The following is a 70,115-nucleotide window of genomic DNA, read 5'->3' on the forward strand; positions in this document are numbered from 1 at the left end:
CTTTCATCTGCAGGGCCTTTCTCTTCTACCATTGCTATCTTGTTAAAGAGAAGAAAATAGGGACTAATTGGGTCGTCTAGATTGAAATCATGTGAGCATTTAGCTTTTTATAGAGTTAATTATATGGTAGCCAAGGACCTTTTCCACCTCGAGATTCTAGAATCATATATTTTCTATTTGCTTTCTTGTTCACTTCTTTTTCCTCTCAAACTATTAAATACCTTTTATCCAATATAGTTAAGCATACCGTCAATTTTTGTTTTTTTGTTTTTGTGGTGATGTTAAATTGCCTCGAAAGTATCGCACTGGTCACTAGTCACCAATAATGAGAGTTAAGAGTGATGTTGACGTGGTAGAAGATCATAAACTACAAAATAATAGAAATGGTTATTTTATTTCTAATGACATTGAATTCAAGGATTAATTATAACTGCGGAAAGTTAATTCCATCATAATCAATTGTATTTTATTTTAGACAGGCCACATTATTCTGTAATCTGTATTACCAAATAGAAACTGAAAATGTCTTTGTTGTCGTTAATGTTTATTTTTGTTTGGGAAACACTTATCAGAACATGGATATGCTTTGATTATCCGAAATGATCAGATTGTTAATGATCAAACATTAATTTTCGTTCGCAAATGACATTATAATAATATAGAAATAAAATAGTATAAGAAGTTGGAAGGGGAAAAAGTACATTTTAATTTTAATGGAGCTCTAGAAAGAAGTGTGACATAACACTAGTGTTCTCCTCCAAACGTGGTCCTTCCTCTTATTCAAATTTCTTTCTCATCCTTACGTAAAGCTTATATATTCATTAGTACCTGTGAAATTGCAGCTCTATTCTCAACCTATTCATTTTATTTTAAATTTAAATGATGCTAGCTAGAAGGATATATTATAAAATTAATTATATAACTTTTACAAATTGATGTATAATAAATCATAAAAAAAGTAATAATTCAAACATTTATTTATTATATTTTAAAAATCCATCATTACCAATTTATATATATATATATATATATATATATATATATATATATATATGCACAGTAAAATTTATAATACATTTAGTATTTTTCTTATGCTTTTGGATAATCAAACTAAATACCGGTAATTTTGTAAATTTTATATGAAGATATTATTCGACGAGCTTTGCTTAGTAGACATAATAATATTTGCTTACAGGAGAGAAGAGTATATTGTCATACATTTTTTTTTTTATGGGATATTGCTATACATATATATTTGAATTATCCCTATGATTTTGTCCCCATAAGGAAGACTATAAAACTGCCTAGCTTGCCCTAGCTTTGTTAGTTAAATGAGTAACCTATGTAGGTTTTATAACCTACTGAAATAATTATTGGGTTTAGTTAATACTTGCCCCTTAGTCATTTGTTAATAGACTATTTAAAAAAAAAAAAATTTAATACCACTTTCATGAGAAATGTGGGGGCCTGAGGGCCGAGGATAAGGTTTGAGAACTGGGGCGTACGAGGACCCGAGGATCGAGGATGAAGCTCAAGAGTCGCAGTGTAGGATGACAAGAACAGGGGCCGCGGGCTCGAGGAGATGGGCTGCTCGGGAAGGTGTTGAGAGGAGTCTAGGATCGTATAGCTGAGAGGGGAAGACTCTGGTTTGGAGTAGCCTATGGGCTCTACATTGCTTGCCTTGCATCTCGCTTCCTGGCCGCATTAAATGATGGGTAACAACTTTATCAGCTGCATTGATAAGGAAGTGACCTAAACAGTGCAGATCACAGTTAGGCAAGTTCTTACAACCACCTTCTACAATTTGTGAGAAGAGACAAATGTCAAAGCAGGAAATTGGTAGGTGGGAAATGGACAGTTAAGATGCAAGGAAGGAAGGAGTATATATAGAAAAAGAGAGACTGCATAATAAGGGGTGATGAAAAAAGATCAGAAAGAAAGAAAGGGAAAAGAGAAAACAGGAAGAACAAGGTGAAAACAGTGTAATGAACAATACGGTTTGAGTGTAACTTAGTCTCCTCAGGAATTCTTTAAAGAAAGCATTTGACTCACTTAATCTGAGATTTTGCTTATTTTCTTCCCTATTGACCCTTAGAATGGGCCAATTCTCTATTGTGTTGTTCATTCTCTACAAATTCTTTGTTTTGGGCTTGGACTGACTTGATACAACCACTGTTCTGAGTGGGCTGTGGGCAACCTAATTTTTCAGGTCCTTATAATTGGCACCGTCTGTGGGAAACAACTAAGCTGGTGGTTTTATCTTGAGGGTAAATGGCTGGCGCAGGCCAGGATAGGGGAGAGTCAGTTGGTTCATAGAGGGAGAACCAATTTGTTAACATGGAGCGAGGGGGAGATAGGCAGCGCACCCCAAGTATGGTGGTGGAGTCTTATCACACTGACTACACTGAGTGGAGCCATTCAAAGACTGGAAATCATATTTCTTATGATCAGGAAACACACAAGCTGCAATTAGAGGTAAATCACTTGCACAGGAAGTTGAGACGTAGGGAGAGTAACAAGAGGAGTCCTCCTCCCTTATCAAGTGATGGCTCTGAGGCTAGTAAGGATAGGACTTATCGTCACAGGTCCAGGACCCTGCCTAGTGAATCCTATTTTGTTTCTTCTAGTAAGGACATGTTTAGAAAAGGTGGTGGTAAACGTGGAGAAGGATCTTCTCACCATGGCACGAGGAATGATGCTATGAGTAAGGCCTTTTCTAAGTCATCTTTTGTTAGGAGGATCAACAGGGTCAAGCTCCCTCATCGTTTTTCTCATCCAACGTTCACCATCTATAATGGGAGGACTGATCCCGTGGAGCATGTTAGCCACTTTAAACAGAAGATGGTAGTTCACTCGGGCAATGAGACTTTGATGAGTAAAGTTTTTCTTTCTAGCCTCGGGCCGGTGGCTATGCATTGGTTTGATACTTTGGAGGAAGGATCATTAGGTCTTTATAGGAGTTGACAAGGGCGTTCAGGGCTAGATTCATAATGTGCAGCAGGATTCTCGAGCCATTTACTATCTATGGTGATGAGGGAAGGAGAGACACTCAAGACTTATTCGGATAGGCATTGGGAAACTTATAATGAGATGGATGTAGATTTTGAGGATGTGGCCATGAGGACCTTTAAGGTGGGGCTCTCTATTGAGCATGATTTGAGGAAGTCATTGACAATGAAAACCGCTTCAAACATGCGCCAGCTCATGGATCGCATAGATAATTATAAGAGGGTCGAGGAGGATCAGGTTCAGGGTAAGGGTAAAGCAAAGATGTTCCCTGAAAGGAAGGATCCTCTGGGAGGTGCCTATCAGGGCAATTGCCCCAAGAAGGAATTCCCTAATTAGACATCATCTATGGGGACCCAGTTGGTTAACTCATTGTTTAAAGAGCCGGTGTATTAGATATTGGAGAAAATATAGAATAAGAATATTTTAAGTGGCTCAATAAAATGGGTGGAGATGCATCCTGGAGAAACCAGAGCCTTTATTGCCACTATCATCGGGATAAGAGGCACACTACGGAGGAATGTAGGACCTTGCGTGATCACCTGAACCAATTGGTAAGGGCAGGGTAGCTCAATCATTTCTTACATCAGCCTGAGGGATAGCTTGGGCACTCCGGAACTGAGTTGCACAGGGGCAATGTTCCTCGGCCAGCTTTGCGCACCATTAGCGTAATTTTTGCCAAGCCGGGAGGCGATCTTGGGACATGTTCCAGGGTTATGTCTGTGGGCGGAGGCCTTGATAAAGAGGCTGTGGAGGCCAAGAGTCGTGTTGCTAAAAGGGTTAAAGGATTGGTCATTCCTACCCTGGGTTTTTTTGAAGAGGATAAGGACGGAACATGCCAACCACATGATGATGCTCTAGTAGTTACTATCCGGATCGGTGGATATGATGTGAAGAGAGTCTTGGTTGATCAGGGAAGTGGAACGGAGATCATGTACCCTGATTTTTGTTTAACGAGTTAAATTTGAGATCGGAGGATCTAGAAAGGTATGACTCACCATTGGTAGGTTTTGATGGAAAAGTGGTGGTTCTCTAGGGAATGATTAGATTGCCCGTTCAAGTAGAGGATGAAGAGGTGCAATTCAATTTTATTGTTGTTAAAGCTTATTCTCCTTACACAGCCATCTTGGATAGTTGTGGCTTCATGCTATGGGTACGGTCTCATCGACGTTGCACTTGAAGGTCAAGTATCCCACTCATGGAAGAGTGGGAGAATTACTCGTCAGTCAAGCAATGGCAAGGCAGTGTTTGATGTCTGCAATTACTCGGCCTCCCAAGAATTCTGAAGTGGAGGCAGGTAAGAAAACTCCATAGCAACTAATGGGCCCTGTAAAAGGACATGAGGCTGGGAAATGTAGTTAATCATCGGAGGACCTAGAGAGGGTATTAATAGAGGAAGATGAGGAAAGGTATTTTCAAGTGCGCTCACATTTGCCAGCTTTGGAGAAAGTACAGTTGGTGAATTTTCCGGAAGCCAACATTGATATTTTTGCTTGGACTACGTATGATGTCCCAGGGATTGACTCAAGGTTTATTTGTCATCAGTTGAATGTTAATCCCGAGGCTATGCCGCGCAAACAGCCTCCTCGGCATGCATTTTGGGACCATGTTGAGGTGGTAAGGATAGAAGTGAACAAGTTGAAGTAAGCTGGAGCTATTAAAGAAATCTTCTATTCCAAGTGGCTGGCCAACACTGTGGTAGTTAAAAAGAAGAATGGGAAGTGGCGAGTCTGTGTAGACTTCACTGATCTAAATAAAGTATGTCCAAAGGATCCCTTCCCCATTACTAGAATTGATCAGTTGGTGGATGCTACTGTAGGGCATCCTTGGATGAGCTTCTTGGACGCCTTCTAGGGATATCATCAGATACCCTTATCATTGCCCGACCAGGAGAAGATAGCTTTCTGTGCTCCCAATGGAAATTACCATTACCGAGTGATGCCTTTCGGCCTCAAAAATGCAGGATCCACATATCAAAGAATGGTGACTCGAATGTTTGAGTCACAGATAGGAAGGAATATGGAGGCTTACATTGATGATATGGTGATTATAGAGGATCATTTAGCAAACTTGGAAGAGATATTCTCAGTTCTGAAAGAACACAAGTTACGCCTGAATGCCTCCAAGTGCTCCTTTGAGGTTAGCTCGAGGAAGTTTCTTGGTTATATGATAACGCACCGGGGAATTGAGGTCAATCCTGATTAGATTAAAGCTATCAATGGCTTGCATCCTCCTCGGAATCCCAAAGTGGTGTAGAGATTGATTGGAATGGTGACTGCTTTAAATTGGTTTATCTCCCAATCTGCGGATAGGTGTCATCCATTTTTCCAACTCCTTCACAAATGGAAAGATTTTCAGTGGACTAAGGAGTGCGTAATGGCCTTTGAAGTCCTTAAAAATATTTATCCAATCCTCCCATACTTTCTAGGCCTGAGAAAGACGAAGTGTTGTACGCCTACTTAGCAGTCACGGATTATGCTGTCAGCCTTGTCCTAGTCAGGAACGAGGATGGGATTCAAAGGTCTCTCTACTATGTTAGCAAATCTCTATAAGATGCTGAAACACGTTATCTACCCTTGGAAAAGGCAGTGCTGGCTATTGTACACGCCACGAGGAAGCTCCCTTATTATTTTTAGGCCCACATTGTGGTGGTACTTACCCAGCTCCCTTTACAAGCTCTTCTGAGGAAATCAGAATACATTGGCAGAGTGGCAAAATGGGGAACAAGGCTCAGAGCCTACGATGTCAAGTACATGCCTCGGCCTTCCATTAAGGGGCAAATCCTTGCAGACTTTGTGGTGGAATTCACCGAGGGTAACATCAAAAAGGATGAGGAGATTATGGGGGTAATGGTTACCTCATCCATCATAATTCCCCTGTGGAAGGTTTACATTGATGGAGCGTCTAATCGAAAGGTAGCAGGAATTGGTATTGTGTTGATTACTCCCGAGAAGTTGATCGTGGAGAAATCATTACGGTTAGGTTTCCTAGCTATTAATAATAAAGCCAAGTATGAGGCCCTTCTAGCAAGTATCACAATGGTCAGATAGTTGGGAGGAGAAGTGGTAGAATTATATTCTGATTCTAGATTAGTCGTGGGCCAAGTCAATGGAGAGTTTGAAGCTCGGGATGAGAGGATGTAGGGATACCTTACTAAGATGAAGTACGCCTTGACCTGGTTCAAGAGTTTTGTACCAAAGCAAATTCCTAGGGGACAAAATGCTCAGGCCGACTCATTGGCAATGCTTGCTACGTCCCTAGGGTCAAAGCTTCCTCGGGTTGTCTTGGTAGAGGACACGATTAATTCTAGTCTCGCTAAGGGACCTGTGGTTGGGGTGCACAGTATCCAAGTGGGACCAAGCTAGATGGATAGGGTTTGTTGCCCGAGGACAAGGTCGAGGCAGAAAAGGTGCCTAGAAATGCTCTCCGCTATTGATTATTTGAAGAGCAGAAGTTATACAAGCGCTTTTATTTAAGGCCGTATTTACTGTGTGTACATCTTAAGGCTGTTGAGCCCTTGTTGGAAGAGCTGTATGAAGGCATATGCGGGAGTCACACTGGTGGAAGGTCTTTAGCTCACAGGGCTTTTACCCAAGGATATTGGTGGCCGAGCTTGTAAAGGGCCTTCCAAGACTATGCAAAGAAATGTGACCAGTGTCAAAGGTATGCACCAAATATCCATCAACCAGATGGAGTTTTGAATCCATTATCCAGCTCCTGGCCATTTGCTCGGTAGGGCTTGGATATCGTCGGGCCCTTTCCTCGAGCTATTGGTAATTGAAGATGGCTCACTGTCGGCACGAACTATTTCACTAAGTAGGTGGAAGCTGAGCCACTAGCTAACATCAGGGATGTAGACGCTAAGAGATTCATGTAGAAGAATATAATAACCCAGTTTGGAATTCCACACACATTGATCTCAGACAATGGTCTTCAGTTTGATAGTAAAGCCTTCAAAAGATATTGTGGGGACCTGGGAATTAGGAATGGGTATTCTACACCCGCCTATCCCCATAGAAATGGTCAGGCTGAGGCCACCAACAAGGTTATCGTGGCTGGATTGAAGAAAAGGCCGGATGATGCAAAAGGAAAGTGGGTGGACGAGTTACACCATGTGTTATGGACCTATCGCACCAACCCCCGTAGATCAACAGGAGGGACTCCTTTCGCAATGACATACGGGGTAGAGGCTGTGATCCCTCTGGAGTCAGGATTCCTGACCTTGAAATATGATCAGTTTAATGTTGAAGAAGACAATCATATGCTCCTTGATAGCCTTGATACGGCCGAGGAGAGAAGAGAAGTAGCAATAGTAATAATGGCTTGTTATCAGAAAAAACTCAAGCAAAGTTATGACAAGGGAGTGAAGTTGAGGCCATTGGCTCCAGGAGAACTTGTACTTAGAAAGGTGGTGGGAACAACAAAGAACCCTGCTTGGGGCAAGCTAGGCCCTAATTGGGAAGGGCCATACAGAATTACTTCCACAGCTGGCATTAGGGTTTATTATTTAGAAGACTTGGATGAAAATGCAATTCCTCGTCCATGGAATGTAAACAATCTACGACAATATTATTATTATTAATAATATGACTTCTTTTTGCCACGTACATTTTGATTACATTCTGTTTCTTCTTGTTTATGGATGTATTGAAGTAATTAACATAGTGGAAAAATATTCTAAATGTTAAACAGAACCTAGGCCTTGTTCGGCTCCTCGGGTCACAAGCCTAGGGTAAATTAACATTGAGAAAAAATATTCTAAGTATTAAACAGGAACCTAGGCCTTGTTCGGCTCCTCGGGTCACAAGCATAGGGTAAATTAACCTAGAGACAAAATATTCTAAGTGTTAAACAGAATCTAGGCCTTGTTCAGCTCCTCGTGTCACAAGCCTAGGACAAATTAACATTATATTGAAATATTCTAAGTGTTAAACAGAACCTAGGCCTTGTTCGGCTTCTCGGGCCACAAGCCAACAAGGCCTAGGGTAAATTAACATTGTAGCAAGATATACTAAGTGTTAAACATAACCTAGGCCTTGTTCGGCTCCTCGGGCCACAAGCCTAGGGTAAATTAACATTGTAGCAAGATATACTAAGTGTTAAATAGAGCCTAGGCCTTGCTAAGCTCCTCAGGACACAAGCCTAGGGAAAATTCACGTAATGGTGAAATGTTCTAAGTAAAGGAGGAAGTTAGATTTGACATGGCCATTCAATGCCCAAACAAGGGAACGTGTGTGTTAATAGTGAGGTAAATTGCTTTGGGAAAAGCCTCGGAGTTGGGGGTTTCATCAGGTAAGTCCACTTAGTGATCCCAAGCCCCAAATTAAAGTAAGTTTACGTTTAAATTTTTCTTGGATCCTACAAATTAATTTGTTAACTGTTGCCCATGCTATGTCAGACTACATGTAAGGACAAAGAACAGGTTATGAATAAGCTATAAGTTAAAGTATTAGTAATATTGATAGAAATGGATAAGGCTGTGAAACGTAAGTTGATAGGTATATTTTTTATAGCAAAAACACATAAAATAAAGTTAGTTTTGTTTTCATTGATAAAAAAAAAAAAAAGTACAAATGAACACAAAAGACAAGCATGTGAGGTACTGGAGCCTGTTTACAAAGTTAGCCCTTTTGTTCCAAAATTACAAAGAGATGTCAAGCTGAAGCTTCCTTCCCTTTCCCTTTCTTCTCGTGGCCCTTTTCTTTTTTCTTCTGTTTTAATTCGACCACCTCTGCTGTTTCTTCCTCTTCTATGTCCACCATCGGGGTCGCTTGAGATTGATCTTGCTCTTGGTCTTGAGGATTAACAGTAGAAGGAGTAGAAGTGGGCTGGTCTAATGAAGAGGGAGGAACGAAGCTAGTGTCAGCTTAAGGCAGAGGAAGGGTAGGTGGCAAGTGCAAAGCTGAGGGGTAATACACCTTCTCAGGAGCCCTAAGTTCTGAGTCAGCGTTAACCCCAGCAGCATTCAACGCTTAGCCCCACACCTCCAGGCAGAATGCCCAAGCAACATCCCTGAGTTGGGCAGTAAGACTTTCCGCAGCCTTAATCATGCCTGCATCGTAAGCTGCCTGCTCGGTCTGGGACATTTTTGCCTCCTTGGCCTCAAATTTTTTTCTTCGTTTGCTTTAGCTCTACCAAGTTCAGGGCCATTTTGTTCTCGGCCTTCTTTTGGGTCTCCAATGCTTTGGCTGCTTGCCTTTCAAAACTTTTGAGGGCTGATTCAACATTCTTCTGCACCCTTTCCACCTCGGCCAGCTGAGTAAGGGTGTCGTTCAACTTCTTGACAGCCTCCGTGTGGGCTCTCTCAGCAGCCTCCATTTTTGCTTCGGCTTTCCTAACTATGTCCAACGAATGGTCAACCCATTCCTCGGCCATGAAGGCAGCTTGGACAACCTGAAAAGTACAAAAACAACATAAGTATTGGGTAAAATAATAATAATAATAATAAATCGATCAAAAATCAGTTACCTTAGCCTAATTCTGTTTCAAAGAGAGGAAGACCTCGCGTTTCCTGAAGGACTTCAGCTCTGCCATGTCCTCTAGCAGGCACAAGGCTTGAGCTTCCCTTTTGGGGGTCCCTCGGATTGGCGTCATCAAAAACGGGGTTGCCAGAACTAAGGGTGAAAATTGGCCTCCAAATGTAGGGCTTCTTGGGTTGGTCCCCCTTAGTGTCCTTAGAAGTCCTAGTGGACGAGGACCTTCTTTGTTACCCTCTCCCGGTACGGGCATCCTTAGGAGGGGGTTGATAGGATGTTTTGGTAACCTGCCCCTCCTTGGAACCTTTAGCTCCCTTGCCCTTTTGGGCTCTTTTCCTTTTCTTCTTCGTCGCTTCCATGGACGATGTCATGTGGCAGAGAGAGTGGGTGGATGAGGCACCACTGCTACTTATGGGATGTTGCCCCCAGCATAGGCATTAAGGAGGGCTATCAGGTTGGGTGTCTTTTCTTCGTATCCCATACCCTCAAGAATGTCTGTGGCCTCTTAGTTCGCGCTTACTTGTGCGACTTGTAGATGTTGGAGGGAAGTTCTGGGAGCATTCACAGGATTCTCCTACTGGTAGAAACCTCAAAGTCTTTTTCAGTGATGTCTTAAGTGGCAGGCTCGAGGGACGGATCCTTAGCCTCGTCATTTGATGGAATAGGGGGCTCTTGTGAATAAAGGAGTCTGGCTGCTAGTGGAGCGGGGTGTCTTGAGTCCCTTCTAGAAGGGGTTCAGACAATAAGAACCCTGGGACTGCCACGTCAATCAAAGCCAATCGTTGGTCCTTGGCTTTAATTACATTCTTTGAGCTCTGAAAGTGCTTGGTAAAAGGCTTGTACTCGAGGATAACATGGGCGGCTCGGAGTTGGCTGTCCTTGTGCAGAAAGATCTCCGACTTGAGGAGTCGGTTCAGGTCTTTGAAGTTTACTGAGTGCTTGGTTGGAATGATATTCGTTTGCCATACAAAACAAAAGAGATTGTGAGTAAAAAATATGGAACATAAATAAATAAAAGTAGAAATTTAAATTTTCATTTTAACAAGGTGAGACAACATCCTACATACGTCTAGGGTCCTCAGGATTTCTACCTAGCTCCCCATCCTGGGTGGGACAATGTAGTCCATCGTGCCAGTCTCCCAAGACGATTAGGAAGTCCTCGTCGATACCCTTGCTGGAGTCAGGTAGGCAGGAGATTAACCTAACTACGGGAACTCTACATTTGATATAATATATTGTTTTCCCCTTTTTAGTAGTTATACACCCAGTTCACGTCGTGCCAAGTCAAGTTAGTCTCCATCTTCCTATTTAACATATCTACACACCCGAGGACCCTAAATACGTTTGGGGAGCATTGGGTAGGAGTAAGCCTATAATTTATTAGAAAATCCCTGGTGACCCGCCCCATGGGAAGTTCCATCCCGCTTTCAATAAAGGTGATCATAGGAATGACTACGGATTCAGGGGGTTTATTCAAGACCAACCATTCACCGTATTCGCAGTGTTGGAGTTCAACACTGTCGGGGATTCTATACTGTGCCTTAAAGGTAGCCATAGCCTCGGGGGTGCCTACTAGTTTAGCGTATCTACCCATGAAGTTTGGTGGTGTAAAAAAACAAATGACAAGTGCATAAAATCAAAGGTTAGGGAGTGAACACACTTATGAACAACAGAAAGTTTTCTCCTCGGGAGCTCACTTTAACTCAAATCGCCAGAATGTGAAAATGAGCTTCGGCTAGCCCCAAGTCTTGCTTATATAGGGGTAAAAATGCGCAGTAATTTTCCTGCTCATAAATGAGGGGAAAAACAAGGACCGTACGATCCTGATCGAGCCATAGAACGTGGGGAGACAAGCAGTTGCCTGACGCCATAAATGATAAATCATGGATTCCAAAGCGTCAGGAGCGTGATGTAGGCAAGCGAAAAGACGTTACCACGTGAGAACGCGCATGACACGTATGTAGCTGGCTTGTGTAGTTAAAACTTGGCTTTTATCTCAGGGTTAATAGCACAAGTTTTAAGGGGCTGTTGTGGGGGCCCGAGGGCCGAGGATAAGGTTTGAGAACTGGAGCGTATAAGGACCTGAGGACTGAGGATGAAGCTCAAGAGTTGTAGTGTAGGATGACAAGGCCAAGGGCCATGGGCCCGAGGAGACGGGCTACTCGGGAAGGTGTTGAGAGGAGTTCAGGAACATATAGTTGAGAGGGGAAGACTTTGGTTTGGAGTAGCCTATGGGCTTCACATTGCTTGCCCTGCATCTAGCTTCTTGGCCGCATTAAATGATGGGTAACAGCTTTACCAGCCGCATTGATGAGGAAGTGACATGAACAGTGCAGATCACAGTTAGACAAGTTTTTTCCACCACCTTCTACAAACTGTGAGAAGGGACAAGTGTCAAAGCAGGAAATTGGTAGGTGGGAAATGGACGGTTAAGATGCAAGGAAGGAAGGAGTATATATAGAAAAAGAGAGACTGCATAAAAAGGGGTGATGAAAAAAGATCAGAAAGAAAGACAGGGAAAAGAGAAAACAGGAAGAACATGGTGAAAACAGTGTAATGAACAGTACGGTTTGAGTGTAACTTAGTCTCCTCGGGAATTCTTTAAAGAAAGCATTTGACTCGCTTAATCTGAGATTTTGCTTGTTTTCTTCCTTATTGACCCTCAAAATGGGCCAATTCTCTGTTGTGTTGTTCCTTCTCTACAAATTCTTTGTTTTGGGCCTGGATTGACTTGATACAGCCACTGTTCTGAGTGGGCTGTGGGCAACCAGATTTTTTAGGTCCTTACAAGAAATATAAAAAGCTGTAAAAAAAAGTTAATTACTTTTTTCTTTTCAAATAAAAAGTTTATAAAAATAGTTCCTAAACTAACATCCTTAAGATATTTGTTAATTTTTTCATAATTATTTGGTTTTTTTTTTTTTTAAAACCTTTGTAAGCTCAATGATAATTATTTTGTTTTTGTTACAGCCTCTAGAAGATCGAGCTAAAGTATCATTCTTGTGAGAACAAATTTTCAAGAGAGAGGAGGTTGATACGTACATAAATCAAAAGAAAAAAACTGAAAAGGGCTGTGATAGACAAGGCTTGTAGACGAAGACAAGACAAACATAAAGACAAGTTCACTTTGTTAGATTCCGCCCATTTGAATCAACGAGGCAATCAAAGTTCAAATGGGTCCAAGAATTTTTGAAACTCTTCTACTTGATTGTCTCATTTAAGATAGCCAACAACTCTACAGGCCACATATCTAATTTTGGATTATTTTAAGGATGGTTATTAGCCAGTCGAAGAATTAAACCTGTAGGTTTCGATACCGAAGAAATTCAGGAAGACGACTGGATGCACTGTATTAGGGTCCCTCAGTCCCTTGGCTATGCCTTCTTGATAAGATAAAATGAGGTGTTGTCAAGAGGGAAAAAATCTATCATGTATCTAATATATGTATTTATCTTTTCATGTATTTATCTTTTCATATGAGGTAGGTCTCACATATTGTCAAGAATGAAAAATTCTATCATTTCCAATACATGTATCCACTTATTCTATTTCCACATGTGTTAGGTCTACTTCTATGTGAAAGGGTGGATACATGTAATACCACATTGTCAATAGAAAGAAGTATAGTGGTCAATGGTGGGACTAGATTCATCTAGGCACACTTGATTTATTGTGCTATCCAGAGTGTATTTATCTTAGGACAACAACCAATTTCACACCCATTTTCACAACTATACTATGTGGCAGATTGTAATTTGTCACTTTCAAAGTGACCAACTATTTTTTTTCCACCACTCACAAACAGACATATCGAATAGTTGTAAAATATGAGTGTGAAATTTGTTGCGAACTTATAATTTTTCTTAAATGTAACCTTGGCTTCTTTTGGTGTTAGCGTCAATGATTTCAATAGTACATATTGCCGTTTCAATAAGAATGAAAATTTGGATATCTAATTAGTGTACTATTTTTTAGAAGCTAATTCTTGGATTTGAACTCGTGACCCGTCGCATTGGATGAAAGACACTTTTCATCAAAACAATCATTTATATTGATTATGGACCAAATGTCTTAATAATTTCCTTTCAATACACAAAATCGAAAAATCCGTTAGAAAATTAAAATTTCTTTTGTTGTGAAGCTTAGTTTAATAAAATTTATTATTGAAAATCATTGTTACCATAGTTGCAATAAATATACAAAAGTAATTAGAATTGCAACAATTTTATAAAGGAAATTACATTAACTGAAGTTTAAAATCATTTTTATTATCCTTATATATCTGAGTATATATATACCAAAAATCAATTAGTGTTGTTAATCAAAAAACAAATCACAAAAGATCCCTCTAATCAATGTACCTTCTGCACCGATCATGTCTCTGGGAGGAAACTCAGATAAAAGTACTTAGCTAGCCACAAGCCATTGGATTGATCCCATACTTCAACTAATAAACTCCTTGAGCTCATTGACCAAGAGCCTCTTTGGTTTAAGCTTCCATCACCCATTACTCATTTTGGGCGGGTCCCACGCCTAAGATGCATGTTTGGCTCAGTTCTCATTTTCAGTTCTTATCACCCATAACTCAACAAAATGAGTAATGGGTGAGTGAGAATGAAAAAAAGAGAAAAAAGAAAAAGAAAAAAGAAGGTGTTTCTGAGTGATGAAAATAGAGTGATGATGGCAATGTTTTAATTCCACTCAACTAAAGAAAAATGAAGTTTGTATCATCTTTAAAACTTTATATTTGCCCCCTCTTTCGAAACCCTACAATTTTTACATTGATTTCATTATAAGAGTATTTGCATGAGTTGTTGTAAAATAGCATAAAATCCCAAATTTACTTAATCTAACCTCAAAATATACCAACATCAATCTATGCATCATTATTAAAAAAAAAAAACATTTGTGCTATAGTAATTATGTAAATTTACACAGTTGCTATAGGCAAATGAAGATTTTAGTAATTCTTTAGATTTAGGGTAGAAGTTTTTGGTAATAGATAAAAAATTGACAAGGAAATAGCATTTTAATGAAATGTAGTGTAAAATATGATGTAGAGTGTTTTGAAAAGTGAGTATGTAAAAATAGAAAAAGTATGTGCTTATGCTAAACTAGACATGAATTTTTGTATGAGCTGATGTTAATGCTCAAATGAAATAAGAAATAATGATGTTTTGTGTCTTTGTTTTTGTTAGTAGATGATTGCATTGTAATATGTTATAAAACATGATTTTATATTTTTGTCTTTGCTAATAAATTGTTAAACTAAATGGCGCTTTCCTAACTCGAAATCTTAGCTTTGTCCTTAATTGAAAGAAAGTCTTTGCAGCATCATGTCAGTGTTCATTACAATGACCTATTGCCACCCCTTTTGTATTAAATGCAATGTGATAAACCCACATTATACAGCATTAGGTGAGTACCTTTGGCAGCAGCGATCAAGATCTTTGTTTTTAAAGTTTGGCGACTGTAACACTCGGTATTTTCACAATCGTGCTTCTCACAGGTACAAGAGGAATAGAATCCATGGACTAAAAAACAATGACAATGAGTGGTGTACTTCGGACAGCCAAATTGCAGAAATAGTAGTTAGATTCTATGAGTCTTTATTCACCTCTTCGCAACCTTCTGATATGCAAACGGTGCTGGAGGCAATTGAACCCAAGGTAACAGCGGATATGAACCAGGAACTTACTAAAGATTTCACTAGAGATGAGGTTGAATTTGCTCTGAAACACATGGAACCTTGGACGACACCAGGTCTAGATGGTATGCCTCCAATCTTTTTCCAATCCTTTTGGTCTGTGGTGGGTGATGATGTTACCTATGCTGTGCTTGACTGTTTTAATAATTGTTATATCCCACATGACCTTAATCATACTTTTTTTGCTCTCATTCCTAAAGTAAAAAGCCCTGAATTTAGACCAATTAGTTTGTGTAATGTCATTTACAAATTGATGTCTAAAGTTCTAGCTAATCGTTTGAAGAAGGTGCTGCCTTATTTGGTTTCTGAAAATTAGAGTGCATTTCAGGCAGGGAAGGTTATTACGGATAATATTTTGATGGCTTTTGAAATTCTCCATTATATGAAACATCACCAATCGGGCAAAAGAGGCTTTATGGCTTTGAAACTTGACATGAGCAAAGCTTATGATCGAGTGGAGTGGGGTTTCATGGAAGGGTTGCTAAGGAAGATGAGTTTTCATGAGAGATGGATTGCTCTGATGATGGAGTGCATTACCACTGTTTCTTACCAGGTATTAATTAATGGAGAACCTACAGGTACCATTCACCCAAGCAGAGGTATAAGACAGGGTGATCCTTTCTCACCCTATCTTTTTCTCCTTTGCACTGAAGGACTCCATGGATTGATTAACCAAGCTGTTATATCAGGGACGATTAGGGGAATTTCCATTTGCAGCCTTATGGCTTATGACAGAATGCCAACATGTTATTAGCATCCTTATGGCTTATGAAAAAGCTTCCGGACAGCAGCTAAATAGAGATAAAACAACTCTATTTTTTAGCAAGGCCATTCCTTAAGTGATGCAAGAATCTATTATTTCTATGATAGGTGTGCCAGAAATCAAGCAATATGAGAAGTATTTGGGTCTTCCCTCCTTTGTGGGGCGGAGCAAAAAAGCTAGCCTCCTCTATATAAAAGAGCGTGTGTGGACAAAAATTAGGGGGTGGAAGGAGAAACTTCTTTCTCAAGCTGGTAGGGAAATTCTTTTGAAGGCAGTGGTCCAAGCCATTCCGGCATATTCTATGAGTTGCTTTAAATTGCCCACCACTTTATGCAATGAGGTTGAGATCATGATTCGAAAATTTTGGTGGGGACAAAGAGGTGATAGGAGGAAGGTTCATTGGGTGAAATGGAGTAAACTTTGAAAGCCTAAGAGCGAAGGAGGTATGGATTTTCGGGAGCTAGAAAAATTTAATGAGGCTTTGTTGGCCAAACAAGTTTGGAGATTGGCATCAAACCAAGACTCTCTATTCTACAGATTTTTCAGAGCAAATTTTTTTCCAAATGGATCAATTTTCGATGCCAAGGAAAAAAATGGCTCCTATGCTTGGAGGAGTATTCTCAAAGGGCGTGAAGTCATTACGAGGGGTATGAGATGGAGGATTGGTGACGGAAATTCAGTCCGGATATATCATGATAAATGGTTACCAGCTACTGAACATGGAAGGGTCATTTCTCCCATTTCGGACAGCAACTCAAAGGCTTTGGTGTCAACTCTGATTGACCATGAGACATGCAGCTGGAGAGAGGCAGAGGTTGATAGATTATTTTTGCCTATGGAAGCTTCAATCATTAAAGCTATTCCCTTGAGTTTCTCTACCAAGTGTGACACAATTTTCTGGCCAAGGAACCATGATGAGGTCTATTCTGTCAAATCCGGACACAAGTTGCTCATGGAAATGGAGTGTGGGAATGGAGCAGCTTCTAGTTCATCTTCTATGGGAGCGATGAAGAGCACTTGGAATGGAATTTGGAAGTTAGAGGTCCCAAAAGCGTATAAGATTGCTCTTGTGGCATGCTGGAAATGACTCACTACCTACAAGAGTCAACCTGGCCCGCCGCAAGATGTCAACAGAGACCACATGCTCCCTTTGCAAGTTAGAACCCGAAGATACATTACATGCCCTCTAGAATTGTCCACTTTTATCCACGGTTTGGCAGGTGGCTTTTGCTGATTTGGTTGCTGATACTAACAATGTTTTTGATTTTTTGAACATTATTCAGCGTGCACAACAGGATAGGTCCCGCTTTGCTCTGTTTGCATGGACGACTTCTCTAATTTGGATGCACAGAAACAAACTCTGGTTCGAGGAAGACACGTTCCCATTGTCAAAGATTAGTTCAATGGCTTGTGAATGGCTTCGGGAATTCCAGTAATTGCGTCCAATCCACACCAACATTCCAAGTACAACGAGGTCAGTGAGATGGTGCCCTCCACCACCAGATGTACTCAAAGTTAATTTTGATGGAGCTTACTTTGCAGAAGAAAATAAGGCTGGCCTTGGTGTTATAATCTATAATGAATAAGGATTGGTTATGGCTGCTTTAACACAATAGATTCCACTACCTGCTATGGTAGAGATGGTGGAAGTGCTAACAGCGCGCCGAGCTCTTTGGTTTGCAAAGGAGTTGATTTTTCAAAGATTGATAGTTGAAGGTGATTCAGAAGTCATTATTAATTCAATCAATGGTGGCAATGTGACTCAATCTGAGTTTGGACATATCTTACAAGACATTACTTTTCTTTGCTCTTTTTTTATTCATGTATCTTTCCAGCATATTAAGAGGCAAGGTAATTATGTGGCTCATAAACTAGCTAGACAAGCTATTACTAATACTTTGGATGTTTGGATGGAGTCTATTCCTCCAGACACGATTGAAGTTTACAATTTTGATCTTCACTTTAGTAATCAATAATACTCCCTAATAAAAAAGGGTGAGTACCTTTGAATCATATCCCCTCGATCGATCAGGGGAACAGTGGTTTGTTAGGCTTCCCCACGTAGAGAACTTGTTACCAACCCCACCCAAGAAAAACATATAAATACTCCTCTTGAATTAAAGGAGGTAAGTACACAAAAAATCTCTCTTTCCATAAAATTTTCACTAACTTTTAATCTTTGCAGTACCTCCGATCAACAAGAAGTTCGGAGAAACCTTCTAGAAGGCATCAAATCTGCAAAGATATTGCCTTTTCGGCTTTTCTCATGATGTTTAAAAAGCTTTAACTTTATGTTGTTTTTGAACCCGATGGATGTGTTTTCCGATTCTTATTTCCATTTGACAAGGATATGCCAAATCTTAATTCGAGAATCAAAGAAAATGCATTAGATAGATTCCTTAAAGCCAAGCAAACAGTATCATATGCTAGTATGCTACACCTGCAGGCTGAACATACCACAAATGAATAATTCTTGAGAAACATCCAATTGGAGACCCAATTTCACAATTAGTAAATTGTGTGATTGTGAGTGATCGACATTGTCTACCTACTACTAACTTGTGAAACTCGTTACTTTTTATTGACTACTTACAATTGTACAAGCTCAAATAACTGTGAAATTGGGTGTGAAAATATTTGTTTGTAATATTGTTGGATCACAATTCAGCAAAAACAGAACCTCCTCCCCGCCCCCCCCCCCCCCCCCCCCCCCCCAAAAAAACAATAAAAAAAATCCAATTAAACCAAAAATATTGAATAGGCAGCTAGTCTATAACCAAAGTCAAAGCAAATTTCTTTTAAATTTAAAAGAAGCCTAGCCCTAACCTCTTCTTTCAGAGTCAAACGCAAATATAATGAAGTTTTACATATATTTAATAGATCTTGGAATAACAATCAGTTGGAATCAAAGCCGTACATTAATTTAGAATGTAAAATTTTCGAAATTATGAACATCTAAGATTAACGAGTTCTTTCAAAAAAAAGAAAAGAAAGAAAGAAAAGAATAACGAGTTCAAAATGTGTTGAACCCGCGAGAGGCAAATATAAAGCTCTACTAGCGTCTTGTATTTAAAACTTAGTTGCAGAATAATACATGAAAAATATTATCCATAAAAAATTATAATAATAATACATGAAAAACTTCAATATAAGTTTCTACTGTTGGGTATTCAATAGTAAAAAAACTAGTGAAAGTAAAATAAAGAATAATATAATAATGAAGGGACAAAAAGAACAACATAGTTGATGCCCCAGTCACATATTTTAATAAGAAACCAAGAAATTGGAGGGGCCAGGGCTGGGGACTGGTAATAGAAGCAAAGAACGGTGACACTTATCAAGGAAAAAAAGGGAGAGGGAGGAAGCAAGGAACAGTCATACATCTCCGGTTAGCACAGAAATAGGAACTGCTCATACCAACTATAGCAAAACTTCAAACCTTCCTTATATAAAGGTAATAGAACAAATAAAACTACTAATAGAAACTACCCATCACAATATACTAACAGAAATACTTATGCCTATTACCAGAGAAAATAAAGCAATCAAACCAGTTGCATACACCAGTGAGAAGAAAGTAATCGAAACAATCTCAATTCTGTTGCCGTCTTGCTAATAGCAAGTACAACCTCCTGCATAACAGTTCCTTCGATAGAAAATCAAACCATTAGATCACTACTGTTAAGTCTGCCTGGACTGAGCAGCACCGTATCCACCACCATAACCCCCAGTGGCTTGTGAAGGGTCAGATCTCCATGCTGCATTGGAGTACCCCGAATTTCCATTTGTGTCGCCATAGCCACTTCCCATGTAGCCACCACCCATTCCATGTTGCTCTCCTCCACTAGCACCACCACCGGCATTGCTACTTGGGGCACTTCCAGCACGACCCCCTGTAGCCCCATACCCACCAGAATTTGCACCGTCACTTCCACCATACTTACCATATCCATAGCCTTGATTCCCATACCCAGAAGCTGCACTTGGGGATTGACCCCTTGGAGCAGAAACAGCACCACCACTACCTGGAGCATTCCAGGCTGCAGTTCCATAATCAGCACTTCCACCATAGCCTGATGTGCCATACCCAGAAGGAGTTTGGTTTGTCCAAGTATTTTTTACTGCGCCTGGCCCCCCAGTTCCATAACCAGCATTAGGAGCATTTGGGTTTCCATATGCTCCCATGGGACCGCCAAATCCAGTATTTGCAGTTCCATAACCACTAACATCATAACTGCCATAACCACCATAACCGACTCCACTATTAGCAGCTCCATAACCATAACCTGCTCCACCATAGCCAGAATATGGCGGGAAACCACCTGCAGCAGTTTGAGGCTGCATATATCTACTTCCATCTGTTCGACCATCAAATGTATTTGTATTTGCACCAGAGGCCCCATAACCTTGATAGCCCCCACTACGGCCCCCACCACCTGGATTTGCATCTTTGGGAAGGGCTCGTTTTACCTCGACTGATTTACCATTCAAGTCATGGAAGGTCTTATGAAGAACTCTATCAACTGCATCCTCAGTGTCAAAGGTTATGAAACCAAAACCACGAGGGCGTTGAGTGTTCTGGTCATACATTATTACTACATCAGTTACTTGTCCATAACTTTCAAAATACTGACGAAACCCATCTTCTGTCAGGTTGGAAGGCAATCCTCCAACAAATATTTTTTTTTTGTCTTAAAATTTCCTCCCCCTCCAGAGGTTCTACCAGCATTAAAATTTCCAGTTCTAGAGGAAGTTTGCTGTTCTTCCCTTGATAAAGCCCTTTTTGCCTCCACCTATGTAGTTGAAATGAAATTTTAACAGCTGAAGGGACATAACAAGTACAAGTAAAAAGACAAATACAAGCATGCTGTTCATGCGTATATACAATGATCTAGGAAAACAAAATTTACAATGTTGCCAACAAGTTTATTTTAACAATTGGATAATCCTTTCACGCAAGAACCAAAAAAGATAATTTTCATCTCTTTGTGGGTGCATTTTGCAAACATTATTTAAAAACTATTTAATCTATGCCACCTCTCCATAAATATAAAGAAAAAAATGGCCATGCAAGTAGCAGTAAGCTAACTTAAGGAAAATTTCGTTTCCTAGGCTCTGTAATCATGAAAAGTCTAATATCCATTGATTCTTTTCTTTGACTCTCTCTCTCTCTCTCTCATACAATATATCAGTAACCTAAAGAAAAGATGAAACACCAATAGACCAATAAGAAAACAAAGGAAACAAAAAGAAGACACAGGCATTATTTTGCTCATGCTCTCTCACAATACCAAAAAAAAAAAAAAAAAACTTATTCATGGTTATCTTTACTAATATGAAATTTGTTTCCTTAAACATATTTTTTTTCTTCCCTATCATGTGGAGGCAACATGGAAACAACGTTGACATTCCCATGCATAATATATTCATTAGCAATGATGAAGAAAACATGAACCCATTTTTAAAAAATTGCAATCAAGTGACTGCAAAATATTATTTTCAAGTAAGGAATACCCATAAAGAAATAGTAGTACATCTGCAATAAATTAATACAAAAATACATAAAAGAAAGCCCATTTGAAAAATAAATATAATCTCAAACATGCAAAATAACACTAAAATATTTTTTATTAACTATTGAATCATTGAGGGATGAAAGACTATTCATGTTTGACCATGGATAAGGTGCTTGTCCTAAAAAATTCAACAAAATGAAACCCAAATGAAGGAATGAAGAGGCAAAATATTTGTGAAAGTGACCATTACTAATGAAAAATAATTATTAACATGGTAAACTGAGAGAAAAACCAAAAAAAGATGATAGAACCCTAAAATAAAAAAAAATTACGAACAAGTATACATATAGCCAAGCCAACAGAAATATGAAAATTTAATAAACAAATGAAGTTTTAATAATTGTAAGAGCAAGTCTCGCCCCTTTCACCCAAACATAAGTGAGCTTGTTATAAAGAAAGTACTTTTATAATTTCTAAACCACACAAAAGGAACCTAAACAGAGAAAAAAGAAAGACCCCATGGCTAACCCTAAATCACTAGACATGGCCCTATGAAATGCCAAAACCAAGAGTAATGCTAATGACATCAAACTAAATTACTACAGTAACAAAACCCGATATAAAAAATGAGTTTGATTAATGTATACTCTATCATTTAGGGCATATATTATTTATTTATTTTAAATAATATGAAAGATTGGAAAACCGGTTAAAAAAGTTAGTTATTATTTTTCAATAAAAAATTTACTAAATTGGTTTACGAAGGGCACATAAATTAGTAAAACCCTCAAATAAAACTTTGTTCTTCGCCAGAGGGCTTTTCGGACTCGTTGATCAAAACCAAGGAACCGGCTTTGCTAACGCCGGTTTGGTTTATTTCAATGACCGGCTTCTCGCTACGTCGGAGGACGATTTGCCGTATCAAGTCCGAATCAAAGCCTCTGTAGACTTGGAAACGATAGGCAGATACAATTTCGATGAACAGCTTAAGTCCACAATGATTGCTCATCCAAAAGTAGACCCAGTTTCCAAAGAGCTCTTTGCTCTCAGCTACGATGTTATTCAGAAACCTTACCTTAAATACTTCAAGTTCTCCCCAGATGGAAAGAAATCCTCGGACGTCGAAATCCCTTTACATGAACCGACCATGATGCACGACTTCGCGATTACCGAGAATTTCGTGGTGATTCCTGACCAGCAGGTTGTGTTCAAGCTCCAAGAAATGATCACCGGTGGCTCTCCCGTGATTTACGACAAGAGCAAGCAGTGTCGGTTCGGTGTTTTGGCTAAGAATGCGAGTAATGCTTCGGATATTGTTTGGGTCGAATGTCCAGACACGTTTTGCTTTCACTTGTGGAATGCTTGGGAGGAGACAGAGACAGACGAGGTTGTTGTGATTGGCTCGTCGGATGAGAGCTTAAAGAGTGTTCTATGTGAGATTAGGTTGAATTTGAAGACTGGGAAGTCGACGCGCCGAGCTGTAATCAAGGACGAGGTGAACTTGGAGGCTGGAATGGTGAACAAGAACAAGCTTGGTAGGAAAACAAAGTACGCTTATCTTGCTAATTTTTATCCTAGGAATAAGAAAGAAAAAAGATCTCTTATACTTTGGAAAAGGAGAAATTTACATATACTTGATACGTCTTTCTCACGCTTGTAACCCTTTGGGTTTGGGGCGTGACAGAAAGATATGGATTCAGACGAAGGAAAGCTATTTATAGGAGGCATAGCATGGGACAGCAGCGAAGATACCTTGACTGAGCACTTCACCCAGTACGGTCAAGTCACCCAAGCCGTTATCATGCGCGAGAAACCCACTGGTCGCCCTCGTGGCTTTGGCTTTGTTGTCTTCTCTGACCCTTCTGTTCTTGACCGTGTCCTCCAGGATAGGCACACCATCGATGGCCGCACCGTTAGTCTCTTTCCTCCCTCTATTTGCATTCACTTTCTTGTTTCTATTTTTGGTTTTCGAGTTGTTTTTGTATCTGGGTTTTGGTTAATATTTGTTGGGTTGGCATTAAGTTTTGATTTTGAGTCTTTTTGGTTTCTGGGTTTTGGTTTTTTTTTTTTTGTTGGGTTGGCATTAAGTTTTGATTTTGAGTTGTTTTGGTTATTTTTTGCTGGGTTGTCAAGTCCAGTGGCTTATTATCTGTGAATTGCTTTCTTGATTTGTAGTGATATTTAATGGGTACTGCCTATTTTCATCTGTTTGTTCCTGTGGACATTGATTTTGCCCTTTGCGGTTCCTTAAGTATGCTGAAAATCATGAAAATGACAGAGTTTAGGACAATTATACCAGTCTTATGACAGGAAATCTGCAAAGGTTTAGCATTACCAAGTAGTGGAGCCAAACTAGTTACAAGTTGTTTTTTGGTTATCTTGGCCTTGCAAGAAACTTTTATACATACTTGTAATCCATAGCATTTCATCATTGAAGAAACAACTCATAACTGTTCTCCCTCAAGTTCTCTTTCTCAATTCTTCCTTCATCTTCTTCTTTTTGGAGGGTGACTACCTCAAATTAAGTTTATTTCATCCATTCCTTTTCATTTCCCCTAGAAACCAGTTTGACCCATGACATGGTCTGTTGTATAATTAACTTCACTTCCACGCTAACATTGTTGGAATTATTTTTTTGGGAATGTAACTTAGTTTTGAGCTCATTTGCTAAATTATTCGTGGTTGAATTATTTGTTTATATGAAGCTTTTTCTAGAAATCTAGTTCTTTCTTGCTCTTCTAGGAATATATTATCTTCTTTGAGCCATTTACTGAGACTTAAGTTATGGCATTTTAACATGTTACAATTTAATGAATTTTTAATCTTTTCATTGTGGGTTTGTTAATATAGAAAAGCTTGTATACTTCCAGCTCAATATGTGAATGTTACCCTTCTTTATTAGACTATGACTTTGGATAGAGTAGAATTGAAGAAAAGAGTACATTCGGCCGACCTAACTAATCTGTTGAGAATCCTTAGCCGTCCTCAAAAAAAAAAAAAAAAAAAATTGGGACTAAAGCTTTGTTGTGTTTTACTAATGAATTAGCTAAAGCCAGAACCTTTACTTATTTTCTTGGTCGCTTCTAAGAGTGAAGTGACTTTGGAAAAAGCATATTCAAAATAATCTGCATTGGTTTTAGAACAATCTTATTTCATTTCACTTTGATATTATTATTATCATTATCAATATTGGCCTGCTGTGGTGCCAACGACCTCTAGCTCAAGTGAAACTTCCTTATCCTACAATAATGGATTGGAGGGCGAGATCATGTGTTGAAGGCCCTAATGTGTGCGCGTGTGTGTCCTAATAAATTTTTTTTTTTTTTTTTAAAGTTCTGCTCTGACTTGGCTCTATATATGGGATCACTGAAGGATACCCTGTGGGAATTTAAATCTAAACAAGTCTTTTGAATTTCAAAGAAAATCTGAGTTTTGTGTTTTGTTTTTTGTGGTTGGACAAATAATATGTAAATTGCACTATACTTTGAACAAAATATATGATACTAAGCACAGACATAGATATGATGAGTCTTAAATATGCATCCCCTGCCCCCATTTTAAAACAAATAAAAATAAGATGAACTTTTTTTCATGGTTACAGCATAGCTAAGGTCAAAAAAAGTTTGGAGGTGGAAAGTGAATTTTCGTAAGTGAAAATGGGGTTTATATGTACATTAGAAAAGATCCATTCTACACCTGTTGAACTTGTTCTTTTTTCATAAAATTCTTTTTACTTGTGAAAAGAATTGGGATTTAATTTTAACATGGTGTCCAATGTCTTAGAAAGTCAAAAAACTTCAAAATTCCAAATCTCTAGAAATGCCAAACATGGATCTTGGATCATTTGTTCCTTTATTATTATTTTTGAAAATTCTTTTATTATCTATTGATTCAAAAGTATTTTCCTGTTTGATGCTTTATGTTGACTGTAATTCAACTCTCAAACTAGAATTAGTATGTGTGCATTAATGTAACTTGCCGTAATGTTATTTTTTGCTGCATCCTACACACACACTAACTCACTTTGGCATTCGGTAGGGATAGGTTATGTTTAATGAAAAAATGACACTTTTCAGCATTATTATGGGAGAGTTTTAAGGTAAATGTTTGGTTTAGGATGACTGGGGAGAACCCCAATAAATAAATAATGTTTAGTAATTTTTTTATGTTTGTATCTCGTGTATGTTAGTTAATGTACTATTGGTTGTATGACATATGATTTATCTCCCATTTTCTGCCATTCTATATGCAGAGCAACTCAGCAGTCCAACGGTTGGGAAGCTCCATCAGATGGAGCTAAAGAATGGGTTTTATGTGGATCTGCTCTATCCACAGAAGAGAGGGTTAGTTCAAACAGAATTTGTTTTTTTTTTTTTTTTTAATTGCTTAATTCAGTCTCATAACATGGAGGAAAATGAAATAGTTTTCTTTTCTGGGATGTTATCTACACTTTGAGAGTTGATATCCTTGAGACTATTAATTTTGTTTGCATGGTTTGCAACGATCTCATTGCAACCAAATGATTAATTTGTTCTTAAGGCATTTTGATGGAAAATCACTGCATTTATATTATCACAAAATCATCTTAGATGATTTCCTTTCCTTTGTTTGGTTAAGATTTGGGAGTAGTCTCTCTTTTTTTTATTATTTTTTTTTTGGAGAATCGAGAGCTGTCATGTTAAATTGGAATTGTTACACTGAAGCAACTGCCTTCAAAGATTTCTGACAAAACATATACTTAACTAGGTTTATTTTGACTTGGTCCCACACTAAATAGTATCAATTAACCTCTATGTGGATGGAAAGTTGGGAATCCATAAAAGTATATTATCTTGTTTGTAATTAATCAAGTCATATGGTTTCGATTTTTTTTTTTAAAAATTATATTTTCCTATGCAGATTCTTGTGGTCAAGTTTGCGAGCATGTGTGGTGCAACTGTGACCAAGTTCTGGAAACCGAATGTAACACACGTGATTGCAGCCACAGATGCACAGGGTGCGTGCACCAGGACACTGAAAGTTCTAATGGCCATTTTGAATGGGAGATGGATTCTTAAAATTGACTGTAAGTTAATACCTATGGCTTTAACGTTATTGGTTGCCATTGATTGTGTTGATCACTTTTGCTCTTCTTTGGCTTTATTGAGTACGAGACTGAATAAATTAGTTTCTTGTCTGCATTTTTCATTTGTGCTGGCTCCTTTAAAGGAGCAAGGTTATTTTCTTTTCTTTATTTAGACAAGCAGGAGATGGTTTTATTTTTTTTATTTATCTTTTTTTGGGGTGGGTGGAAGACTTGTAGATCACATTGAGGAGAGTCTTAATGTTTTCTATTCTCTCTCTTTTGCTTGAGAAATGGAGTAATATTATATGAATAAACTGGAAATCTGCCATAAAAAATATTATTGGTATCTCATGGGTTTTCTTGTTTCTTTGTGTAGCTATTATTCATTTAAATGATTAGTTGTTGATGCAACTTGAAACGCTGGCTTTGCAGGGATAAAAGCATGCATGGAAGCCATGCATCCTGTGAATGAAGAACCTTATGAAGTTAGTCTTGACAACCATGGTTGTTGTGATGGCCCCAAAACTGGCAGGCTTTTGGCTTTAAACAATGTAAGGCTAAATCTGTCTTGAATACTTGCGTGCAATATGACTGATGGGAGTATCTAGATTATGAATATTTCGACATTTACAAGCACCGATGTTTTAGTGGGCATGTCTTGCAAAGGGAATATCTGGACTAGTTTACCAATCATTCTCTCATAATAATTCGCTTAAAGTAGGATGCCTATCTTATTTTGAATCATGTGGTTTTGTGATGCCAATTTGCATTGTAATGTTGAATTTGGCAGAAGGCAAAAAAAAGAAGCCATATCTAGCTGTTAAATTGTGTTGGTGTCATCAAATTTGGGATCAAAACCTTCTTTTGGCTGGGATGGAAAAAATTGGAGAACTATACATGCTATTTGGACTACTATCTGTTCTTTGACATGAAAAAGAATTGTACAACATTTTTCTCTGTTAGCATACTTTTCTTATTTGTTTCGTCTCATGATATTTGTGTTTCCTATCTTGTTTAGATAATTGATTTTCTTAATCCTTTTCTAGGCGCCAAAGCTCTTTAATGGGTTGAAGTTCTATTTCACTGGTGGCTTTGTGCCTGAATATGAGGAAGACCTCTGTGATCTGGTTATGACAGCAGGAGGTACTGTTTTGACAAGTAAAGAAGAATTGGTGCCACAAAGCTGTGATGGCCAGGCAAAGATACTAGTTGTTTACAACCTTGATCCCCCACAAGGATCCAAGGTAGGAGAAGAAGTTGATATTCTTTGGAAAAGATTAACTGAGGCACAGGATGTAGCTGCCAATATTGGATCCCAAGTCATTGGTCACACATGGCTTTTGGAATCAATTGCTGCATGTGAGGTGCAGCCTCTTTTCAGCTGACAGCATTTGTCATTAACTATTTTGTTGTCTTATCAGTCCAGGATTATTATCTGCTTACCGTTCTTGCTCAAAGCTATCGTGTATATAATTAAGTTAAAAATTAGATAGAGCTTTATTTTATTTTGGGAAAAATTGCAGGCTCTATGTTTCAGCTTTTTGTTAGCTGATAAAAAGCACTTGTCACTCATTACTAACATTACTTTGGAGGATATTTGCAGAAAAACGTTGGTGAGGGAAAGAAAATAATAAGTTGACATGCGGTAGAAAGAATATTAGAAACTAGCATCTCGAGCTTAAAATGGTCGATTTCAATCTAAATATTGAGTTTCAAACGCTCGAATTTCACTGGTTGATTCGGGAAGTATTTGCTAGATAGATCTCGAGTCTTATAGACTCGAGTTCTAAAAAGCAAAATCAAGTCTCTAAAACTCGATTTTGGTACCTGAAGACGAAGAGGAATGACGAAGAACAGAGGAAACAGAGAAGAGAGGAAGAATTGACGTGGAGAACAGAGGAAGAACGCAGACGTTGGAGCCCCGATCTGGTCGATTGAATGAAGAACGCCGGTCGATTGAATGCTGGAGCTCCAATCTGAAGAGGAACAATGTGCAGCGTCGAAGATCTGATGAAGAATAGAGAACAAAGGAAGAACTGAAGTGGAGAACAGAGGAAGAATGAAGCACGTTGGAGCTCCGATCTGGTCGATTGAACGAAGAACGCTTGTTGATTGAACGCTGGAGCTCCGATCTGAAGAGGAATGATCTGCAGTGTCGAAAAACGAAGAAGAACAACGCTGGGTCAGAAGAGCTTAAGGAAGAAGAGGGAAAATCAGATGGTGAAACTCGAGTCTTAAAAACTCGAGTTCCACGTGGTTCCATGTGGATTTTTCTTCCACATCAGCTACCATCACTTACAAATCGAGACTTAAAAATTCGAGTTTTATCTTGGAACTCGAGTTTTAAACACTCGAGATACTAGTTTTCAACATTGTTTTGAAATGTGATAACTAACTAAATTTTTTAATATTTAATGTTATTTAAAAAAAAATTCCATTACATTGTTGTCTATCACTAACAACTTATAACCTTAGTAGTGGTGAAATATTTTGTGAAAATTATTGTTATTCTAGAGTTATTGATCCATAAAATGCGTCTGTTTTTAATTTGTCTATATTCGTCACAGGCTTTTGAATCTTCCTATTTATACAGACTTCATAAAAAGGACAACTGAATAGGACCACCGAATTGCAAAGACATCTAACGGGCCTTAAAAAAAATTTGTAGACAAGAGCACCGTATTTTCTTTAGGTCTTCTTTACTTCGGCTGTAGTAATTAAATTTCCCCTCAGTGGGAAAATACAACCCCGTCAATGCCACTCCTTAGAATTGTGAAAGATGCTTTGGAAATTCATTGGAATGAGTCTTCTAAGATTGGATAAATTTTTTTTTCATACCTGAGTTTTCTGAGTCACTAGGATGGAAACTGATAATTTCTGAGGTACGCTTACAATAATCGTATTTGATTATGAAAAACAAGCAATATAAATAACTTTTTATCAGCTTGGTCCCGTCTTCAAGACTTCATTATCTTGAGATGATGCTTTCCCTGAAGTTTCCATGGCTATGCCCCTCCTGGATTCTGTCACGTCAACATTGTAAACAAAGTGCTTTGCTATAAGCAGAAAGAAGAAGAAGTTGAGAAAGCTGAGGATGGCCAAGAAAGCGTAATAGTAATCTAAATGAGATGCATTTAGATTATCCAATATCCAGCCCTTGTGGCCATGCCTCTTGGTGATATCAGCCACTGTTTTTAAAAGAAAACTACTGAGGAAGTTACCAATTCCCAAGGTACTAGTGAAATATGAGGTTCCCAGGCTTTTCATGCTTTCTGGAGCCTGGTCATAGAACAACTCTAGCTTTGCAACTTCCACAAAGGCATCAGCGATGCCCACCAATCCAAACTGAGGGAGGAGAATGAAAACAGTAAGAGGAACTGTATCACTTTTGCCAAATATTTGGTTTTCTCTTGCAATCTTGAGTCTCTTTCTTTCAGCAAGGCAAGCTGTGACCATGATAATAACATGCAACGTAAGGCCAATTCCTAGTCTTTGTAGTAATGAAATCCCTCTAGGGTTCTTTGTGTAGCGCCGGACCGTTGGAACGAAGAAGCGGTCATAGATTACGATGCTTATCAGCATGAAGATGGTCACAAATGCTTGGAGGCATGCTGGAGGGATTTCAAAATGAGGACCCATGCTCCTATTTAGGGTGGCGCCTTGTTTGATAAAAAGTGTATTTGATTGAGCTGTTATGACGCTTGGTATAATTGTTGCAATCAAAATTGGAAGCATTTTCATCATTTGCTTGGTTTCTTCTACTTGGGTCACTGGACATAACATCCATGGTGAGGCTGCCCTGGTCTTTACCGCTGCTTTGTCAAGGAATCTGCAGGCAATTTTGAGCAAGTATTTTAGTTCTCTTTGTATGATTTTTATTTTTAATAGGGGAGTTCTTTGGTTGATCAAATTCTGGGAACAGAATTTTCCATTTCATATTATGATATGTACAAAGAATATGTGCGTTATCAGAAAATATTTCCAACACAAACAACATTTTTCCAAGTCTTGGTCAAACTTTTGCATCGTTGTCCTCAAATTTATGCCATGGATTTACAGTTTGTAAGATGGTGGAAGTATGCTAAAATGATCTTTTTAGTACTTTGTAGGTTTGGCTGTTTCCATAATCTTCTCAAAGAAACAGAAACGGTTAGGCAAAAGATAGTAAAATTTCTTTTGGCAAAAGACATTTTAAACCTTATAATTTAGGGGCGTAACAAAATTAAATCTTGAAGTTTCAAAAAGTAACAAATTAAACTTTATGGTTTCAAAAGTATCAAATTAAACCATAATATTCTAAAAAGCACAAATTAAACCTGAAAGCATTGTATTTTCAATTGGGTAGGTTGGTCTCTAGAAGATTTCTATATGTTTGCTGCTTGAGTGAGTAGGTTGGTCTGGTTGGCAGATGTAGTCTGCTTGTTTTTTCAATTGGTCTGTTGTGTGCGCAGGCCTATGTAATTTTTTTTTGCTTTAGGAAATTTTCATTCATTAAAAAAATAATAAAAAAGCTCAAAAGTAATTATGTATTGTAAAAGTGAACAGGTGTATGAATATTGTGACCGAAAATTATGAAGTCAAAAATAGGATAGAGGGTTAACCTTAATGAAGGGGTGTACTCAATTCTGTATTTCCCATTTTTGGCATATTCTTCCAATCTCAACTCATGAAGCTCTTTTGGGTCATTTGGGACAGTTACCTTCCACTTACTTACAGCAGCCACAAATACTTTAGTTATCTTAATGATAGGACTCCCTGAAGGCAGTTTGTGTCTATAAAATGGAGTACCCACCAAGAACACCAAAACTGAAATCAATAGGCCAATTGTTGGAAGGCCATAGCCAAGGCTCCAACCCACATTATCTTGTATGTAGATCAAGAAAGTGTTTGAGAAGAGGGTGCCAAAGAAAATGCTAAACATCCACCAATTAAAGAAGGAGAGTTTGTGGAACCTTTCCTTGGGCTCAAAGTCATCAAATTGCTCTGCCCCCATGGTTGAAATGTTGGGCTTGGTTCCACCAGTCCCAATAGCAATTATGTATAAGGCAAAATAAAATATACCCACTTGCAAAGATGAGGCTGGTTTGTTGCAGTCCACTGCTTTGACCTCATGACCACAAGATGGTGGTTTTAAGGTTGGCAATGAGACTGTTAGGGTTAAGAGGCACATTCCCTGTGCACAAAGGTTAACGTAATACTGTGTCACCATGAGTGAACATAAGTAAACAATTCATATATTTACTTAGAATAAATTAAACTAATGTATTGATGAAACTCATAAAATGCCTGTATATTTTTAATTGTTAGGATCTTTAGGTCATTGGAAAATTATATGATAAGTTTGGGTGTAATTTTGAAATTCAAATTTACAATGCAATTAATGTATTGTGGTGGATTTAAATTTGTAATAGGTTGAAGAGGTGACACTTTGCATGAACGAGCTTGGAGGGTCTGGCGAATTCGCTTTTTGAAAAACAGTTGAGGCAACAATTTCGCCTCTCACTTCTAGGACATTTGCTTGAGTTAAAATTCCAGAACTTTGAGAGAATTTAGTTGCGATCCTCATTACAGAACGAGCCCTCAACCTCTCTTTATAAGCCCCATTTTCCATGAATTTTGATGACCCAATTTTCATATTAAAGAGCTAAAGAAAGTTCTAAAACCCGTTCCACATCTCTATCTTCTCCCTCTCCATTTAACCAATTTCCAGAGAGAAGATCAAAACCATCACACACAAAGCAACCTTCAAAGTTCTTGGAGTTGATTAGTCTTGAGGAATCATCAGAGCAATCCCAAAATCACCAAGGAAACTTGGTCATTGCAATTGGAGGCTCAATTGCGAATCAAGAGATTATCGAGAAGAAATGATTCGAAGAATCAATTGCTAGTAGGAGCTAGAAGCTTAAGTACATATTCATTACTTAGCTTGAAGGGTTTTGTATGTAAGTGATATGTATTGGTTTCTTTTGTGATTGAGATTTCTATTGTGTTTATCTATTTTTACTCATGTCAATTATTGGTAAAGTATATTAACAATTGAGCTTAATTTCCATACTTAGCTTAAAATTGAATAAGCCATAAAATTTGGGGTTTACATCATTACTATTATTTATTACAAACTTATAAAACACAATAGAATAGAAGGAGAGGGGAGGGGGTGGATCTTATTGAATAAATAATCAAAGTTATAGTTTTGTGTAGTGACTCCTTTTCTTAACTAGGGTCCTACTTTATTAAAGGGAGAGAGTTTAGGATTGAGAGGACTCTACATAATTATGTAGTCCAATAGTATTACCATTTGATTTAAAAAAAAAAATTAATGGAGCTAATTTAAAAATATAAATTAACAAATTGACATCAAATAAGAATTTTTGCTCAACATATTCTTTTGCCATATTTTGTTTCGGCTACTTGTTATTTATTTATTTATTTATTTTGGGGGAGAGCCAATCCTAGGCCTATAGGCCACTTAGGCCTAAAGGCTCCCAAATGTGGGGGCAATAAGTGATTTTTTTTTTAATTATTTAGAAAAACATATATGAACTATACTTATTTTTCCCTCCACTTATAAGAAGGCTTATGAATTAATATAAATCCACCCCAATTATCATTAAGTGAATTAGTTCTATTAATCAAAAAAGAGTAAGTCATATTAAAAAGTAAAATTTTTATGGTTTAAACCTAAGCAAAAAATTGTCGACTTGAAAATCGGTCCCAAAACCTTATGGTTTAAGGTTTTAGGATATATGTATGGGTTAAGAATGATGTAACACTCCGTACAGTCACAAGTATTATACTTGAGTTGAGGCCCCCGTGAAGGCCAAAGTTTGCTTTCCTCTAAAAAATATTATGCCAATCACATTAGAAACCATGTTGGATATTTCTAATCAGACAGTGATTCCCCACCATCAGAAACTATTAGATCTTGCATGAGGTTGTTATTTCTTTGAACAATAATCACATACGTGTTCCATTGTGCATGGTGCATCATGCATGCAATAAATGTTAACATTGAGTCTTTTAAATGATCAATTTCACTATCACCTATTTTATTTTCTTCTCTCTTTAATCATTTAGCAAAAAAGAAACATATTAATAACTTGGGATTCGAGATTTTACCAAGAGATAAATTCCAGATGCAATGACGAAAGTCCAATATCGGCCGAGGTAAGTATCTGCAATGTAGGCACCTAAAATGGGTGTCAACCATACAGTACCAGCCCAGTTGGTCACATTGTTTGCAGAGTTTACAGTGCCTTCATGAAGCTTATCGGTTAGATAGATCACTAGATTTGATGCAATCCCATAATATGCCATCCTCTCAAACACTTCGTACCCTGTAAAAAAACATATACAAAAGAATTTAAAAATAGTGAAACTGTGAAGCATCCTAGGAAATTTTTGAAAGATATGTTATTCTAAGTGAATGAGAAATTTTAGATATAGACTTCAAATGAACACAGTTGTGTTTGTTAACGATCTATATATGAGTTATAGTTTGTCTTTGAAAATATGTAACTACGTGAGCCTGTTACCTAGTTTAGTGGCCATGGCTAGCTAGGTATCTTAAATATGAAAGAGTTAAATCTTTATTCAGCAACTTTTGAAGTTTGGCCTAGCTGAATTAGTCTCTTAATGGAAAAATAAAAGGCACTAATAAGTCAAAAAGCATAGGCGCTGTATACATTACCTACAATAAAATAACAAGCTTTCCGTCTCCCAGTCTTTGATCTTAAAACAGGTCTACCCTTGAGATCCACAGTCCCATCTTGTGTGTAATCCTCTCTTTCATCTGCAGGGCCTTTCTCTTCTACCATTGCCATCTTGTTAAAGAGAAGAAAATAGGGACTAATTGGGTCGTCTAGATTGAAATCATGTGAGCATTTAGCTTTTTATAAAGTTAATTATATGGTAGCCAAGGACCTTTTCCACCTCGAGATTCTAGAATCATATATTTTCTATTTGCTTTCTTGTTCACTTCTTTTTCCTCTCAAACTATTAAATACCTTTTATCCAATATAGTTAAGCATACCGTCAATTTTTTTTTTTTTGGTGGTGATGTATTTGCCTCCAAAGTATCGAACCAGTCACTAGCAGTCACCATTTATGAGAGTTAAGAGTGATGTTGACATGGTAGTTAAGATCATAAACTACGAAATAATAGAATTGTTTATTTTATTTCTAATGACATTGAATTTAAGGATTAATTATAACTGCCGAGAGATAATCCATCATAATCAATTGTTTTATTATTTTTTATTTTTTTATACTGGATAGAATTCTTTTCTAGCCTAATCTAAGTGTATATGTATGTGAAGCTCCCTCCTGGATACTTGAATTCCGGTCCTTATCCCCACATCCCACAAGCACTTATACTTGTGGAGTGATCATCGCACCAATGGTATGCGATGAATTGTATTTTGTTTTTGACAGACCACATAATTCTGTAATCTGTATTACCAAATAGAAACTGAAAATGTTCTTTTGTTGTCGTTAATGTTTACTTTTGTTTGGGAGACACTTATCGGAACATGGATATGCTTTGATTATCCGAAATGATCAGATTGTTAATGATCAAACATTAATTTTCGTTCGCAAATGACATTATAATATATAATATAGAAATAAAATAGGATAAGAAGTTGGCAGGGGAAAAAGTCCATTTTAATGGAGCTCGACGTGCGACACCACACTAGTGTTCTCCTCCAAACGTGGTCGTTTCTCTTATTCAAATTTCTTTCTCATCCTTGCGTAAGGCTTATTCATGAATACATGTGAAATTGCAGCTATATTCTCAAACTAATCATTTTATTTTAAATTTAAGTGATGCTAGTAGCTGGATATAATATAAAATTAATTATATAAATTTTACAAAAAAAGAGTAGTATTTCAGACATTTATTTATTATTTTTTTAAATCCACCATTACCAATTTATATATATATATATATATATATATATATATATATATATATATATATATATATATATATATATATATATATATATATATAAAAGCAGAGACCTCATACGGAAGTGTATGAAGTCTTGCCAAGTGGCGTTTTAATTTTGCATATAGCATTTTTTTACCTCTTTCATTAAGGTTTTTTACCTCTTGCATTTAGCACTCATAAGAAGTTAAATCAAAATCAAACCACAAAAATCATATAAAAATCACCAAATTAGAGTTTAAATTATAATTAAATTTTTAAAAGAAATCTAGGCACAATTGCACAAAAATTTCATGTAACTAAGTCATACTCAGGAGTATTGGACCTTTTTTCCTTTGTATAAATAGGGGGTCCCAATAAGATGGGGGGCTAACAATTTTCTCTCAAAAATATTTGTTGTAGGAACATAAAAGTTTTTCATTGTAGACTTTTTATGCTTAAAAAACATAACTTGCCAACTAATCAAACTAGAGTTTTTAATACCTACAACAATTTCACAACATCAATAACAAACCCCAGTATATACAGTGTTAAATTCTATAGTCTCCTATTACATCAAATGAGTGTTTAATTTTTCTAACAAAGTATTAAATAGTAAAGCTTCTAGGCCATAGTCTCAACTACAACTCTCAATCATGTTGGACTTGGATGACACCTTTCCACAACGTATCATTATGAGATGCAGAAAGCATTTGGAGTGCACACAATGTTTAGTGTGGATGGGAAGACATTTTATCTTATTCCAATTGGTTAAGTCAGTAAGGGACTTATTCCATTTTAATGATCCTGAAATTTTATATACAAGTAATAATCAAGGAAACTTCCGCATAAAATAAGTTGGACTTTTGGCAAGAGAGAAAATTGATGTCTAGACAAATCAAGCTAAGGCCAACCAAAATGGACCATATTCTTAAATTCTTATCTCAATTTGTTCTATGTACAAGACTTACAATCAATGCTTGGCGTATATATAAAAGTTGAACATCTTATCTAAAGTCCATCATCTGAAAACTTGAGAAAAAATTCATTTAAACCAACACAATATATAAATTCTAAAGGAATCAAAAAAAAAAAATTCAAAAATAATGAAAATTTAATATGTGCTTAAATTCTTATAAGGATGAACACAATAGCAATATCCTTTTATTTTTTTAAAAAAATAAAGATAAAAAAAAATCTATGCTTATTTTGTACGTATGATAAAGTCCTATCACAAATTTTTTTTAGACTCATGCTGATTCGTGATTAGGAGTTATAAAGGAATAATCATAAATATATATATATATATATATATATATATATATATATATATATATATATAAACAGATATCTCATGCGGGAGTGAATGAGGTCTTGCCAAATGACGCTCTAATTTGGCATTTAGCATTTTGAGGTTCTGCCATTCGTCAATCTTGGAGCACCCAAAACTTGACATGTGGAAAATTTCTTCAACTATTTGGTATTATATAGACAAATCATGCTGTGTCAAACTATAATTAATACGTCTCAGTTTTTATCCCACTATTATTTGTATATATCAATTTGTGTGCCTTATTCAATTGTAATTGTAAGTTATAACCCTTAAGATTGGTGGAATTTTTGCCTTTAAGATTGTAAACATATCCTACAATCTCGTCTAACTAAATACCGGTAATTTTGTGAATTTTAGATGAAGATTATTTTCGACAAACTTTGCTTACTAAACATAACATTTGCTTACAGGGGAGAAGTATATATTGCCATACTTTTTTTTTTTTTTTTAATGGGATATTGCTGTACATTTTTGAATTGTCCCTACGAATAATATGATTTATATGACTAATCACTCCATTTGGGGAAGAGGGTGTCCTCTTTATTCGATTTTGTCTCCATATATAATATACGGCTGCCTTAGCTTTGTTTAGCTAAATGACTGCCTATGTACACTATAACCTACTAAAATAATTATTGGCTTAGTTAATGGGTGCTCTTAGAGCATTTATCAATAAACTATTTTTAAAAAGTTTTAATACTACTTTCATGAAAAATGTAAAAAAAAAAAAAACTGTAATAAAAAGTTAATTACTTTTTTTTTCTTATAAAAAGTTTATAAAGATAGTTTCCAAACCAATAACTTATACCTTGGTGCGATGGTCACTCCACAAGTATAAGTGCTTGTGAGGTGTGGGGGGAAGGGTCGGGGTTCAAGTCTCCAAGAGGGAGCTTCACACACATATACACTTAGATTAGATTAGAGTAGAATTCTATCTTGTATAAAAAAATAAAAAATAAAAAAATGATATCTATTAATTTTTTTTCATAATTATGTATTTGGAATTTTTTTTTTTTTTTTTTTTACCTTTGTAACCTCAATGATAATTATTTTTTCTTTGTTACAGCCTCCGGAAGATCAAGCTAGAGTATGATTCTTGCGAGAACTTAAAATCTTCAAGTGACAAAGGAGGTTGATATACGTACGTAAGTCAAAAGGAAAAAACAGAAAAGGGATGTGATACAGACAAGGCTTGCAGATGAAGACAAGACAACCATAAGGACAAGTTCACTTTGTTTTAGATCCCTCCCATGTGAATCAGCGAGACAATCAAAGCTCAAATGGGTCCAAGAAAATTTGAAACTCTTCTACTTGATTGTCTCATTTAAGATAGTCAACAACTCTACAGGCCACATATCTAATTTTGGATTATGTTAAGGATGTATGGTTATTAGCCAGTCAAAGAATTAAACCTATACGTTTCGATACCGAAGAAATTCTAGAAGACGACTGGATGCACTGAATTAGGGTCCCTCAGTACCTTGGCTACGCCTTCTTGATAAGGAAAAATGAGATGTTGTCAAGAGGAAAAAAATCTATCACGTATCTAATATATATCTAAAATATGTATCTATCCTTTCACATGAGGTAGGTCCATGAAAAAATCTGTCATTTTCGATACATGTATCCACTGATTCCACTCCCCACGTGTGGGATTTACTCCCATGTGAAAGAGTGGATACATATAATACTACATTGTCAAGAGAAAGGAGTACAATGGTCAGTGAGACTAGATTCATCTAGGCACACTTGTTTTATCGTGCTAGAGTGTATTTATTTTAGGATTACAATAAATTTTCACACCTATTTTCGCAACTATACTATGGGGCAGATTGTGATTTTTCACTTTCACATTGATCAACTACTCTATTTTTTTTCACCACTCACAAACAAACATATTGAATAGTTGTGAAAATGAGTGTGAAATTTGTCATGAACTTATAATTTTTCTTAAATGTAACCTTGGTTTCTTTTGATGTTAGTGTCGACGATTCTAATAGTATATTGGAATCCATTTTGATTTATCTATAAGAATGAAATATTTGGATATTTGTTAATATTAGCGTACTATTTTTTAGAAGCTAATTCTTGGGTTTGAACTTGTGACCCATCGCATTGGATGAAAGACACTTGTCATCAAGATTTGACCTTTAAAATTTGAAGCGTGAAAAAAAAATAATGATCATTCAAAAATATAAAACAAAATAAAATTCAAACTTAATTAATATATGAAAAAGAAATTGGCATATATTCAATATTAACAAAATATAAACAAAAGAAAAGATATAAAATGATTTTTTCTTAATACATTACTACTCAATTATTTGTGATTTATCAAAATGGAACTTGACTCTTTTTTATTTTTATTTTTTATATATTTACTATCATAACAATCATTTATAATTGATTATGGACCATATGTCTTAATAATTTCCTTTCAATTCAAAAAATCAAAAAATCCATTAGAAAACTATATATTCTTTTGTTGTGAAGCCTAGTTTAATAAAATTTATTATTGTAAATGATTGTTACCATAATTGCAATAAATATACAAAAGTAATTAGAAGTGCAACAATTTTTTAAAGGAAATAACATTAACTGAAGTTTGAAAATCATTTTTATTATCCTTAAATATATATATATATATATATATATATATATATATATATATATATATATATATATATATATATATATATTGTAGGGATAAAAGGCCCGGAGTGCATCTTTGGGCCATGGGCTTTGTCCAAGGTTGTTCACTTATCCGAGGACAAATTGATAGCGATGAAGATGTCAGACCTAGAGATCCACGAGCAGATTGTGATAGAAGAAGCTGAGAGAGGTAATCCAAGGAGGGGTATCTGCTTGGCTAAGCGAAGTAAGGATCATATGGTACGTCATGTTGTCTAGAATAATCTTCTAGGAGGTCTTGTGGGTGAAGATATGTTTCACGGGGACACAGAGAGTAGGAATAGTTATGAAATATTTAAGAGAAAGCTGTTACTACCTCATTGAATGCTCTGTATCTAAATCTCTAGCCCCATTAATGAGGAAGTGATATCTGAATAGTGATTTTCAGCCTTACAGTTATTACCTAAAGACTTTTGGAAGATGTTGATGGGATAAGGATCAACATTAGCAGTCTAGGCCTACACGTGGAATGCAAAAATGAGGAGAGGAAGGAAAGTATAAGAGGGAAGAACGTCCCGGAGAAGAAGGATCGGGAAAAAGGGGAAGAAGAAAGGTAATACTGTAGACAAAAGAACAACATCTGTAATTTTTCCTTAAGAGAGTGAAATGTAAAAACCAACCTCCTCGGCTTAAGACCAAGGACAGCTTTCACTATTCAAATTGTTCCAATTTCCTCCTATTGTAATTTCAACCCAATGTTATTACTAGAAAAACTCATTAAAACCTAAATTTCTAACCCACTCTCTAGAAATTCATTGTATTGGACTCTTTGGGCATATCCCTTCCCATTTGTGGGCTTAGGTGCAAAACGGGACCATACATATATGTGTGTGTGTGTATATATATATATACACCAAAAATCAATTAGTATTGTTAATTAAAAAACAAATCACTCAAAAGATCCCGCTAATCAATGTTCCTTTTACACCGACCATGTCTCTAGGAGGAAACTTAGATAAAAGTGGGCTAAAATGGGCATATGCCCCTTTCGCCCAAAAGGTGTAGCAAAATGCTCTTGTTCTGAAACTATTTAGCAAAATGCTCCTATTTTGAAATTGATTTTTAGAAAATCGAGTTTCAATGAAACTCGATTTTATGAAAATCGAGTAATGTGAGAAATTTTACATGGAACTTGAGTTCCATGTATTTTTTATTTAAGTTTGATTTCACATAACTCGATTTTCTAAAAATCGAGTTTAAAATAGGGGTATTTTACTGGAAAGTTTTAGCGAAATGGGCAAATGCTCATTTTGGCCAATAAAAGTGCTTAGCCACAAGCCATTGGATTGATCCCATACTTTAATTAATAAACTCCCTGAGCTCATTGACCAAGATTTTGTTTGGTGTAGGCAACTTCCATCAACCAATACTTAGTTTTCATCACCCATTACTCATTTAGGGTGGGTCCCACAACTAAATGCATGTTTGGCTTAGTTCCCATTTTTAGGTCTCATCACCCATGTTAGGACATATGTCTATCTTGTTAAGAACATATATCATTTAGAATTGGTTAATCCCATGACAAAACGCACTTTACTTGTAATTAGATAGATCTAGGATGGTTTAGTACTTCAAGAAACATGTTGTTCAAGAAAAGTACTAAAGCCATGAAGATTGGACCAAGAAACAAGTGAAGAAAAGCTGTTCATTAAAGCTGGACAGATTCTTGATAGCTGCCAACAGATAATACCTATCGAAGATTAATGAATCTCAACAGCTGTATCTATCGAGATCTACGAAATCAGAATTTTCAAATCTGATTTTCGACCCATGCTGACATGTATGTGTAGGGTTTTTTTTTCTCACAACCTTAAACATATATAAGGCTTATTTTAAAGGCCTTCACATAAGAGAATACAAGAAGAACATATGCAAAAAGTAACTGAGTGCTTATTTTCTCTAAAAGAAGCTACTGCGTCTTTACACTTTAGGGTTTTGTAACCAAGTGCTTCTTGATCTTCATTGTTAATGAAGTGAAGAACTTTGCAGCCAACATCTTCTTCAAGTTGGTGAGTTAGTCATGTACTGGAGTCGTGCATCATTGGTTAGTCACGTATTGGGATCTATGCAAAAGGGTGGTGTTCATATATTGAAGAGTTCAAAGGTTCTGAAGCAGTAAAAAGTTTCTACTGTAAGTTCATCTACGGGGATTGTAGAATCTAGGGACAAAGGTTTCATACTAGATCTGAAACTTCTCTTTACTATAGTGAATTGCTTTTCAAGAAGGTTTCTCCCTAGGTTTTTTACTGTGAAACTAGTTTGTTTTTTATTGTGAAACTAGTTTGTTTCATTAGTTTTCCTAGGTCATCATATTTTGTCTTATTTACTTTTCCGTTGTGCATGATATTGATGTTAGTTTGTTTTAACAAGATTTATTCATAATAAATCTAATTAACAACTTGGGTTTAAAACCTGTTAATTCTATCAACCGCCAACAACTCATAATTCAACAAAATGAGTGATGGGTGAGTGAGAATGGAAAAAAAAAAAAAAAAAAAAAAAAAAGGTGTTTTTGAGTGATGGAAATAGAGTGATGATGGTAATGTTTTACATTGATTTCATTGTAAGAAAATTTGCATTGGTTGTTGTAAAATAGCATAAAATCTCAAATTTGCTCAATCAACCTCAAAATATACCTACATCAGTCTATGTATCATTATTAAAAAAAAAACATTTGTGCTAAATAATTATATAAATTTACACAGTTGCTATAGGCAAATGAAGATTTTAGTAATTCTTTAGATTTAGGGTTGTGGTTTTTGGTTGATGAAGAGAGAGAGAGAGAAAGAGAGAGAGAGATGATTCCATAAATAAATAAAAAATGCGAAAACCCCATTTTAGTCCCTACATTTTTACACGATTTCCACTTTGGTCCCTAACTTTTTTTTTTCCACCGATTTTAGTCCCTATCCTGGAAAACGCATCTCGTTTTAGTCCCTAACATTACATCAGAGATGGAAATTGCACAGCTGACAAACGGAAAAAATTAAAAATATTAAAATAATGTCCACTGTGTCCGCGTGGCTTTCCACGTTAGCCTATAAATTAAAAAAATAATTTATTAATTTTAATTACATAAAAAAAATTAAAAACAGAAATAAAAACCAAACCCAGCAAGAACAGCAAATTTAAAACCCAGCAAGAACAAGATCAACAAAACACAAACCCAGCAAATTTAAAACCCAAAAAATTAAATTCAAACCCATATTTCAAACCCCCACACCACCAAAACATCAAACACAAAAATCAAATCCAGATTTTCGGCCCCCAGTTTTCATCAACCTCTACGGCTTCATCTCCCACTTCATCTTCCGCCACGAACTCCAAGGCATGTTCTTCGCTCTCGGCTTCATAATCTCCCAATTCGTCAACAAGTTAATCAAAACCTCCGTACAGCAAGCTCACCCTGAAACCTGTGCTCTCCTCGAGATGTGCGACTCGCATGGCTGGCCTTCAAGTCACTCTCAGTACATGTTCTTCTTCTTCGTTTACTTCTCACTCATGATCGCTAAAGGGTATGGGTTGTTTTGCACAACGAGCAAGTGGGCCGTGCATTTTTGGCTTTGGTCCATGGCGTTTCTCACCATGTATTCGAGGGTGTATTTGGGTTACCACACAGTTACTCAGGTATTTGCCGGAGCTATTCTGGGAGCTTTTCTTGGGGCGGTGTGGTTTTGGTTTGAATCTGGGTTTTAAATTTAATTTTCTAGGTTTGAATCTAGGTTTTAAAATTTTTGGGGGCCGAAAATCAGGATTTGATTTTTGTGTTTGATGTTTTGGTGGTGTGCGGGTTTGAAATCTGGGTTTGAATTTAATTTTTTGGATTTTAAATTTGCTGTGTTTGTGTTTTGTTGATCTTGTTCTTGCTGGGTTTCAAATTTGCTGGATTTTAAATTTGTTGTTCTTGTTGGGTTTGGTTTTTATTTCTGTTTTTAATTTTTTTTTATTTAGTTAAAATTGAAAAATTAATTTTTTTAATTTAGAGGCTGACGTGGAAAGCCACATGGATACATTGGGCATTATTTTAATATTTTTAATCTTTTCCGTTTGCCAGCTGTGCAATTTCCGTTTATAATGTAACGTCAGAGACTAAAACGAGATGTGTTTTCCAGGATAGGGACTAAAATCCGTGGAAAAAAAAGTTAGGGACAAAAATAGAAATCGCGTGAAAATGTAGGGACTAAAATGTGTTTTTCGTCTAAAAAAAATTGCCAAGGAAATAGCATTTTAATGAAATATAATGTAAAATATGATGCGGAGTGTGTTTGAAAAGTGAGTATGTAAAAATAGAAAAAGTAGGTGCTTATGCTAAACTAGACATAAATTTTTGCACAAACTACTGTGAATACTCTAATGAAATAAGAAATAATGATATTTTGTGTCTTTGTTTTTGTTAGTAAATGATTGCATGGGAATATATTACAAAACAATAATTTTATGTTTTTATCTATTAATAAATTGTTAAACTAAATGACGCTCTCCGAACTCGAAATCTTGGTTTCGTCCTTAATTGAAAGAAAGTCTTTGCACCATCATGTTAGCATTCATTACCATGACCTATTGCCACCCCTTTTGTATTAAACGCAATGTGATAAACCCACATTATACAGCATTAGTTGAGTACCTTTGAATCATATCCCCTCAATCGACCTGGGGAATAGTGGTTTGTTAGATTTCCCAACGTAGAGAACTTGTTACCAACCCCACCCAAGAAAAACATATAAATACCCCTCTTGAATCAAAGGGGGTATGTACACAAAAAATCTCTCTTTCCATAAAATTTTCACTAACTTAATCTTTGCAGTACCTCCGATCAACAAAAAGTTCGGAGAAGCCTTCTAGAAGGCATCAAATCCGCAAAGATATTGCCTTTTCGGCTTTCCTCATGATGTTTAAAAAGCTTTATGTTATTTTCGAACCCGATGGATGCGTTTTCCGATTCTTATTTCCATTTGACAAGGATATGCCAAATCTTAATTCGAGAATCAAAGAAAATGCATTAGATAGATTCCTTAAAGCCAAGCAAACAGCATCAGACGCTACACCTGCAGGCTGAATATACCACAAATGAATAATTCTTGAGAAACATCCAATTGGAGACCCAATTTCACAATTATAAAATTGTGCGATTGTGAGTAATCGACATTATCTGCGCGCTACTAACTTTAACTTGTGAAACTTGTTACTTTTTATCAACTACTTACAATTGTGCAAGCGCAAATAACTGTGAAATTGGGTGTGAATAGGCAGCTAGTTTATAACCAAAGTCAAAGCAAATTTCTTTTAAATTTAAAAGAAGCCTAGCTGTAACCTCTTCTTTCAGAGTCAAACGCAAATATATTGAAGTTCCACATACATTTAATAGATCTTGGAATAACAATCAGTTGGAATCAAAGCTGTACATTAATTTAGAATGTAAAATTAATCGAAATTACGAACATCTAAGATTAACGAGTTCTTTCAATAAAAATAAAAATAAAAAAGAGAGAAAAATGAAAAAGAAAAGAATAACGAGTTCAAAATATGTTGAACCAGCTAGAGCTGACCCAAATATAAAGCTCTACTAGCGTCTTATATTTAAAACTTCGTTGCAGAATAATACATGAAAAATATTATCCATAAAAAATTATAATAATAATACATGAAAAACTTCAATATAAGTCCCTCCTGTTGGGTATTCAATAGTAAAAAACTAGTGAAAGTAAAATAAAGAATAATATAATTATGAAGGGACAAAAAGAACAACATAGTTGATGCCCCAGTCACATATTTTAATAGGAAACCCAGAAATTGGAGGGGCCAGGGCTGGGGACTGGTAATAGAAGCAAGGAATGGTAACGCTTACCAAGGAAAAAAAGAGAGAGGGAGGAAGCAAGGAGCAGTCATACATCTCCGGTTAGCACAGAAATAGGACCTGCTCATACCAACTATAGCAAAACTTCAAACCTTCCTTATATAAAGGTAATAGAACAAATAAAACTACTAATAGAAACTACCCATCACAATCTACTAACAGAAATACTTATGCCTATTACCAGCGAAAATAAAGCAATCAAACCAGTTGCATACACCAGTGACAAGAAAGTAACCGAAACAATCTCAATTCTGTTGCCGTCTTGCTAATAGCAAGTACAACCTCCTGCATAGCAGTTCCTTTGATAGAAAATCAAACCATTGGATCACTAATGTTAAGTCTGCCTGGACTGAGCAGCACCGTATCCACCACCATAAGCCCCAGTGGCTTGTGAAGGGTCAGATCTCCATGCTGCATTGGAGTACCCCGAATTTCCATTTGTGTCGCCATAGCCACTTCCCATGTAGCCACCACCCATTCCATGTTGCTCTCCTCCACTAGCACCACCACCAGCATTGCTACTTGGGGCACTTCCAGCACGACCCCCTGTAGCCCCATACCCACCAGAATAAGAACCGTCACTTCCACCATAATTACCATATCCATAGCCTTGATTCCCATACCCAGAAGCTGCACTTGGGGATTGACCCCTTGGAGCAGAAACAGCACCACCACTACCTGGAGCATTCCAGGCTGCAGTTCCATACCCAGCACTTCCACCATAGCCTGATGTGCCATACCCAGAAGGAGTTTGGTTTGTCCAAGTATTTTTTACTGCGCCTGGCCCCCCAGTTCCATAACCAGCATTAGGGGCATTTGGGTTTCCATATGCTCCCATGGGACCGCCAAATCCAGTATTTGCAGTTCCATAACCACTAACACCATAACTGCCATAACCACCATAACCGACTCCACTATTAGCAGCTCCATAACCATAACCTGCTCCACCATAGCCAGAATATGGCGGGAAACCACCTGCAGCAGTTTGAGGCTGCATATATCTACTTCCATCTGTTCGACCATCAAATGTATTTGTATTTGCACCAGAGGCCCCATAACCTTGATAGCCCCCACTACGGCCCCCACCACCTGGATTTGCATCTTTGGGAAGGGCTCGTTTTACCTCGACTGATTTACCATTCAAGTCATGGAAGGTCTTATGAAGAACTCTATCAACTGCGTCCTCAGTGTCAAATGTTATGAAACCAAAACCACGAGGGCGTTGAGTGTTCTGGTCATACATTATTACTACATCAGTTACTTGTCCATAACTTTCAAAATACTGACGAAATCCATCTTCTGTCAGGTTGGAAGGCAATCCTCCAACAAATATTTTTTTTGTCTTAAAATTTCCTCCCCCTCCAGAGGTTCTGCCAGCATTAAAATTTCCAGTTCTAGAGGAAGTTTGCTGTTCTTCCCTTGATAAAGCCCTTTTTGCCTCCACCTGTGTAGTTGACATGAAATTTTAACGGCTGAAGGGACATAACAAGTACAAGTAAAAAGACATATACAAGCATGATGTTCATGTATATATATATATATACATATACAATGATCTAGGAAAACAAAATTTACAATGTGGCCAACAAGTTTATTTTAACAATTGGATAATCCTTTAACACAAGAACCAAAAAAGATAATTTTCATCTCTTTGTGGGTGCATTTTGCACACATTATTTAAAAACTATTTAACCTATGCCACCTCTCCATAATATAAAGAAAAAAATGGCCATGCAAGTAGCAGTAAGCTAACTTAGGGAAGATTTCGTTTCCTAGCTCTGTTACTCTGTAATCATGAAAAGTCTAATACCAATTGATTCTTTTCTTTGATTCTCTCTCTCTCTCTCTCTCTCTCTCTCTCTCTCTCTCTCTCTCTCATACAATATATCAGTAACCTAAAGAAAAGATTAAACGCCAATAGACCAATAAGAAAACAAAGGAAACAAAAAGAAGACACAGGCATTATTTTGCTCATGCTCTCACACAATACCAAAAAAAAAAAAAAAACTTATTCATGGTTATCCTTACTAATATGAAATTTGTTTCCTTAAACATATTTTTTTCTTTCCTATCATGTGGAGGCAACATGGAAACAACGTTGACATTCCCATGCATAATATATTCATTAGCAATGATGAAGAAAACATGAACCCATTTTAAAAAAAATTGCAAATGGTAAACTCCAGAAAGCAATCAAGTGATTGCGAAATATTATTGTCAAGCTACCCATAAAGAAATAGTACTACATCTGCAATAAATTAATAAAAAAATAAATAAAAGAAACCCCATTTGAAAAATAAACAAAATCTCAAACACATGCAAAATAACACTAAAATAATTTTTATTAACTATTGAATCATGAGATATGAAAGACTATTCATGTTTGACCATGGATAAGGTGCTTGTCCTAAACAATTCAACAAAATGAAGCCCAAATGAAGGAATGAAGAGGCAAAATATTTGTGAAAGTGACCATTACTAATGAAAAATAATTATTAACAGGGTAAACTGATAGAGAAAAACCAATAGAAGATGACAGAACACTAAAATAAAAAACAATTACGAACAAGTATACACATAGCCAACAGAAATATGAAAATCTAATAAACAAATGAAGTTACATAATTGTAAGAGCAAGCCTCATCCCTTTTACCCAAACATTAGTGAGCTTGTTATAAAGAATGTATTTTTATAACTTCTAGAGCACACAACAGGCACCCAAACATAGGAAAAAAGAAAGATCCCCCTGGCTAACCCCAAAGCACTAGACATGACCCCATGAAATGCCAAAACCAAGAGTAATGATAATGAAATCAAACTAAATTACTACAGTGACCGAACCCGATATAATGAAGGGTTCATTTAATGTATGCCCTTAGGGCATACATTAATTATCGATTTTAGGCAACTTTTTATGGCAAATTGAAAAAAGGGTAAAAAATGTTAGTTTTCATTTTCCCTTAAAAAGCTTCCTAAAATGGTTTACTAATGTATGCCCTAACGGCATACGTTAGTAAAACCCTATAATGAAACACTTAACCACACGTTATAGGGTTGTATCCGCTGCATAGGCCACCCAAAAAAATAATTCTAACAATGTTAGCGTGGAAGTGAAGTTAATTATTCAACAGACCATGTCATGGATCAAACTGGTTTCTAGGGGAAATGAAAAGGAATGGATGAAATAAACTTAATTTGAGGTAGTCACCCTCCAAGAAGAAGAAGGGAGAATTGAGAAAGAGAACCAGAGAGAGACAAAGTTATGAGTTGTTTCTTCAATGATGAAATGCTATGGATTACAAGTATGTATAAAAGTTTCTTGCAAGGCCAATTGCAAGGCCAATTGCAAGGCCAAGATAACCAAAAAACAACTTGTAACTAGTTTGGCTCCACTACTTAGTAATGCAAAACCTTTGCAGATTTCCTATCATAAAACTGGTATAATTGTCCTAAATCCTGTTATTTTCATGATTTTCAGCATACTTAAGGAACCGCAAAGGGCAAAATCAATGTCCACAGGAACAAACAGATGAAAATAGGCAGAACCCATTAAATATCACTACAAATCAAGAGAGCAATTCACAGATAATAAGCCACTGGACTTGACAACCCAGCAAAAAATAACCAAAACCCAGAAACCAAAACAACTCAAAATCAAAACTTAATGCCAACCCAACAAAAAATAACCAAAACCCAGAAACCAAAAAGACTCAAAATCAAAACTTAAGGCCAACCCAACAAAAAATAACCAAAACCCAGATACAAAAAACAACTGGAAAACCAAAAATAGAAACAAGAAAGTGAATGCAAATAGAGGGAGGAAAGAGACTAACGGTGCGGCCATCGATGGTGTGCCTATCCTGGAGGACACGGTCAAGAACAGAAGGTTCAGAGAAGACAACAAAACCAAAGCCACGAGGGCGACCAGTGGGTTTCTCGCGCATGATAACGGCTTGGGTGACTTGACCGTACTGGGTGAAGTACTCAGTCAAGGTTTCTTCGCTGGTGTCCCATGCTATGCCTCCTATGAATAGCTTTCCTTCGTCTGAATCCATATCTTTCTCTTCTTTTTTTGCCTCTCTTTTCTGTGTGTTCTCTTAGAGAGAGGCTCAAAATGGAAAAAAAAAAACTATCTGTTTTTGGGTTTCTGTTAATATGACACACAGAGAGAGAGAGTGAGTGGACTCGACTCGAGGAGGGAAGGGAAGCGATTACTGGGTTAGGGTTTTGTTTTGAAACGACGCCGACTTGGGCTCGGCCTAGACTCTATGGAAGTAGATTAGTATTTATAAATTCTGAGGTTATGTAGTTATTAAACAACGGAAGCTAACAACAGGGGTGGTGGCGCAGTTGGCTAGCGCGTAGGTCTCATAGCTTCTGAGTTATCCTGAGGTCGAGAGTTCGAGCCTCTCTCACCCCAACAAATCTTTTTTGAATTATTTTTTCAAGACCTAAGAAATTGAGTAAACTGGTTTTTTTGTTTTCTTTTTTCCTTAAATAAATTATATAGGAAAAAAAATTACCAATCATACCCTTACTTTTTAACAGTTTTTTTATATTTACAATTAAATGGGCATTAAAATGTTCTATTAACCGAACCCATAATATATAACTAGTTGAAAAAGTTCTCATTTGCTTATTGCATCTTCCTTTTAAGGCATTTTTAACATTTAAGTTACTCTCAACCTTTGCATTAAATTAAATGGTTATATTAACTTTTACATAATAATTAGGGTAAGGGCCCATTATGAGTAAACCGTAAAATATAACTTATTTTTTTTAATCTTGAAGTAACTAAATTTTTAACAGCTTTTATTTTTCTAATTAAAAGGCCATTAAAATGTTCCATTAAAAAATGCAATAAGGTCATTTATTAACCGCACCCATAATATATAACTAATTGAGAATGTTCTCTTATTGGCTATTGCATCTTCCTTTATAGGTCATACAACATAATGACCAAAAATACTATACACAATGACCAACAAGTCATTGTGTTAACTTTTTAAAGTTCATACAAAAATACTAGAATAATGTGTTAACTTTTTAAAGATCATACAAAAATACTATACAGAATGACCAACAAGTCAACAACAAAATTGGCTTGATTCCTATGCAAAAAAAAAAAAAAAAAAATGGCTTGATTAAATTGCTAAGTACAACTTAAATTTTCTAAACATTGAAGAAATTTTTTTTGCAAACATATAATAAAGTCACTAGAATCACTACCATAAGATCCGTAGGTAAGTAAAATTCAAATAAATATATCTAGTAAAAAATAGTTGTAAGTTTTTTTTTTTTTTTTTTTGGTTTCTCACAGTGTATCCTCAAAATTTTCAACTAGAAATTAATCACTATTTGCGACGTGTGGGCCTTAGTGGGGTAAATCGCTAGCCCCAGGGGGTTTTTTCAAAGTATAGGTACCTGGACTCGAATTGGAGAGTACACCCAGTCAAATCTGGGACATGTACTTTGAGACCAAGTACCCAATCACTTGGCCAACCCACCTAGGTTGTAAAATTTAAACCATAGTTTTCCTCAAAAAAAAAAAAAAAGAAAAAAAAAAGAAAAAAAAAAGAAAAGGGTTTTAAACCATAGTTATCATAATTGTGTTGAGCATCGAACCATTAAAAAGACCAATATACCAGCTTATGGGTTTAACCGGTGGGATATTAGTTTAATTGTGAATTTGACAATTACTACTTAATTTACAAAAATAAATTAAAGAAAAAATATAAATTAAAGAAAAAATATTTCTTAAAATAAAAACTAGAAACTAAAACTTATCAATTACTCAATTACCAACCAGTGGCAGTGGTCATACCTAACACACAAATATCCCTTAAAAAAAGTGCACAATTAGAAAAAGCTTTTAATAGATTCATAAACCACAAAAAAAAAAAAATGTTAATAGCTTTATAACTCAACTGATTGACACTTTTTGGTATTTTCCTCCTCTCCTAATTATTGAGTAATAAAAAAACTAAAAGCCACAAAAATATAAAATTACAATTAATCTTAAGCTTTTCTTTTGGGGTAATTACAAATAACCCACCTGTGGTTTGGGCGAAAATCACTTTACTTAGCCGTGGTTTGAAAAGTATCACTTAACCTACCTGTGGTATGTTTCTGTCAATCTCCGTAATCCACTTCAGTCCCAGCTGTTACAAAGACACCTCTTAACCCCAAAACACAACATAACGCGGATCAAAACACCCAATACTCAAAAACTTTTCGAGAGAGAGACCTGTGGTGAGATTAACGTGTTCTTTGTGGTTTGGAGCGTCTGGAGGGGGAGAAAAAACAAGTTTCGCAACATCGAAGCTAGAGAAGGTAGTTTCGGTAAAAAAAATCAAGGTATTTATGTCTGTTCTCGATTTAAGGTTTCAAATTTTGTTTAAGTGCCAACTTACTGTGTGAAACTCTAAATTTGAGCTTCCCAAGAATCGTGTTTTGTTGATATGTCTTCATCAAGTGGTAAAAAGCCTAAGCTGATTGCCTCTCTCAACCCTTTGGCTAACTCCAGAAAAGTGGCTGGAGTTAGCCAAATGAAATGCCAGACTTCGTAGCAGAGGACAAAGCATCCTCAGCCTCAGGAAGTGAAGGAGCCAAAGACTCACTCGCGAAACTCCTCCATCTTCCCTATAAAATGCTCTCCCACAAACTCCAAAAATCAGCTCTCTACCTCAAACAAATGGTATCTACTCCACAACACACCACACCTTATAATTGATTTATGGGGCTATTTTGGTTTATGGGTTTTGGCTATTTTGGGTTTTTAGGAATGCCCACCAAGTCTAACAAGACTTTTGCTTTTCATGTAAAGTATGGGTTTATGGTATTTTAATTAGGATTTTGGAGATGTGTTTAAGTGAAGCAATACGTGGTTGTGGGTTTATGATCTTAAATTGTGCTCTCAGATTGTCAAGGTTTGTGATTCGGCTTCTGCAGATTTAGGGTACACATAGCTTCTTCTTTCATGAAATGGTCTCAAATTGGCTTTCAAGTTGAAACAAATTTTGTAGTACTGCCATTTAAAAATGAACATTTTGATCAACCAATATTGTGTAGGATCTCAACTTTTCAGCTTTATTTCTAGTTTACTCAAAATTTGATATTGCCCAATGTAAAGGGAATTGTGCACCCACTCATGTCATGTGCTAGTTTTTACCTATATTTTTTGGGGTTTGTATTTATGCTCAAATTTAGCGGAAACCTGCAAACAATGATTGGGTCACTTGTTGCTTAGTCCATTTTGATGGTTTTAGATTCAGAAAAGAGGCTGAAATGAGTTGTTTTTTCCTTGCTTAATGTCCGATTGGGTCTTAGAATTTTGGTTCAGAATTTTGGTTTGATTAGGTTATTTTTCTTAATGGATTTTTAATTTTTCAGAGAGGTCAGGGAAGGAGGAGAGGAGGGCGATGATGTTGATAGCTAAGGTTGAGGAGGGCGGTGATGGAGTTAGCCAAAGGGTTGAGGGAGGCAATGGGGCTTAGGCTTTTTATTTTTTTGGGTATGTTCTTCATATTCTTCATGTTCAAAATTTGTGTGAATGGAGAGAGAGACAAATACCACTTTTTAATCTTGTTTCTCTTGCATTTTTACTCTATTTTTTGTTTTGGGAGGAGAGAGACATAAAATTTGAGTAAAAATATCTATTTACCCCTTATTTTAACAGAGGTGGGTTACGGAAAACAAACGGAACATACCACAGGTAGGTTAAGTAAACTTTTCAAACCACGGGTAGGCAAAGTGATTTTCGCCCAAACCACAAGTTGATTATGTGTAATTACCCCTTTTCTTTTAAAGTCACTACTATTGCATCATGAAAAGTATTAGACTATTACTGTGCAATTTTGCATGACCTCAAAAGTATTGGACTATTAGAAAAACCTTGGAAAACATTATATTACTATTGTGCAGTCTGTTATACAAAAGAATCATTATAAAATAATTTTTAAAAAAAAATAAGAAAGGAAAGAAGAAAAGTTTAATTAATTCTTGAAAGATTACAGAGAGCTCACTTCTTATAGAGCTCTAGGGGAATAGTGAATTACATCCTCTATTTATAGAAGGCCCGGAGAATTTTGAATTCTAAATTGAAATTGTAGGAAAATTAGTTGTTAAATCTAATGTGTGGCTCTCTCATGATTATTTATTTATTTATTTTAAATCTAATCTAGTAGAATTATGATACATTTTTAGTTCAAATTAATTTCTCATAGAACCAATTAAAATATGTTGTCCATAATCACACATAATTAGACTCGATCATGCGGATGCATCTTAGCCATTGAAATGTGATTTTGCTATATCATTCAATAATTTAAATCTCAATACCACTACCCAAACCTCTCCATTCCCTGTACTCCAAGCATGCTTACAGGAGATACCAATTAATCCCCCTAAGAGGCGGTTGGTTAGTAAGTATTCTCTTAATCGGTCTACCATAAATAATACTATCCGTTTTCATAATGATTTATCTTGTTTATTCAATAACACCTTCATAAATATGGACATTTTTTTCTTATTTGATAAACACACGCCAACACCAAGGCAGTTAGTGTCGCGGAACAAGTGATAAACCTCTTCTCAATATCACACCTTACCGATGTGGGATGATTCGACAACACCGGGTATCTTTTTTTATTTGATAAACACACACACATACACAAATATATATAGGGAAAGGGGGATGAGATAAAGAAATATACTCACATGCCAACACCAAGGCAGTTAGTGTCGCGGAGTAAGTGATAAACCCCTTCTCAATATCACTCCTTACCAATGTGGGACGACTCGACAACACCAAGTATCTTTTTTTATTTGATAAACACACACACAAATATATAAATATGGACATTGTGAATAAATCTTCAATATTTTTAAGCATAAACAAGTATATATAGATTGGTTTTCCTTTCTCAATTAAAAAAAAAAATTTGTAATATTCATATCCCTTAAAATTTTTTCAGATATGAACTTTGTCTTTCCATCTATGTAATAAAGAAATTATTATTATTTTTTATAACAAAATGTTAACATGACATGTTTAAAAGCTAATATGGCCTGAAATAAAAATAAAGATAAATAGACAAAAGTGTGACATTGATATCTCTTAAATTTTGCTAGGCCAAATGATAACTTTTTAAATGTAGGGAAATATACTTAAATTTAAACTAAATTTTTAGGGTTGAAAATTTTATTTTAGCCATAATTTTAATATCCTCAAAATATTTTTGCTATGGGTCACCAATATTAGTTTTTTATTCTCTCTCTCTCTCTCTCTCTCTCTCTCTCTCTCTCTCTCTCTCTCTATATATATATATATATGTATGTATGTATGTATGTATGTATATGCACACTAGTATTATGCCCGTGCGATGTACGGCTTAATCAAGAATTGTGTATAAACTAAAGAAAATAAGAAAACATTTTCTAATTTAAGTAAAATTAAATAATAAAATAAATAGAACAATTTATCATCAAATTTATATCAAGACATGCTTATTAATAAGCTAAAAATAAATTGTTCTCTAAATCAAAATTGAGGGATGGAAGCAACATATTACCATTGGAACCCATGTCGCAAACATGTAATTAATACATGATATATAAAAAAAAAATCATGTCTAACCATATTAAACATAATTGTGTAACAACGAAACACCAATGGAACTCATGTCATAAACATTTAATTCATATACAAAATACAAAAAAAAAAAAAAAATCATGTCTAAGCACATTTAATGATTGATTCTCAAACCATAATAAAAAAAATCATGTCTAAGCATATTTATTGATTGATTCTCAAACCATAACTGTAAGTGCACAATTGCACCTGAACCCAAAAACACACGTGGACTCAGGCCCAATGAACCTTAGACAATTAAATTTGTAAAGTGTGGGTTCGCAACCTAGTTTAGTGGTGCTCGAAGCTTGATGAACAGACTAGAATGTTACAGTACTTACAAACAATGGATAACTTTGTATATTATTTCTCTTTTTCCTTTTAAAGGTTACAATCCTTAGTCTTTCTCTAGTTATTTTTTCTTTACAAAAAGGCCTCTCTCTCTCTCTTCTATCCCCTTCTCTCCTTAAATACTTCATTTCCTTCTTCTTTTAGCCACGTGTCACCCAAAATCTCCTTCCACCACCTTCTTGAAATCTTTAAATACTAGCTAGAAGGCTGAATTCTACTGTTCAAGGGTCACTTCTCCATTAATGCGGTCAGAGAGGTAGGTGCAGGGTCTTTAATGTGGAGGTAGCAGCCTTTTTCTGAGATATTTCTTTTACACCGCCATGTCTAGAGGGTATTTGGATCCCCTCTTTAACCTACAGTCTTTCCAGAACTCTGCCTTGATCTTTCTAGTGAACCTCCAAGTAATTACGGGTCTGTCCGAGGAGAGACTCTTCCTCGGATGAATCCTTGGGCCCTCGGCTTGTAAGCCAACTCGCAGCCCTAAAAGCCTTTAGTCAAGAACGAACTATGGCCCATTGATAAAGCCCAAGGCCCAAATACCCACTTAGGTTCTTTCACTCCCCACAATAACCATATTAAATTAGGTTAAACAAAATAATAAAATCATTGCAAAATTAATAACCATATTTAATAAAATTATGTCTAAGCATATAAAACTTAATAAAATTAGGTTAAACAAAAGACAAAAAATACACAAAACCTATTCAATTTGATTGAAAAAAAATTAAAGTAAACAAATATATAAAATATTACTGTAAACAAATACATACCTGCAAGGTTGTAAGTAGAAGAAGAGAAGAACAAAAGAAAAAAAAAAAACTGTATGGTGGGTATTTATTATGAATTATTTGATATATATATACACCCCGCAATGAAGAAATTGATATGAACAAAAAGTCTAATTTGTGGAGGTGTGAATTATAGGAGAAGAAGATAAGAAAAAAAAAATTATATATATATTTTTTTAAAATCTAAAAAATATGAACTAATGACGATGTTGTTTTTGACATGTAGTAATATAATTTATATAAAAAAATAAAATAAAAGGATTGGACGAAGAATTTAGATTGTAATCAAATTAAGAGTTTATCAACTTAGAAGTTATATGAAAAGAAGATAAGAACAAAAAAAATTATATTTACATTGTAAAAAAATTTCGGTAATTTGGTGAAGTCACTTGGTACAACTATAATTTTTATGGTTGAATGCAAATATTGACAAGTTCACCATTAGATTACATTATCTTCGTATATTTTTCATACTTGCAAAATTTCAAAGTAATCAAAGATTAATAGTCATGTCATCAATCAAAATTTTAAATTCACGTTTTTGTAGTTTAAAATAATGTATAAAATATGAATTTATGGATAGAATGGTAAATAACATTCAATTGACATGAAAAATGTCATGAATGTTAAGAACATATAAAACATGTAATTTAACAGTGAGATTTTCAAAATGTGAATTTTATAATAAGTTATTGGGTGGTGTAATATTATTTAAAGTTACATTAGGTGTAACTAAGGTTCTACACACACGATTTATAATATATTATTGAATTTTTTTTTTATTCTTCTTCTTCTTTATTTATAATTTTAACAAAAATATCGAAAAGATCTTAAAGCTAAATCTCAAAGTCGAATTTGTCATAACAATATTGAACTATTTTTTTAGGGAGGTAATATTTTCCTATTATTTTGGGCTGTTTTAAGAAATTGGATTTTTTTTATTATAATCCAATAATTATTTTATTTTTTGAGAAAAAATTCATTAATTACAACACCGATTCTGAGACCATATTTAAAAAATAGAAACCAATGAAACAATTTAAAAAGACGCATGTGGTACAATTTTGTGATTTTAGCCAAGAGACAAAGAGTGGGATTCGAACATGGAAAGTTCGAACACAATCTTTGTCTAATAAAATCTGATCAAAAGATCATTAAAGAAAAAAAGAAGAAGAAGCAAATAGTAAAATCTTTTAAAATCTAATCTGAAAAACTCTCACTTAAATTCTCTTTCCAAGAAAAGAAATTCCTATTGTATGTATTATTGGTACTTGAAAAAGAACTTTACTTTACTTTTTTTTTTTTTTTTTTGTATACAAAATAGACGTTATAGAGGAGTTGATGGAACCAATCACACTTTAAATACAAAAAATCAGTCATCATTAACAAAGTGGGTCCCCTATAAATGATGCAATGGTTGAGATCAAAAAGCCTACTCACACACACACAAACGTTGTTTCTGTGAACAACACGTTAGAGTTGTGTTTGTTTTTTGGGCAAAAGAAAACACAAAAGGATTTACAGGCTGTGATATGGATTTAGTCAATCAACGAATCCTAAGTCCCAACGGTCACTTTTCCTCTTTTTCACTAAAATAAGAATTTTTTTTAAAGAAAATTACAAAACAAACTCTCCAACTAGAAGTAGAAGAAGGAAGAGCCTCTATTACAGAACCGCTCTCTCTAAACTTCAAATTTTTCTTTGACGCTCTCCTTTCTCTTTTTAGTAAACAATGAAAACCCATTAAAGCAAAATCTTTCTCTGGGTAGAACTCAGAAAACCCACTTGGCAAATCTTTGAGATTTTTCTTCTAGAGGGAGAGAATTTTTTTTTGGTTTTTTTGTTCTTGTTGTTGTTGTCAAAATGGGTTGTTTTCTTGGTTGTTTTGGTTCTTCCAAAGATGGGAAAAGAAGGAAGCATAGACGCAACAAGGTTCAACCTCGTGATCAACCTGTAAGTACTGTCTTCAAGATTTGTTTTTGCGATGATGTCTTTTAGTGTTTTGTTTTTTCTTAACCCTTTGTTTGACATAAAGAAAGAAAAGATATCAAGATTGATGTTTTTTTTTTTTTGGTTTCTAAAAAAGGTCAAATAGTCATGTTAATAAAGTTACAGACTTGAATCTTTACGCCCAGTTTCTTCAAGATTTAATATTTTGGCTTTCTTTTTAGTTTCCTAGCTTTTCTCAGCAGCCAAACAGAGCTTAAGTATTGTTTTCAAGCTTTTTTTTGTTGCTTTTTATTTGGTTTCTAAAAAGGGCATATAGTCAAGTTCATAAAGTTGCATACCTGTATCTTGAAGCCCATTTTATTGAAGATTCAAGATTTTGATTTTTTTTTTTTTGCCCCCTAAGTTTGCTCAGCAGTCAAACAGAACATTAGTTGATTATTGTTTTTAGAGAACTTTTAAAACTGAATTTGAATTCTGAAAATTGTTGCAGAGAACTGCAAGTTGCACGCCTGTGCAATCTGCTGTTCATTCTACTCAAGACGAGGACTCCCAAATACCCATCGACATCACAAATTCACAAGTCCAGTGAGTTATCAAATTCCTTGGCTTTTTTTGGGATTCAATGCTTTCGTAATTTTTGGTTTTTGAGAGCAAAAGCAAAATTTGTTTTATTTATAAGCTTATTGTTATTATTTTTTGTTTGTTTTTTGACTTTTGATATGATTTGAGTGTAGGGATGAGCCTGAGAGAGAGTCGAGCTTTAGAAGCAGAAGGAAAGTAACATTCAATTCCAATGTGGAAACCTATGAACATGTTTTGTGTGAGGAAGTTAAGAATGTTGTACCGGAGACTGAAGGCAGTGGGAAGACGGGGCAGGAGGAAAATATAGCAAAATCAAGTCAAACAAAGTCTTCTTCAGAAGAAAATTCGAACACTTCAAGCTCGGTATCTTATCCTCCAAATCATAGATACCAGAATTGCAGGGACAGTGATGATGAGTTTGAAGAATTAGATTATGAGGAGAGTGATCTTGATGATGATAATGACGATGATGATGACGACGATGATGGGGTACTTGAGGTGAATGAAATTTATGAGGATGATGATCATGGAATTGTTGAGTCAAGGAGAAGAATTCCTGTTGTTCCTGTGGTTACCGAGGTGGTTGATGATTGTCCAATAAGATGTGATGAAGGGGAGGTTAAGCCATATGTGTATAACCCGAATGTTCGAGATAGGAGTGCTTATGTTCATCCTGTGTTAAACCCTGTCGAAAATCTTACGCAATGGAAAGCTGTTAAAGCTAAAGGGGCATCACCATTGAGGCCTCAGAAAGAGAATTTCGTTTCGAATCAAGAATCTGAGGTTTCATTCAGTTTTAAGTCAAAAACTAATCAATCCAAGAAGTCAAGCCAGGAAGTAGCAGTTGATGCTAGCCTTTCCAACTGGTTGGAATCATCTGAGGCGACTCCCATCAATAAGTCTAGCACCATTACACCTGAGATAAGCATGTCACAACGATCAACCTCATCAAGGAGCCCAGAAGATAGACCTATTTTGGGAGCATTAACTATTGAAGAACTCAAACAGTTTTCGACTACTTCTTCACCAAGGAGGTCACCAAGTCCAAGCCCTGATGACATGCCTATAATAGGGACTGTTGGGACCTACTGGAGTCACACAGGCACTACCAAGAATTCTGGCTCAGCCTCTTCCTACAAAGGAATCCCAAACACAACCAGCAAGTACAGAGAGGTATATGTGAAGTAAAACTAGTGAGATTTTTGTTTCGGGGGATGGAGTAGTGTTCTGATTAAGTTTTTGTGGGTGTGCAGGATAAGAGAGTGAATTGGCACACTACTCCATTTGAGGCAAGGTTGGAGAGAGCTTTGAAAAGTGGTTCTGCTGAGGCTTAAACTACTCATACACTTGGTGTATGTTTAGACAAGCTTGTGAGTGATTTGGTGTTGGATTGTTGTTTTATGTTCTCAGCATCTATATTTTTTAATTCTTTTGTGAAATATAATTTGGTTGTTTGTGACATCTGCTTGCCTGTTGTAATTTCACGATTTAATATAATTGAATTTATTCTTTTTAATTGTATCCATAATTCTTTCTGCAATGCTGATTTATGATTTTATGAAGAGATCAGTTTGGTTTTTATATATTCCAGAAGACATTCCCTTCAGCCCCTGGATTTCAGTTTTAAACCAGGGAAAGTCCTACATTCTGTTTATTGATTTACAGCTACCAAAACTTCGCCTCTCTCTCTCTCTGAGTTTCAGTCACTAGATCAGAATATTATATGGTTTGATGACTTTTAAAGCATAGAGATCTATTTAGTTGGAGATTCCAGTAATGGTTGTACATTTTTGTCTAATCACAATTTGATTTCCAACATCACAAATCTCATTGTCATGGTTTGTTTGCTTCTAGGTAGAAATGTGTAAGTAAGCTAAAGACCTGTTCTTGTGTGTGTCAGACCAGTAGAACCCAAAAAAAAAAGAAAAAAGAAAAAAATTATATCCATAGAAGAAGTGTGAGCAATGCAAATTCGCTATTTTCTGTGAAATAATTGTATCCATACCTATCTTATTTCAAGTAATCTAAGAGGTTGATGGGAGCAAGTTTAAGCTCATTTTTGGTCTAAGTTTGATAGCTTTGTCTCCGTCTTGCTAAACAAGAAGAAGGTGAGATGTGTAAACCATTTTTGGAAAAGACAAATTGATGATCCCACACTTGCAATAGTGGCTGCAATGATAGGCCACAATTTTGCTCAACTATTTTTATTTTAGTAATTGGAGTGTCTTTTTCCATAACTGAAGCTTTTTATGCCAGTATATTTGAAGCTGCAGCAATTGTACAGAATGACAAATTATTTTTGACTCTTGAATCGATTTAAAATTGGTAGGATGCTGACTTTAGGGGCTTCTCTCTATCTGAGTTTCAGTCCCCAGCATTTTAAGATTCAGAACTCAGAAGTCTAAGATTTAAACAGGTAGATTGCCTTATGAACCCAGTGTATTGACTTCCTACACAATATACTCTTTTCTATACCCTGTTTTGAATTCTTTTACATTTTGAAGTTTGAAGGGAAAAAAGAGTAGAGGAGAGGGGAGGAATGGTATCCTTTCTCCTCGCATGTTTAAAAAATTAAATAGAAAATGATAAGATATTATATAAACTAGCTTGTAACCCATGCATACGCATGAATACAGTTAAAGATATACAATAAGATGCATTATATAATTAATTCCTATATATATAATTTAAATACTATTGATAGTCATTTTTATATTTTGTTAACTTTAAAAAAAAAATTTGTAAGGATATTATTAGGTATAAAATGTAAATTGTCTAAGTTTTTTTTTATTTTAAAATTATTGTGAAGCACTTTTTTTTTTTATGATTCATTTATTCTAAACTTTTTGGTTTTTGTACTTAATAACTCACTTAGATGAATATTTATGATGTGATCTCACATTTGATTCTAAAATTAAGAAATAAAACTCTTTAAGAATAATTAATTTATGACACATAGCGCAAAATTAAAACTCTAATTTAGAATTCTAATTTGAGTTTCTCTCGACTTTACCTGTTATATATATATATATATATATATATATATATATATATATATATATATATATATATATATATATATATATATATTAATAATTATACATTATACCATCTTTTTATTCAATTCAAAGAAATAGATAAAAATTGATTATTATTATTATTATTTTTAATTTAAGTGAAACCTCCTCTAAAGTCTTTTGATTTAAATTAAAAAAAGGTTTTAGAGGATATCTTACCTCTTAAATCTCATCCAATCATTTCCTTCCCTCCCTTAAGGCATCTAAACATGCTAAATTAACCTTGCATACCCTTTTTCATCTACTCCTCTCCTCGCTTACATACAAACACACGTGCCTGTTTGGGATGTATTAATAAGCTAGCTTATTGCTTATTTTTCTTATTATTTACAGGTTGCATTCTTCCACGTGTATCACCTACTTATTTTATTTAACTTTTACTTTTTATCTATAATACTTTAAGTAAAAATATTTCAATAAAAAGTTAGATAAAGCTATTGCCAAATGTACTCAAGAGAATCCCAAATGTTCTTTAAGAGTTATTAGCCTGTCCAATTCACAGGCATGTTGGCTGGTTTAATTTTCCCAGGAACCATATGGTATCCCTTTCACAGCCATGTTAGCTTGTGCATGCTTTTCAAGAACCACCATGGAAATCTGGCTAAGTTTAACCAGATGGCAAACATTTCCACTTAGACAGAAGTCAACTTTGAGCGGCCAGAGATGAAAAGAGACAAAAGGGATGCTGAGATTCTTTAGTCCACGTGCTTGGTAAGAAAATTCATCAAAAAATAGAAAACGATTAGTAAACAAATAAGGAGATTTACTAGAGGAAAAATGGTTTGGAAGTCGTGAGCTTCATCGGAGGGAAGGAAAGAAAATGAGGAAAAGAAAAGTCTAGCAGGTATTATTTTAAGGGTAAAATCTAGTTTACACACCCTATTATATACACTCTCATACACACACACACACACAAACTGCACATAAATCATGACACAAATCATAGTTTCCATTTCAAGTCACAATTTATGTGCTGTTTGAGACTTTGAGTGTATGTAATAAATAGTAAATACCACTCTTTAGTGAAATTAAGGGTATATACATGAAACATTGTTTTTATGTATATAATAGAGCAAAAGTACCGATACAGCCCACTAGTGCTCTGCCCAACATATATTCAAGCCGCGGCGGAGCCACGTTGGGACCGAAGATTCAAGTAAAATGAAAGGAAAAAAAGAAGAAAAAAAAAAGAAAGAAAAAGCTTATTGTAATAGGGACCTCAAAGTAACATTTTTATTTGAATAATGCTACAAATGCAACAATTTTTATAATAACTAGTCGCATACTGCGCATTGTGCGTGATAATTTTTTTAGGATGGTCTCATTAAATATTTTATTAATATTATAATTTCAGTTATTAACCATTAGTTTTTCATTAGTTTTTAAGTTAATAAAAACCTTAAATATACATTTTTTTTTTACCTTTACACACACACACACACACACACATATAGTGAATCTTTACACATACCTTTAAGAAAACTATATATATTTTACTTTTTTGGATGCGTAAAATTATAGACTACTACTCCATAATGATAGTGGCTAATTAATTGTATATATATATTTTTAGTGATCTCATTTATAACGCTTCTTACTATTATCATATATTTACTAACTGATGATTTACATAACAAAGACGATAAATGAGAGGTAGCATTATTCATTAGATTTTTGAAAGTAATAGTGTATGAAAATTATATATATATATATATATATATATATATATATATATATATATATATATATTATAAATAAGGTTAAATGAAATGTCAAAAAATAGATTTTTAAATTTTCTAGCTTTATTTCTTATGTAATTTCTACTACTATCAGAGAACATCTCTTTTTTAGTTATGATTAATATGGTTTCTATAGTTAGAGTTTGATTAGTTTTAAATTTAAATTTAGTACTATGATTGTATTTAATTGTTGATTGTTGATTTAATTTTTTAAGTGAATTTAATGGTTTATGCTACTACATTGTAAAGTTTTTAATGTTCTCTACACGGTAATTTCTATTTTATTTTTTACTTCTCCTTACAATCTCTTTGTTTTCCAATCAACGATTATTAATTGACGTTTGGTTTTTTTTTTTTTCTTTATCTACTCTTTATTACTTTGTATTGGTTTTTTTTTATACCATCTCTCTCTCTCTCTCTCTCTCTCCATTGGCAACTTATCATTTTCCAAAATTTGATGATGATTCTATGACATTAAATATGCATTATTAGTTTTTATTATTATTTATTTACTGTTTCTAACTTGATTTGTTTTGTATTTCATTCTTCCTTTAATGCATTGGGTGTGAGAATGAGTGTTTCCCTAGCATTACTCCACTTAATGTGGCAATTTTATTTATTTAATTTAGGCAAAATATTATATTTTAAATTTTTTAAAATAAAAAAGGAGTGGAAATATTAAAAATCTAATGATATACATGGGGGATGTGGCTGAATTTAAATATTATATAAAATTATATGAGAAAAAAAAAATACTTAACAACAAACAGTAACTTATCCAAATAATTTTATGTAATATTATAATAGTACATTATTTTATACTATTTTTAATTATTATAATGCAATATGATAATATTTAACAATCAAAGTCATAGAAAAATAAAATAAAATAAAAAAACTTAAAACACAAAACTAAATTCCATCAACCAAAATAGAGTTCTAAAGAAAATAAAACTTTATCAAGCTAAAATAGAGATGCAAGAAAAATAAAATAAAAATCTACCAAAAAATTGAGGGAGAAAGAGTAGGAGATAAAACACTTTTTTTTAAGAGAAAATTATGTAAAGAATGGAAGAGTGAATGACAAATTTATACTAAGAGGATGATAATAAAAAGAAACAAAATAAAGGAAGATAAAAGGAAAGAGGAAGAGTGATATCAAGGTAGAATGTTTGGGGAGATGAAAAAGTAAATAAAAGGAGAAAAGTTGGAGAAAGTGTAAATATTAAAAAAATTGAGAACAATTTGATGAGCACAATTTTTTTTATTTGAATATAAGTAAAATATTACATTTTTTATTTTTTAAAACAAAGAGAGAAAATATAAATAATTTAATGATAAGAAGGATGTAGTTGAATTTCAATATTGAGTAAAATAGAAGAGAAGAAAAAAAATAAGAAAAATTAAAAGATATAACAATAAACACTAAATTATCCAAATAATGCTATGTAATGATCTACTATTTTATTTTTATTACTATCTTTAATTTTTTATAATGTAATTGGATAAAATTTAACAATCAAAGAGCAAAATAATAAGAATAAGTATACAAAAAAAAATTAAAATTAAAACACAAAACTAAATCGTATCGACCTAAATTAGAGTTCTTAAAAACACAAAAATTTATTAACCTAAAGCGGAGATGCAATAAAAAATAAAAATCCACCAAAACATTGAGAGAGAGAGAGAGAGAGAGAGAGAGAGAACCTTTTTGTGAAAGGAAACTATGCAAAGAATGAAAAATAGTGACAAATTTATAGTGAGAGGGAAGGGATAAGAAGAGACAAATAAAAGAAAATGAATAACAATATTAAAATAGAGGGTAGTGGAGAGATGAAAAGGTAAAGGAAGATGAAAAGTTTAAGAAAGTGTAAATATTTAAAAAATAAGTGAATGTAAAAAAAAATTATAGAAAAATTGGAAATAAAAAAAAAATATATATAGATGTAAAAACCAACAAAGATGAATATGTAAAATCAATAATCTAATTATATATATATTTTTGTAAAAAAAATAAGATTAAATAATAAATAATAATTATGTAACGAATGACATGGCAATGAGGTGGTGCAACAGAAGCTCAGCAGCAATAAATACCACGCTTCAGCTTTTAGTAATATATAGATATAAATATAAAATTTCACAATAGTTTTTTCTTATAAATATTTTTCACAATAGTTAAGTAAACAAATTTTTATTAATTCTTACTTGGAACCACCACTTACATAAATTTACCTAGACAGTTTGTGAATTTTGCCTGAAATTGGTGTTTTTTTTTTATTATTTATTGTTCTCACTTACTAGTTACCGCGTGGAATAGGACCATAAATATTGCGGAATCCATTTCAGGGCTGGCAATACCTTTGCCAAACACTATTCGCAAGACTCACAACTCAACCTCCAATTTGATCTATTTCAGAAGGCTGTAAAAGCTTGCTAATGGTAATCTTGTCGAAATGGTCAGACAGGGAAACATGGGTTTGAGTTGATAGTACTTGTGCCACAGAACGCATGGTGGGTCGTGCCGTTGGTGTGTCACGCACACATGCTAAGGCTGTGGTAAGGCCGTGGTAACTACAAACACCACCTTCTTTGCTATTAGTGGTGGAAGTCCTTGGTCTAGCACATCCTTCAAAAGAATTTCTGCAGTGTCTGAAGTTGATGTTCTCAAATTGAATGACAAGGAAGATAGGGGCTCCCTCGGGTGCCTTCCCATCATAACTTCTAATGCCACCAGACCAAACCTATAAACGTCACATTTATCCGTTAATCTCATTGTAAGTGCAAGCTCTGCACGTTCATAAAACAAATTCAATCCCTGAATGAAACATTGTTATCCAAACTTCTACAAAACTAGTCAAAGTTAACAAATGAACAAGAAATACATACATCTGGCAACAAGATGAGAAAAAATGCTTACTAATTCTTTTAGGGAAACATTTTTAGGCCAAGAACAATACTGTGGAAGTTAGATTGTTAGCTTACCTGGGAGCCATGTAGCCATAAGACCCAGCAATTGGTGTCCAATTAGACGTATCTGGGTTCAACAATCTTGCTACTCCAAAATCTGAGAGCCGCGACTCGAAGTCAGGCTCGAGCAATATGTTATTCACAGTTATGTCTCGGTGCACAATTGGAGGCGAGCAATCATGGTGCAAGGAAGCAACTGCATGAGCCACACCTTGCAAAATTTTCACCCTTGTATTCCAGTTCAGCTCCACGTTCCCTTTCAACCCGTACAATGCATTTCCCAAACTACCTCTCTCTACATAATCATAAACCAAGTACATGCACCCCCTAATAGAAAAGTAACCATTAGGCTTAATGATATTCCAGTGCCTAACTTCTGTCAACACACGAATCTCATTCTCGAAACTGTGGCGATTGGCTGATGGGATTTCACTGGAGTCTGACATGTTGAGTCTTTTAACAGCAACAATTTGACTATTTGGCAATGCCACTCTGTAAACAGTTCCAAATCCTCCTTTTCCAATGCAGTACTTCTCATTGAAGTCCTCACTGGCCTCAACAATATCCTTAAATGTGAATTTACCTTCTCCTTCCCATATAAATGACTCTCCAAGTCTTCTGCGTTCTACACCGAGGAATTTGGTTTTCCGGTAAAATATTATGATTCCGGCAACAATAATTGCAAGCAATAATAGGCCACAAACTGGAATGAGGACAAAAAATAGAAGCATATTAGAATGCTTTTTCCTTTTGGAATCTGTGTAACAAGTAGGTAGTCCTGCATTTCCACATAAACCTGAGTTTCTGACATAAGCTTCTGCAGGTGCTTCTTCGAAAACTTTACTAACTGGGATCTGACCTGTTAACTTGTTGTTATAAGAAAAATCGATGGAGCTGGAGTTTAGATTAACCATGGTGTAAAATGATGCTGGGATTTCCCCTAAGAGTTGGTTATGTGAAACGTTAAGACTCTCTAATGATGTAATCCCCAGCTCTTTTGGTATGTTCCCAGTCAATTTGTTTTGAGACAAATCAAGCTCCTTAAGCTCGATCAAACGGCCTAGACTCTGAGGAATCTCCCCAGACAATTCATTGCAGCCCAGACTTAAATTGCGCAATTGAATCAACTTCCCAAGTTCAGAAAGGATTTTATCAGAAATTCTGTTTCTGCCCATCTGTAAAATGGTTAGAATGCACATTCTGCCCACTCTAGTGAGATCTTGCCCATAAATTGATTGTCATTAAGAGAAATGAAAAGATTTGGATGAACACCAAATGCATTTGTGATGTTTCCATTGAATTTGTTCCCATCAAGCCGTACTCTCTCTAGTTGCAAGCAATCTCTCAAGCAATCAGGCAATGGAAGGACAGGGAGGGGGATTCAAACCAATGACCTCTGCTTCATGAGGCATGATTTCCAGCTGATTATGCTACCCCTCATGGTTGTTACTGTGTACCCAATAAACTGAACTTACTTCTTTCATTTCTACACAATTTACAGACCACAAATTTCATTTCTAATCTCCAATTATTAATTAAATAATTTCAATATTGATAAATTCCTCTATCCCGCCACACCCCAGGCTAAACAAGTGCAAAGATTTGGAAATAAAAGCATTAATTGGACATGTGGGCCAAAATGGGTATCATGTGCCAGATACAAGTAAAGCAAGCAATGACAACAGGTTTGTACGACACTTTTTGATGAACAGCCGTCAAAATGTGTTTAACAAAAAAAAATTGGTATCCTATGTTAGTCTTCCCAATCATATATTAGAAGTTTGCATAACTCACCAAAGCTCCAGCTTCTGCAGCAGAAGCAAGATGAAGGCCAGGACTAAGCTTCCCTTCCTTGTTTTTAGAATGCCTTTGTTTTGCTCTATCATAGCTACAAATAAAACAAAATTTTTTGTTAATAAATTTAAAAATAAAAGTAAAAAATTATTCAAAAAATTAAATAAGAAATTACAAGTGAAAGCATTGGTACTTACAATTTTAGGGTGTGAATACAAGATTATTAAAATATATATAAGGTGTGACAACAAGTTTTACATTTGACTGCCTACCTGCTAAAACTCTACATTTTTCAAACAGGCATTGGCCACGTAAAGGACTAGAAAAATCTAAACACTCAAATCTCAGACAACCAAAACATTGGTACTTACAAGAAGAAATATAAAACCCATGAAACAGTTGACCCAATAACTGCGGGATTGAAGCCTGCATAAAGCCCTCTGAGACCCTGAACACAAAGCAATAACATTCCTATCAAGAAAATAGTATAAAATAGAAAGAAGTGTTTTAATTCAAATAGAGTACTAATGATAAATCATAAATCAAAACACCAGGCTCATAATTGAAAGGAAATAATATAAGTCATAGTTGTAACAGTGCCGAGCACCAAACCTTGGTTCTAACACGGGAAGTGAACTAGGCAAACCCAGTAATATGTAGCTAGAAATATATATTAATTTTTTCTTTTCTTTTTTATGAATAGAAATCTGTTACATTTAGCCCACATCAACAAAACAAGGTAGCAACTAGCAACAAAAGTAAGATGCATTTCCAAGATAACTTAGGTTTTGTATGATTCTTATGAAGAACAAATGGAAGGAAAAATTGTATATGTACCTAAGCATGGTCAAGTTTGAACAATGACTATAATCGTATTAAAATAAAGTATTAAGTGCCTAAAAAGTAACTATAAAACCAAACATAACCTCCAAGCGAGCAATGGTGAAAATAGCGTGAGCCGTGTTCTTGTAACTTGGAAGAGTTGAAACTCGTCCATCGTTAATTGCAAAAAAAAAAAAAAAAAACACAAAACCAAACCAATTCGATTCAAACAACTTCATAACCTCAAATTAAAAATATTAAAAAAAATAAAATAAAGTAGAGGATAGTACCTTGAAACCTAGTACGGATGACGTCAAGGGGGTGCAAGGCGGCAACAGTGGCGAATCCGGCAGCAGCTCCGGCGGTGGCGTTCTCCCATTGCCACTGCTCCAACTTCGATTTAGACTGTGGCTGCGGCTGCGATTGTGACATTTGTTTTTTGTTTGGACTAACAATAAGGGAAATTTGGTGATGTTTTGTGCATTTTGATGAAACAGTAGTTACAGTACTAGCGTCTTGTGCCTTTTCACTTTTCAATGACTTGCTCGGCCCCGGCGGTCGTTTGCCACCTCCGTTTGGAAGTTTATAAAGGAATGGAATGGAATAAAATGAAATGGAATTTAAAAATCTTGTTTGGATGCTATAAAGTAAACGAATGGAAATAAATGGAATGGAATGGAATGTAAGTAACATTGTTTGAAAGTGACATTGGAAGGAATGGAATGGAATTATTTTATAATGACATCACTATTATACCCCTCATTTTAAAGAACATAAAAAATAATCAATGAGAACTTATAATTGCCTTGAAATGTTTAGTATTTAGTGGATGATGTGAAACTAGTTAACCACAATTGAGTCTATGTTAGATTATTGAATTACAATATAGTTTTGTCAAGGTGAATAGATTGCATCACACTAATCAATAATTTAACAGTTGAATATAATGGCATGCAAAATTGACAATAGCACAATTTCTTTATTTCAATTTGCAAATTTTTTTAGGTGCTGCTAGTTTTAGATTGGATCTTTTTTGACTGGTGGGCTTTACAATGGATTTGATAATTTAAT

The 70,115-nt window shown here is 35.4% G+C and overlaps 9 protein-coding genes and 1 non-coding gene across 14 annotated transcripts in view; 5 read left to right on the forward strand and 5 right to left on the reverse strand.

Moving 5' to 3' along the window:
* Positions 1 to 201, reverse strand: part of LOC142619051 (protein NRT1/ PTR FAMILY 5.2-like) — a 6,182-nt gene extending 5,981 nt beyond the window's left edge. For 2 of the 3 annotated variants that reach the window (XM_075792128.1, XM_075792126.1), the window contains exon 1: positions 1 to 201. This exon is cut by the window's left edge and continues 95 nt beyond it. In XM_075792128.1, the coding sequence (XP_075648243.1) occupies positions 1 to 32 (32 nt within the window). In that variant the 5' untranslated portion in view covers positions 33 to 201. The other variant, XM_075792127.1, reaches the window with a different exon arrangement.
* Positions 202 to 4,155: 3,954 nt separating this feature from the next.
* LOC142620616 (uncharacterized) lies at positions 4,156 to 8,446 on the forward strand. Its single transcript, XM_075793962.1, has 5 exons — positions 4,156 to 4,303; positions 4,970 to 5,145; positions 5,670 to 6,047; positions 6,944 to 7,555; positions 8,405 to 8,446. The coding sequence occupies exons 1-5, from the start codon at positions 4,156 to 4,158 to the stop codon at positions 8,444 to 8,446; spliced, it is 1,356 nt and encodes a 451-aa protein (XP_075650077.1).
* A 10,885-nt stretch (positions 8,447 to 19,331) lies between these two features.
* LOC142619336 (heterogeneous nuclear ribonucleoprotein 1-like) lies at positions 19,332 to 20,739 on the reverse strand. The gene has a single exon (XM_075792400.1). The coding sequence runs from the start codon at positions 20,540 to 20,542 to the stop codon at positions 19,634 to 19,636; it is 909 nt and encodes a 302-aa protein (XP_075648515.1). The 5' UTR covers positions 20,543 to 20,739; the 3' UTR covers positions 19,332 to 19,633.
* A 1,280-nt stretch (positions 20,740 to 22,019) lies between these two features.
* Positions 22,020 to 23,128, forward strand: LOC142620617 (9-cis-epoxycarotenoid dioxygenase NCED2, chloroplastic-like). Its single transcript, XM_075793963.1, has 2 exons — positions 22,020 to 22,039; positions 22,234 to 23,128. The coding sequence occupies exons 1-2, from the start codon at positions 22,020 to 22,022 to the stop codon at positions 23,126 to 23,128; spliced, it is 915 nt and encodes a 304-aa protein (XP_075650078.1).
* Positions 23,123 to 28,095, forward strand: LOC142618978 (BRCA1-associated RING domain protein 1-like). The gene is made up of 5 exons (XM_075792052.1): positions 23,123 to 23,380; positions 25,721 to 25,811; positions 26,368 to 26,533; positions 26,966 to 27,084; positions 27,580 to 28,095. The coding sequence occupies exons 1-5, from the start codon at positions 23,370 to 23,372 to the stop codon at positions 27,916 to 27,918; spliced, it is 726 nt and encodes a 241-aa protein (XP_075648167.1). The 5' UTR covers positions 23,123 to 23,369; the 3' UTR covers positions 27,919 to 28,095.
* A 1,138-nt stretch (positions 28,096 to 29,233) lies between these two features.
* LOC142618977 (protein NRT1/ PTR FAMILY 5.2-like) lies at positions 29,234 to 34,508 on the reverse strand. 2 transcript variants are annotated; one of them, XM_075792049.1, is made up of 4 exons: positions 34,224 to 34,508; positions 33,653 to 33,870; positions 31,135 to 31,706; positions 29,234 to 30,362 (listed from the first exon to the last, which is right to left on the reverse strand). In XM_075792049.1, the coding sequence occupies exons 1-4, from the start codon at positions 34,354 to 34,356 to the stop codon at positions 29,474 to 29,476; spliced, it is 1,812 nt and encodes a 603-aa protein (XP_075648164.1). In that variant the 5' UTR covers positions 34,357 to 34,508; the 3' UTR covers positions 29,234 to 29,473. The 2 variants fall into 2 exon arrangements, with proteins under 2 accessions (XP_075648164.1, XP_075648165.1); XM_075792050.1 differs by lacking the exon at positions 34,224 to 34,508 and having other exon boundaries at positions 33,653 to 33,669; positions 33,729 to 33,771.
* Positions 34,509 to 45,382: 10,874 nt separating this feature from the next.
* On the reverse strand, positions 45,383 to 49,594 carry LOC142619337 (heterogeneous nuclear ribonucleoprotein 1-like). The gene is made up of 2 exons (XM_075792402.1): positions 49,174 to 49,594; positions 45,383 to 46,784 (listed from the first exon to the last, which is right to left on the reverse strand). The coding sequence occupies exons 1-2, from the start codon at positions 49,393 to 49,395 to the stop codon at positions 45,675 to 45,677; spliced, it is 1,332 nt and encodes a 443-aa protein (XP_075648517.1). The 5' UTR covers positions 49,396 to 49,594; the 3' UTR covers positions 45,383 to 45,674.
* Positions 49,595 to 49,675: 81 nt separating this feature from the next.
* Positions 49,676 to 49,760, forward strand: TRNAM-CAU (transfer RNA methionine (anticodon CAU)). The gene is given in 2 exon segments: positions 49,676 to 49,713; positions 49,725 to 49,760. It is a non-coding gene; the product is annotated as a tRNA-Met (tRNA).
* Positions 49,761 to 57,729: 7,969 nt separating this feature from the next.
* Positions 57,730 to 60,163, forward strand: LOC142618715 (uncharacterized). Its single transcript, XM_075791705.1, has 4 exons — positions 57,730 to 58,063; positions 58,551 to 58,645; positions 58,795 to 59,815; positions 59,896 to 60,163. Exons 1-4 carry the CDS (start codon positions 57,974 to 57,976, stop codon positions 59,974 to 59,976), a joined length of 1,287 nt encoding a protein of 428 aa, XP_075647820.1. The 5' UTR covers positions 57,730 to 57,973; the 3' UTR covers positions 59,977 to 60,163.
* A 5,473-nt stretch (positions 60,164 to 65,636) lies between these two features.
* Positions 65,637 to 70,115, reverse strand: part of LOC142619836 (MDIS1-interacting receptor like kinase 2-like) — a 4,693-nt gene continuing 214 nt past the window's right edge. The window contains exons 1-5 of one of the 2 annotated variants that reach the window (XM_075793143.1): positions 69,335 to 70,115; positions 68,594 to 68,670; positions 68,223 to 68,316; positions 66,444 to 67,877; positions 65,637 to 66,202 (exon numbers count right to left, since the gene is read on the reverse strand). The exon at positions 69,335 to 70,115 is cut by the window's right edge and continues 214 nt beyond it. In XM_075793143.1, the coding sequence (XP_075649258.1) occupies positions 66,007 to 66,202; positions 66,444 to 67,627 (1,380 nt within the window). In that variant the 5' untranslated portion in view covers positions 67,628 to 67,877; positions 68,223 to 68,316; positions 68,594 to 68,670; positions 69,335 to 70,115 and the 3' untranslated portion in view covers positions 65,637 to 66,006. Of the gene's footprint in view, positions 66,203 to 66,443; positions 67,915 to 68,222; positions 68,317 to 68,593; positions 68,671 to 69,334 lie in introns of both variants that reach the window. The other variant, XM_075793142.1, reaches the window with a different exon arrangement.

Source organism: Castanea sativa, chromosome 12, assembly GCF_040712315.1.
Source record: "Castanea sativa cultivar Marrone di Chiusa Pesio chromosome 12, ASM4071231v1".
NCBI lineage: Eukaryota > Viridiplantae > Streptophyta > Magnoliopsida > Fagales > Fagaceae > Castanea > Castanea sativa.

Bases quoted from the DNA above. Each gene is read 5' to 3' on its own strand.
- LOC142620616 (XM_075793962.1), top strand. From the start codon at position 4,156: ATGGGTACGGTCTCATCGACGTTGCACTTGAAGGTCAAGTATCCCACT. The intron at 4,304-4,969 runs GTAAGAAAACTC...TCAAAAATGCAG, and splicing joins GAATTCTGAAGTGGAGGCAG to GATCCACATATCAAAGAATG. The intron at 7,556-8,404 runs GTAAACAATCTA...ATGCTATGTCAG, and splicing joins CAATTCCTCGTCCATGGAAT to ACTACATGTAAGGACAAAGA.
- LOC142619336 (XM_075792400.1), bottom strand. From the start codon at position 20,542: ATGTATGACCAGAACACTCAACGCCCTCGTGGTTTTGGTTTCATAACC.
- LOC142620617 (XM_075793963.1), top strand. From the start codon at position 22,020: ATGAAATGCCAAAACCAAGA. The intron at 22,040-22,233 runs GTAATGCTAATG...TGGTTTACGAAG, and splicing joins ATGAAATGCCAAAACCAAGA to GGCACATAAATTAGTAAAAC.
- LOC142618978 (XM_075792052.1), top strand. The intron at 25,812-26,367 runs GTTAGTTCAAAC...TTTCCTATGCAG, and splicing joins CTCTATCCACAGAAGAGAGG to ATTCTTGTGGTCAAGTTTGC. The intron at 26,534-26,965 runs GTAAGTTAATAC...CTGGCTTTGCAG, and splicing joins ATGGATTCTTAAAATTGACT to GGATAAAAGCATGCATGGAA.
- LOC142618977 (XM_075792049.1), bottom strand. From the start codon at position 34,356: ATGGCAATGGTAGAAGAGAAAGGCCCTGCAGATGAAAGAGAGGATTAC. The intron at 33,871-34,223 runs GTAATGTATACA...GTTTTTTTACAG, and splicing joins AGCTTGTTATTTTATTGTAG to GGTACGAAGTGTTTGAGAGG. The intron at 30,363-31,134 runs GTTAACCCTCTA...AATTGCCTGCAG, and splicing joins GAGTACACCCCTTCATTAAG to ATTCCTTGACAAAGCAGCGG.
- LOC142619337 (XM_075792402.1), bottom strand. From the start codon at position 49,395: ATGGATTCAGACGAAGGAAAGCTATTCATAGGAGGCATAGCATGGGAC. The intron at 46,785-49,173 runs GTTAGTCTCTTT...TCAACTACACAG, and splicing joins ACACCATCGATGGCCGCACC to GTGGAGGCAAAAAGGGCTTT.
- LOC142618715 (XM_075791705.1), top strand. From the start codon at position 57,974: ATGGGTTGTTTTCTTGGTTGTTTTGGTTCTTCCAAAGATGGGAAAAGA. The intron at 58,646-58,794 runs GTGAGTTATCAA...ATTTGAGTGTAG, and splicing joins ATCACAAATTCACAAGTCCA to GGATGAGCCTGAGAGAGAGT. The intron at 59,816-59,895 runs GTATATGTGAAG...GTGGGTGTGCAG, and splicing joins CAACCAGCAAGTACAGAGAG to GATAAGAGAGTGAATTGGCA.